The sequence below is a fragment of the Rissa tridactyla genome, chromosome 2 (assembly GCF_028500815.1).
Source record: "Rissa tridactyla isolate bRisTri1 chromosome 2, bRisTri1.patW.cur.20221130, whole genome shotgun sequence".
NCBI classification, from domain to species: Eukaryota; Metazoa; Chordata; class Aves; order Charadriiformes; family Laridae; genus Rissa; species Rissa tridactyla.
In genome coordinates, this window is record NC_071467.1 from 28375767 (window position 1) to 28447855 (window position 72089).

General features: G+C 38.7%; 2 protein-coding genes across 6 annotated transcripts; one reads left to right on the plus strand and one right to left on the minus strand.

Moving 5' to 3' along the window:
- Positions 1 to 4567: 4567 nt before the first annotated feature.
- On the plus strand, positions 4568 to 31673 carry NBN (nibrin). The gene is made up of 16 exons (XM_054192757.1): positions 4568 to 4804; positions 6721 to 6854; positions 7976 to 8121; positions 9235 to 9394; positions 9838 to 9941; positions 14489 to 14606; positions 14894 to 15084; positions 16167 to 16267; positions 18464 to 18605; positions 19066 to 19329; positions 19614 to 19917; positions 21997 to 22068; positions 23510 to 23665; positions 24678 to 24791; positions 25763 to 25812; positions 29087 to 31673. Exons 1-16 carry the CDS (start codon positions 4774 to 4776, stop codon positions 29115 to 29117), a joined length of 2118 nt encoding a protein of 705 aa, XP_054048732.1. The 5' UTR covers positions 4568 to 4773; the 3' UTR covers positions 29118 to 31673.
- Positions 31674 to 32762: 1089 nt separating this feature from the next.
- OSGIN2 (oxidative stress induced growth inhibitor family member 2) lies at positions 32763 to 54296 on the minus strand. Of its 5 annotated transcripts, none has more exons than XM_054192920.1 (8): positions 54122 to 54296; positions 50979 to 51133; positions 46048 to 46184; positions 43894 to 44085; positions 43188 to 43279; positions 40223 to 41238; positions 39291 to 39322; positions 32763 to 34393 (listed from the first exon to the last, which is right to left on the minus strand). In XM_054192920.1, exons 1-7 carry the CDS (start codon positions 54163 to 54165, stop codon positions 39300 to 39302), a joined length of 1659 nt encoding a protein of 552 aa, XP_054048895.1. In that variant the 5' UTR covers positions 54166 to 54296; the 3' UTR covers positions 32763 to 34393; positions 39291 to 39299. The 5 variants fall into 5 exon arrangements, with proteins under 5 accessions (XP_054048895.1, XP_054048896.1, XP_054048894.1 ...); XM_054192921.1 differs by having other exon boundaries at positions 39291 to 39327; XM_054192919.1 differs by having other exon boundaries at positions 32763 to 39322.
- Positions 54297 to 72089: the final 17793 nt, after the last annotated feature.

The window sequence follows — 72089 nt, forward strand, 5'->3', positions numbered from 1 at the left end:
TCATTAAAGCCATGTGTCAAATATCTGGAAGGTGTTAAAGAGTCACTGTAAGGTTTAGATAGTAATAGCTCATTCAAATCAGTTAATTCAAAATACACTGAGTCTTGAGAGAGATGTAATGACTGAACAACAAAAGTAAAGTTGGAGAAAGGAAGTATCTCTTGGTTATAGTTCAAGAGATGTTTTAAAATGAAAAAATACTACAGAATTTAGAAAGCTTCACTGGAACGAAGCTAACAAGTTAGAGGCAACAAACTACAAAAGCAAACCTTTTATGTGTTGTAAGATAGAAATGTGACAAACAGCTGCCTCTGAAAGAATCATTGTATTGTCATGAAAAAAGTGAACAAGAAGATAAGACCAAACTAAATTTCAGAAAATGTTTTTCAGCAGCTTTCACTGATGAGGTGGAATTCCTATACCAGACCTGTTATTTTTATGTATTACAAAGAAAATGGTCTCCAAGACTAGGAAGCAGACAAATTTAAAAAACTGCAATAACACTTTCATGTCTCATTATCTAAAAATATAATTGAAGGCAGACTGCCTGCATTTTACAAGGAAAATAAATTGGCCTAATGCTCCATTTTATAAAATCCTACTTCAGTTTGAGTGATGCTTATTTACAAGTTAGGAAGAGTTTAAGAGCAGAAGAGCAGCAAAGTGAAATACTAAAGCATCCAATCTCTGATTTAAAGTAAATCAGGAGGTTTACAGCGTAGAACGTACCTGTTTTTTAAAAAATCTTGTAGGGTGACATGAGAAATTATGACTGTAAATCTAGTATCTGTAGGGGAAAAAGTAATTAAAAACCATAACATCTAGAAAAGTATGATCTGAAAGAGTCTTAACTAGCACTAGCCTTCTGCGAAGATAATTATCTCTCAATAATCTCTTACAGAAATGTCTAAGAGGTAATGAATATATAAGAGCTGGCAGGCATAATTTAGACTTTCAGGGGTTTGGCCAAGTTGCAAACATGAGGCTCAGCAGAAACCCAAGTCCTCATTGTAAGCTTGCATGCCTGCACCGTTTCTGCCACTCAAAATGACAAAAGAAATGACACCTGACGATAAAGTTTAAAAATAGTCCAAGAGACTTTTGACACAAAAAGCTACTATGAAAGAAAAAAAAAATCCTAGGTCAGGGATAAAATATCAACATGGACATAACGCAGACCTATATTTTTGTTAAGGGCAAAAGTTTAATGATAGATCACCTCAATACTCTGTTTAGATACTGTTTTGCAGGGGTTAAGCCAACTGTGGTACTATTTCACCAGTTATATGCAAGTTAAGCCTGCAGTCCATATGAATATCTGAAATGCCTCTTTCTGCTCTGAGTCTCTGAGTTTCAGGCTCTGCTGAATCATTTCTTCATAAACTGAAAACAGAAACAAGTAGAAAACCAACAATTAGAGGACAGACAGTTAGGTCAATCACGATTAGAGAGACAGCAAAAACTCAAGAAGTGTAGAAGGTTAATGAATGGGAAAACACAGTACCATAAAATAAAATAAAATTGGATAAATGCAGGGAAATTGGAAGTATAAACATTAGAATGGGGTTTAGAGGATTCATACAGTTTCTTATGACGTTGATTTGTCATGTGAGGTTGTGATCACGAAAGTCAAGCCAATAGGATAAATAAGACACAGAATAATGACAGCAATAGAGAGAATATTTAAGTACAGTCATATAAAGCTGAGAAATAGTCTCATTTAGGATACGCTCTATATTTCTGGTCATCCTGGCTCAAAACTGACTGAAATTGCAAAGTTATGACGGACTAAAAAAGCAAGCAAAGAAGATGAAGAAAACTCACAAAAAAAGAGATTAAGGAGGCTAGGATCATTTATCTTAGGAGAAGCATAGGAGTGAAAATATAAAAAGGTATTTAAATGAACATTTAAGGACAAAGGATACTTAAATTCATAACACATGGAGATTAAACAGATTGTGATTCTACAGAAACAACATTTCTGACTGACAGCTCATATTTACATTTCTGTATGTTTTAAATTAATGTTTTCCTGTTAGAAAAATGTTGTCCTGGGTTCCCTCACTCCATTTCAACTCCATGTGTTTTCTGATGCTTAGACTTGTTAACTGTGGACATGCCTCCAAAAGCTTTCATTGTTTTGCAAAGATAAAGGGCAATTACCCATATTCATTACCTGAGAAGCAAGCTGATTGACCAGTAGGAAGAAATTTGCCCTCCAGCTGCTGGACGATATGATTATGGACATCAGGAATTTGAGACCCTGCACGCTGTGAGCAGCAGAGCACAAGAAGAAATGGGTATTTTGAGCCATACCTCCAATGTGTGTGACTGGAGTCATGCATGTACGGCTTCTCCATACCTGTCCTCTGCTGTTTCAGAAAATTCAGCATAGTAAGAGTAGCAAGTCTATGGTAACCTGCCAAATGGCCTTCAAACTCCCAGGCATTTTTTCTTTTACTTATAAAATCATAGAGTGGTTAAGGTTAGAAGGGACCTTAAAGATCAGCTAGTTCCAACCCCCCTGCCATGGGCAGGGACACCTCCCACTAGACCAGGCTGCTCAAAGCCCCAGCCAGCCTGGCCTTGAACACTTCCAGGGAAGGCTCATCTACTACCTCTCTGGGCAACCTGCTCCACTGCCTCACCACCCTCACAGTAAAGAATTTCTTCCTAATATCTAATCTAAATCTCTCCTTTTTTAGTTGAAAACCATTATCCCTTGTCCTATCACTACACTCCCTCATAAAGAGTCCCTCCCCATCTCTCCTGTAGGCCCCTTCAGGTACTGGAAGGGGCTATAAAGTCTCCCCAGAGCCTTCTGTTTTCCAGGCTGAACACCCCCGACTCGCTCAACTTGTCTTCATAGGAGGGGTGCTTATAATTCTATTAAGTGTATTCTTTTTATCCAAAAGTTGCTTTCAGTTAAGAGATGAACCTCTGTAGCATTTCCTGTTCATGCAACGCATTTTGTTAGGGACACTGGCGTGCTATGAAGGGCAGCACAGAGGGACACAGCTGGGGTGGGGGAGTCCCTCAGGCCTTAATGATACCGAGCTAAAAAGAACATATGGTTCCCTCCTTGCTGGAAGAACATAGCTAAGTTTGAAATGCTTTGTAAGCGGAGTGGTTAAACATCTGCTAGGTTTAGTTGGATAAAAGGAAGCCTTGACACATTGAGTACAGTAGATAGGGGAGAGATGCTAGAATAAGCTAGTTTTGTGAAAACAAGAGTTGCAAAACTAAGCCAAAACGTTACCAAAGACAGGCCTCTGCTTTGTTTCTAAAATAATTGTTTCTTACTAACTGTCTTATTGTGTGAGAAAATAGCTAATTACTGACCTTCTTACTGTGTAAAATAGTTAGTCACTGAGCTGATGTTACAGATAGTGATAATGAGGAGACAATCAGAAGTAGTTAATCACCAAGGATGGAATAACAAGAAGTAGTTAATCGCTTCTATGTTTTTCTATATATCAAGTATGTACTCCTATACCAATTAGGATAGAGTTATGGCTACCTCAAAGAACATCCTTATTACCTTCAAGAAGTTGGCAAACTTACAGCAAACTTTTACTGTCCTGAGATGACTCAATACCTTAAAAGGATAACGTGAGGAAAGGTCTCCTTACCCAAATGACCACTGAGACAGTCATGCTTGCACAGAAGCGTTTTGCTGATGCAGCAAAATTTGATATGCATGTGCAAAAAGACTATTTGGTCATCCTAATGAACATGTATGTAAGCCTAGGTGGAGTTATGTATTACGTAGGTGGAATAATGATAATATTTTGTGTATAAATAACGGGTGAGTATCCCCAGTAAGGTGTGCTAGATTTGTGGGTTTTCCCCCTAGCACCCGACGTCGAATAAAGCAATATGTCCTCTCTAAACTACTTTTAGTTTTCAGAGCTTTTATTGCAGGTAACAAAAAGAACTGAGTGAGTAGTCGCGAAGACCGAGTTCAATCAGCGGACATGGTGAGGAAGACTATCGACGACCACCAGAGGACCCTGGAAGACCACCAACGGACATAGATGAGTGTGCCTCAAGGACATTTATCTATATTAATACGTTCTAGGAGATAGTATGAATATGTTAATCACTTCTGGAAAATGTAATGAATATGAATACTCTGATCGCTTATAACCTTTGTAGTTGAGCGACACGGCGCGCACACTAGGTGGAGCGATGCCCTGTGCCGCAATAAAGGATGCCTGCTTTCTAAGGTTTTCAAACCAAGCCTTAGAGAGTTTTGTTTGCTGCTTTTACGCTGTCGTTACCGGCCCTGCCCCGCCTCACCCGAGCCCCTACCTGCGCCCTGCCCCTGGGCCCAGGAGCCGCGCCTCAGCTCGGCCTGGGGCTGCCAGTCCCGGACAAAGCCGTCCCCGGGGTACCAGCAGCTCCCGGGCGCTGAAGAGGCATACTGGGCCGTTGAAAGGGAGCGGGGCAGCCCCAACTGCGAACAGGTGAGAGGCCCAGGACCTCCCCGAGGCTGGGCGGGAGCGGGGGGCCGCCCCTCTCCTCCCCGCCGCGCATGCTCTGATACTCAGCCCCGGTAGCCGACGCTCTGCCTTCTTCCCTTCCCTTCCCCTCCCCTCCCCTTCCACCGCAGCTCCGGCCCGGGGCTCGCACAGACGTGGTAGTCCCGGTGGTGGTGGTAGCAGCGAGCGAGGGGGGTCCTCTTCCCTTCCCGGCCTCTCCCCGGTTTGCTGGGGGGCGCTGAGCGAAGCCCCCCCCTCACCCCCAAGGCGCCCCTCGCCGCGCTCCGGGATGTGGAAGCTGGTGTCCGCCGCAGGAAAAGGTGAGGGGGCACCGGACCCCGCCGCTCGGGCGGGCCTGGCCCGGGTACCGAGGGCCGCCGGCCCTTCGTTTCCCTGACCTGCGCCTGCGCCGAGCCCCGGGGCGGCGACCGGCGCCGGGCCTGGGGCTGCCACCCCGTGGCGGCCCCTGCGGTGGGGGAGGCGGGAACCGTCCGGGCCGGCCGGAGGCGGTATTTCGGCTGCGAGCGGGCTCGTCTGTCCGTGCTCCCCGGGCAAAGCTGCGATGGCCCCGTGCGGAGAGGGGTGAGGGAAGGCCTCGTCCGCGGCTAAGCCTCCGTTTTTCCCTTGAGCATTGCAGGCTACAGCTCATGTTAAATTTAGCGGGGCTTTACGAACCCATGTGGGATGTCTTCAAATGCTGCTGCAGCCAGTGGAGCAGGTCACAGTGCAGCTTTCAGACAGCCGAAGAGTTAGGCTCTGAGGCAGAACTCAGTCTCGGGAGTCTCTCCTTTCAGGACAGTTTTCTGTGTTGATGTTTCAAGGGCCCGGTGTTGAACTAAAGACATTATATTTGTTGGATGCAGAGATTTGAAACTAAACCACCACCGTACCTTTCTGCATCAGTTTCTTTATGCACAGGAGCTTTGATACATTGGTAACTTTGATAAGTGGTATCATGTAGTACGCAAATTTGTTCTTGGCTTAAATGTTTTCTGTATAATGAGCCTGCATCTACCCTTTTATTTCCGAATTCATTGGGAGCGGATTTTGGATGTTTGATGTAGTGGGACAGTACCTAATCCTATTGAAATGAACTGAGTTGTCTCCTACAGCCTGGAAAACTCTTGAGCAAGAGCTGAAACACAGGTGTTGTTATTGTATTCGGGATGATCATGTTTGTATTTGGAAAGTTATTTGCCTGGCGTTGATAACTAGAATTTAATCAGTAGTTATTAATGCATTTTCATCCAGAAACATTTCTGGTTCTGTTGACAAGTAGGTAACATGCATCTTTTTGTACGTAGTCAAGCCTTTCACTGAAAAGCCACCATGTGGTCTAGATGACACATACCAAGAATGAGCTAAAGCATAGGTCAGAGACTGAACAATGGCGGCTTTCCAGTATCTGAAGGGGGCCTACAAGAAAGCTGGAGAGGGACTTTTTACAAGGGCATGTAGTGATAGAACAAGGGGTAATGGCTTCAAACTGCAAGAGGGTAGGTTTAGATTAGATATCAGGAAGAAATTTTTTGCTGTGAGGATGGTGAGGCACTGGAACAGGTTGCCCAGAGAAGCTGTGGATGCCCCATCCCTGGAAGCGTTCAAGGCCAGGCTGGATGGGGCTTTGAGCAGCCTGGTCTAGTGGGAGGTGTCCCTGCCCATGGCAGAGGGGTGGAACTAGCTGAGGAACTAGTTTAAGGTCCCTTCCAACCCAAACCAGTCTATGATTCTATAGTTGATGTTGCAGGTCTTCTTACATTCATTAGGAGGACATTTTCCTCTGAACTGCTTAATAAGTTATGTAATTAAATTATGTTCCCTCAAAAAATTATGTACCCTTAAAAGTTGTGTTTTGGAAAAGCTATCTTACATCGTAATATCTTTTTTTTTTTTTTAATTCTATATGCAACATTTAATTTTCAAGAGGTAATGCAAGGGAAAAGTTAAGATGCAAACTATTAGTAAAAATATATTGTCCTTAAAAAAAAAAAAGTGTACGGTCACTTTTGTAACTGCTTTGTTTATCATAAAATGTGTCCTTTTATAATGGACAAAGCAAGGGAGAGGGGAAGAAAGAGATTTTTGTCTGTAAATGCATAATTGTCAGCATAATAAATAATGCATGACAAAGTCAAGTTTCAAATATACTACGAACTTCTGAATGTTTCTGAAGTGCTTTGGGTATTTTGGAGTTTTTTTGTAAACTGATATTTTTCTGTCTCTTGTTTATTTTCAGGAGAGCCATATTGGCTATTAAGTGGTACAGAATATGTTGTTGGACGTAAAAACTGTGCAATTTTAATTCAGGATGATCAGTCTATCAGTCGAAGTCATGCAGTTCTTAGAGTAAGTCGTCCTGAAACAACCCCGGTAAGTAGCCAGCGTTTTACTGCATTATCAGTATGCTATGTGGGTAATTCATTTTGCCATGACCATACATACTCTGATTTAACTCTCACTGGTGTTTTATGCTTGGAGTAGAACTGTTGATCATCTGCCTCTTCTTAATCTTGACTTCTCCTCCCCCCCCCCCCCCAGGGTTTCTTGTCTGTTGAGAAATTTAGTGGCATAATTCTACTGGTCCAAGCTCCCTTTTATCCCAGAGTGAAGATTCACTAGAATCTGTATTAAAATAATTATAGCAGGAAAATTATGCAATTAAATTTCATTACATAGACAAGTTTTAGGTCTTGGTTCTGGAAAGTGCTTCCGTTGTGTTACTGCAGGCTTAGTTCATGTTTCATTCCACATCATTAATTCCATATTTGCTTAGGGGACTGAAAATAAAAACGTCCCAAGGAGAATTAGCAAGCAGCAAATACTATCACTTATGTGTTGCAATGTTTAAGGACATTTTGAAGCCAGTCAGCAGGAATTTCATTTATGTAACTATATATAGAGTTTGAAATTAAATACGTAAAACTTATTTGTCCTTTTAATACTGCAAATAGTGTATAACTACGTGGCAAAATTTCATAAAAACAAGCTGACAGTTTTCTCGTTGGCTTGGAAATCATTTGCGAAATACGACAGTGTCTAACCTCTTCTCAAGATGTGCTGATGCCACCATGCCCTGCAGCTTGTGGAAGACTAGCAGTGCTCGTGGAAGGAAGTGAGGGAAGGTGACTTGGGCACCTATGCCAGGGCTGAATGGTAGGTAAAAGCATCATAATAAATCTTGGAGCCTTACTAAATCGCACTAACAGAGGCTTTGGACCAATGAATGATTGCCTTGCACAGCCTCCAAAAAGACTGTAAGAAGCACAGAAGTTCTGAAGCTAAAAATATGTATGTTTTCTCTCATTCCTTCACAGTGAAAATCAGAAGATAAATAATTAAACGTAGCCAGCCTCATTGTCCAAAGTCTTTATTTAGGATGGTATTTTGTGGGCTTTTTCTTATTTATCTACCATTTCTGTAACAGTAACCCGTTTCTGATAAAACTGTCTCATTCTGATAAACTGTAGTGACTTATTTATGCTTATTTTCAGAGCCAGTCTCTTTCAGTCCCTATATTAACAGTAACAGATACATCTAAGTATGGTACCTTTGTTAATGGATCAAAACTTGATGGTGCTTCAGTGTCTTTGCAGTCTGGTGACAGAATCAACTTTGGAGTCTTTGAGAGCAAGTTTAGGTAAGTGCTTTGATTATAAAATATCAAGTAGAAAATAGCACTTTTCAAAAAGAATATTTTAACACATCGTACAACTCAGCAAGCGATACGTCAAGGATGAATTTTTAGAAAGCAAAGGAGATGAGTAGTATTTTGCCAGTGTTCCACACCTGCTTCTACAATAGTTTTCCATTACATATATTCATAATATAATTTGACACTAAGAGAGTAAAATTGTGGGTAGTAAAGAATTGGCATTTTAGAAGATGTTACGTCATGTACAGTGAGCATTTTCAGGCTATCTTAGGCAAAGAATAAAATCCTAAAACATAAATGGTTCTAAAGAAGGGAGGAAAGTTTAGGGTAGGGAGAGAGCTTGTCTGAGCCCTTGATAGCTGTTGATAATGTAATGAGAGAAGAAATGACACAGCTGGAGGATGCTTTGTGGAGCACTAGCCATTGAATGCTTCTTGCTATGATGTACATCTGCATTCTCTTTAGTGAACCCAACTTATTAATTTTTCAAATTTAACGTGGTAGCCAGTGCTATCTGCTTGAATATATGAAGCACTCCTTGAAGTAAAGTGGCAGGTAAATACAACAAATTATATTAGATAGGACAAATTCTATTAAATTGACACTAAAGCAACTAGAAGTTGGCTTTGTTCCTTAAAACTTGGCTCAATTTTGTCACTGCTGCTGGTATTATTTGATAGAAAAAAATGGCGTTACTTGAACTTGCATTCTACAACACTTAACTTTTTTTAAATACTAATATGTTAATTTAGAAAACCATACTTTTGCCTTTGTAAGCACATACTCGAGTTCTTCTGATACTCCCTGACCTTGCAATGTTCTTGAAGCACTAATTCTATGTGATGTCTGTGAAACACCCAAAAGTCCTTAGAAATACTTCAGACATCAAGTTGAAGTGTTGTTAATTTTTCTGAATAAAAATCAGTATTTACTTTCTTCAGGAAATTTTAAAGCACGGTCTTTGCTTCAGGTAAGAGTATGGGTCTCCCGCCACCTTCCGATTTCCCTGAGACAAAACATGATAGTTAAGTCAGCTCTGTTTATCATAATGATTGTCTGAAATAACTAAAGCAATTCTCGTTTACTTGTTCTTTGCAGAGTAGAATACGAACCTTTGGTTGTCTGCTCCTCATGTTTAGATGTAGCTCAGAAAACTGCTTTAAATCAAGCCATCCAGCAGCTCGGAGGCCTTGTTGTGAATGAATGGACTAAAGAGTGTACTCATCTTGTGATGGTATCAGTAAAAGTTACTGTTAAGGTATGTTGAGGTTGGAATATTGGTGGCATTGCTTTGCAGTTTTCCCACAAATGAGAATTAAATTACACACCTGCTCAAGATTTTTCTCTACAAAGCTATGAAGTCAGCTCTCCTTTTCCAAGTTTAGAAAGAGGTGTATGTTGATGGGAGGTTGTAGGGAAAGCAAATGAAAAAAGTGAAATTTGAAGACTGTTACTGATTTATTTTTTTAATTTTTTTTCCCATCAGTTGCCTGGCACATTTTCGTAACTTTGATCAAGACAGCAATTAAAAGCTAGGCTGTTAGAAGCAAAACTATAGTTTTTCAGTAGCAAAATTCGGTATTGTTCTACTTGTTTGTGTGACGTTTTCCACATCTAAGATCTTAGAAATCTAATGTCAGTTGAACCATATTCTAGCTGAACTTTTTCCATGCAGTAAATACATATTTCCTGTCTTTTCAGACTATATGTGCTTTAATTTGTGGTCGACCAATTATAAAACCAGAGTTTTTTGTTGAATTACTCAAAGCTATTCAGTCCAGGCAACAGTTGCCAAATCATGAAAAGTAAGTATTGTGTTTTCAGTGTCACAGAATTAAATTTATGGTACTTAGGTTATCAAATAACTGCACATTTATCTGACCATATTTGACAGAATATGTGATTTACAGTATCTTTATTTGTGGAAGGATGCTTAATATGACATACACTTTAATATTCATGCAATTTTCTTGGGTCTTATCCCTAGAGTTATAAAATGAGCTCTTGGAGTTGACTACGTGCTTAGAGATGTTACTAGCTCTAAATATGACCTTGTTTTGTTGGTACGTTTAAAGCAACACTTAAACTCTTTTGGGAGATGATACATTAAAATAAAGAAAATTTTATTTTTATAAAAAAATTATATTAAGCTTACCTCATTATGTAGATATATTTTCCCAGTATGCAGTTAGTTACTGAGTTTAGTGTAAACTTTGGTGGAAACAGAATTAGCTTCACCATTGAATTCCCTGAAATAGTAGGAGTTTTTAATTAATCTGTTAAGAGATGAAGTGAGACTGATGTGCATTGGTCCTCACTACATGAGAATAAAATACTCATTGTTTTCATGTTTAAATTAACCTAAATAGGGAATTCTTGCTTTGGAACAAATAAGTACTGCAGAATAGTCCTTTCAGTTATTTTCTCTACGTAGAAAAGTGTAAAATGATCCATTACTGTATGTGAGAATTTCATCTGAGCCGATATTGCTACTATTTTTACCTTGAAAAGGAAGACAGTTGTGTTTTGTTTTGGTGGTGGGTTTTTGTTTTGGTTTGTTTTTTTTTTTTTGGTTTGAACATGTGACTTATGCAGGGAAATTTTCATTGTTTTTTAAAAGGTAAACTGCATGGGTACTCTTTTTTTAATTGCTTCTGTTCTTTGCATGCTTTGGAAGATACCCTGAAATGAAATATATCATGAATGGAAATTGTAAGAGTACTTGGCATTTGAAAAATAACATGTTGAACTTTTAATGTCACTTAACAGGGAGAAAAAGTTCATTCATTCAAGACATTACAGTTTTTTTGGATGTATTATTTTAACCAGGTGGATGCTGGACACCAGACATTTGAGTTAGGGGAAGAAGGTGGTGAAGAAGAGCAGAAGTCACTGTTGGTTTTACATATGTATGGATATATGCACATACATATGTCTTAGGACATAGCAATTTATTTTCCTTAGTGGGTCTGATGATAGCCATTGGTAGAACAGTTTGAAGAACGGGGCTGGGGGGGAAAGGGGCAGCTAAACAACCTCAGTGGTGCACACACAATGATGGAGGCAAAGCTGCTGAGGATTCACAATAAGCTGCATTTGCTACATGATAAAATACATCTTGTACAATGTGATAATACCTTATTAGAACAATACAGGTGCCAATCTGGAGCAATTGGTAGAAAACAGGCTTTAGTTTCTAGATGCTTTTTACATTTGCAGGGATTTATGTAATACATCAAATGAGTTATCTGTGAGTTTGGTTTAAAGCTCATTTGGTCTTCAATTTCGGAAGAAGGGGAATCTTCATGAATTGTAACTTTTCCTTCTGCTTGCACTTCTACATTGTTTTATAAGGATGTGAGAAAACTAAACAAACTTTTTTAGAGTCCTCTCTCAAATGTTGGACCTATGGTTTTCTGGCAGATTTTTATAATTTTTTTTTTAAGACAGGTAGTACAAGCCATCAAAAGCTAGCAGTTGATTGTGCAATCTGGAATTTACTTGGTCTGATGTTACCTAGCTGTAAGGCCACTGATATTATCTGTTACAGTGGCAAGCAAACAGTGGCTTGGGCTCTTGAAACCAGTGCGCGTGTTGTCCGTTCCTTTAATATAGAAGTGACAGTACAATTGAGCTGTGGTGCGCTCTCTAAAATAGAACAAGAGGGATATGTTTCCCGTTCTTAAATATTTTTGCTAACTATTAAGACCCTCAGAGGAATTGAGCTGATTAAATGTTAGTGACACTAGCAGAACATCCATTATGTAGCTTTCAAAGAGAGACCTCTCATCAAGCTAAGTGAGACAGATGGTATAATACGCAGGTTTATCTTTAAAATAATCACAGTATTTTAAATAGGTGATATTTTTAAGATGTAGCTTGTGGGGAAGATATTGAAAACTTACTTAGCAGCTTGTTTGCATTCAATTTCCAAAAATACTTTTAACTTTCATAGGGAATCTCTACATTGTGTATTGTAGCTAAAGCTGATACATCTACAAGACACTGAACAACTTGGGGCAATACTAGTTCGGATATGAAATAAGAAGGGTATATTGATGTAGTAATACAGGGTGACACTGTGAATTAAATCTTGATTACTACTGGAAATCTGATCCCCTCCAAAAAACTTAGGGAAATATAATCTTAAAGTTCAAAGAAATTAAATCTTCTTTTTGTGTATACTAAGACTTCACACTTGCTTCCTACTTGAGGGTTTTTATGGTGAAGTATAATACCCCAGTCCTCTGGTACTCTCTGTCAACCTATGGAAGGAAAAACAGTAACTGAGGATTTCACTAATGGCTGTGTAAGTGCAGCCCTGTATGAAATAACACGTTTTATTACAGCAGTCCAGTGTAAATAGTTCAGGGCTTTAAAAAAGGATGAAAGTAACAGAGCCTTTAACAGAAACTCATCAAGAATCAAAATCTACTTATTGAAAGATTCAAGACGGTAGAGGGACTTTTCTGGATAATGATGTTACTGTTCAAAGCTTATGGAGAGAGAGTACAAGGAGCACTTCAGAATCCTAACATGGAAAGAGACTGTGTTGCCTTTTGAGCTTAATCAGCAATGGATAAGAGTTTCAAAGGAAAATTAAAGGTTTCTTTGAGGAGAAGATGATCCATTGAAGTTCCCTGCTGAAATTAAAAAACAGAGGTTTGAAGTGTATTTATACAGAAACGATAGTCCAGTTCCAAAGTAATGGAGGCTGCTGTTTCCCCCTTTCTACTCATCCTTTGGTCTTTAAACATGGTTATATCCCCTGTATTTATCTTAGGTTAATAACTGACTCTACGGTACACAGTGTCAGAAGTCTTTTTGGACTGATAACTAAAATCTGAGTTTCCCTATTTCTTACAATTAGTAGACTTTATTTCAAGGCAACGATGTTTTTGTAAATAGACTTTGATATGTTTCAAAAACCTGTTCAATACTCATTTTTCGAAACCTGATGGTTTCAGGCTGTGTAATTTCCATTGTGTACGTAAAGCTTCAGGAATTGATTATGAAGAACACAAAGGAACAATGATAATTTAAAATTAACTGTAATTATATAGTACATTTTAGCCTATCATAATTGAATTACATATTTGGATGCAGTAGAAAATTTACATGCTTATTGTTGTGTTCAGATATAAGTATGTGAATATTCACAGTGTCTGAAGAATGTTTATGTTTACAGATGGTACGTTCTTCTCAGACACTTAAAATATTTCAGCACTTCATGGAGTATGTTTCTTGCTTAGAATCTGATCTGCATAAATCAGGAAAAAGAAATTAAAAACGTATCCATGTGTATGTATGCATACAATATATATGTAATTTATTGTGCTGTTAAACCATATTTTGGGAGTGTGTTTCAGCATCTTTTTTTTTTCCCTGCATAGCGGTATGAGAAGGATGTATAATCAGCAGTCAGAATAAAGAGAAGTAGTTCTATGATCAGCCAAAGTGCATATATAAACTGCTGTTTAGGTACAGACATAGTATAGTATGGTTAAAATTGACCTGTAGTTTCCCTTCTTTCTAGTATGTGCCTTCACCTTGCTCTGTCAGAACTGCTTTAGTAGTGAATGTGTGGCTCAAGAGATCTTGTAAATACTATCGTGAAATTACCAGTTAGTTGCGTATCTTAACTCTAGAGGCTTTTCATGATGTAGGCATGCCATATAGGCTCCATGGTAACTCTGGAACTGAGATCACAGGCCATGACAAAAATGCAAGCTTCAGGGTAGAATTTCATTTCTGCTTAATCTGTTCCCCAGCTGAACTCTCCTGGTCACTTTTCACACTGGACAAAACAGTTGAGAATCTGCAGGGTGAATCAGTTCAGTTCTCTATCCCACCTGCGAGAAAAGTGTACTTACTTTTTGTCGTATTACAAGGCTGTCATCTAGTCTGATGGTACGCAATTTCTTGATCCGATAGAGAAGGAGTGTCTGTCCCACTTGAAGGGTAGAGGAAGCAAGATGACTAATTTTGTGTGGAGTTTTACTATTAGCTGGAGTAAATGCAGAATGAGATTGCAGTCTTGTGTGTCGATATTGTTAGTGGAGAGTGCGGATACGTGTACAACAGATGCTTTAAAATAGTTGGGTTGAATACGTTCCTAGAAGTGTTGTCCTCTTAGTTACTGAGGTAGAAAGTCTTAGTCTTCGATTAGATGTTGAGAAATTAGAGGCTCTGTTTCTTCTTAACAGTTTCTGGAAAAAATATTTATGTAAATAGTTTTAACAGAGCAATGCAGTATTGTAACTTGAGAGCTTTACTCTAAAACAGAAAAGACTATGAGTCAGTACTGATAGGTAAATCTGAATTTCGTAACTTTAATTTTCATTTCTTGCAGCTTTTATCCTCCAGTTGATGAGCCTTCCATTGGTACTGAAAAACTGGACTTAACTGAGCGTCATGAAAGGAAAAAAATATTCTGTGGAAAAACTTTTGTATTTCTAACTGCCAAGCAGGTAATCAGATTTTACATTGCAAAAATGTTGCAGGGGTAGCTAAGCACAGATTCTGTGAATTCACATTCATTCTGGGTTCATCAGGAAAGAAGGATTTCTGTGTATTTATCTTCTTACCATACAATTGCCTAAACAAGATGAAATACAGGGGGAGAAATGGAACACATCACATCTGCGTTAGTGCATCAGTGATAAGCCTTATGCTGGTAGTTCATTATGTTGATACTCCTAAACTGACTGTATTTTAAGATTTGGGTTTGTTTTTTTTATTTGCATTCTCTTTTTAGCACAAGAAACTGGGTCCAGCAGTTATTCTTGGAGGAGGGGAAGCAAAGTTGATGACGGAAGGAAGAAAAGAAACATCTTTACTAATTTCTCCTGAAGTTTGTGTTGTTGATGTGGGGTTGACAAACTCCCAGATGTCAGGATCTGACCCCACGAGAAACTGGACTGATTCCATTCTGACTGTCTTACAAAGGTGCAGCATTATTCTCTTGTACTGTGGTAGGGTAATTTCAGAATTTTTGCAGAGATTGACGTCATGGTGTTTGCATACATATTTAAGCAGTAGCATGCTTATAAAGAGGACATCTTCTTCATTGCTTGAAGTATTTAGCATAGTAACTAAGATTTCTTGAAGAAGGAAAGGAAGGACTTGGCAGTTCTGTGAGGATTTGATGGGAGGGTTGTTGGGTTTTTTTCCCCTTTCTTGGAGGATCCAATTCTACAAAATTTCATTTGAAATTACAGATAGCCAGTGGTTTTTCTTCTAGTATTTAAAAGAAGTTAAAAATTAATATATTCTAAGAATGAAAAATAGATAATCTATGTTTTTTTTTCAATGAATATACATATTTATTTCATGGAAAACAGATGTGATGGCACCTTGAGGTCATGTGGTTTGTTGCTGTCTAATTATTTGCATATGGTGTTTCTGAAGAGCAGCTTCTGTTTAATGAAAATCATTTTTTGTTTTGGTGGTAGGTTTTGTTTGAGAGGGCAGACTGCATGTTTTATAGATATTAGGATTTTCATAAGGTCATTTTATTAAAACAATGAAAGAAAACAAAATCCCAGTCCTTAACCTAATACATAAACTTAGTTCCCCTGAGTTTTCCTGCTAAATAGAGGAAAGTGTACTCAAGCTCTACTCCTGGCTGTAGTACAGAAGAGGGGTGTGTGTGCCTAATTAATTTTAAGAAGCACTCAAATCTTTGAAGTCACTTTTTCATTGACACACACTTTTGAATCAGAGGTGGAGCACAGGTGGTTAAATGCCCAGAACTTGAGCAGGGAGAGATGCATTGTGCAGATTACTGGGACTAGACAGTGGCTACAGCAGCAGGAAATGTGGAAGTTCTTATGTATAGGACATGGGTATAATGATGGAGAATTATGCTGACACTGTATTGTGAAAAATTATAATGTAGACTGGTGTTTTTTGAAAGGAGGAATGGAACATTTTGTACTATTTGCCTGTTCATCTTGGAATCTGTATTGAGAAATGTTTTGGTTTTTTTTTTTTTTTTAATTTTTTTGTCTTTATTTCTATATTAACAGCAAGGATCTCAGGGCTATTCCCGAGGCAGAAATTGGATTGGCAGTTATCTTCATGTCTACGGAAAACTACTGCAACCCTCAAAAGCAGCCTCGTAACAAAGGTAATTAGAAGAAGGGTAGTAATAAGTCATCAGCAGTAAAGATAAAAAAAGCAGTATTTCTTTTTGTACATGGGCCTCAACTGTTAATGCTCAACTTCTTTTGTTCTGCAAGACCACTAAAACAGAATGACACTGTATGAAAAATGTATATTAGCCTGAAGAGGTAATTGGTTTTTAATGGTCTTGCAATAAAAATTGCATGACTCTTAGATGTAAATAAAAAATAGCTGATCTAAAATGAGCATAAAAAGCAGACACATAGTACATTGATCTTTAAAGGAAAGGTACTTTTAAACAATCTTCTGAAGTTCGCATTTTTAGTGGCCACTAAATTAATATATATGTGGTGTTTGAATTCCATGCTATTCTATCTTTTATGAAAAGGCTGGGGTAATAGGGAGGTAAAAGATGGATGTTAGAAATTGAGAAAATAAGAATAGAATTAATTTGTAAGGGCTTCCCCCCCCCCCCCCCCCCCCCCGCAAAAAGGAACTTGCTTTAGGAAAATTCAAGCACCCCTGACCCAGTTCAAAACCAAACATGATCTTGATGTAAGAAGTAAAAACAATGAGACATGATTGGCACATTTGCTAAAGTAATAGTTTGGGGGTGGACAGTCCAAGTCTTGTCTTGAAACTTAACTAGTAGTCGCTAATACAGTAATCTTTGAGATACAGAGGTTTTTTTGTCATGCCTCTTCCAAAATTGTTAGTCTATATATTCTTGCTATAAAATTGACGGTTATGTGTGTAATTTTAGGTTCTATTGCGTTCTACAAAGTGTTAGAGCAAATAGAAAATTCTTTAATTTTTAAAAAACGAAACAAAAACCCCATAAATTTGTCCTTATATATAGGAACATTAGTTATTCAAAAATATATTTTGAAGAGAGAAAGATACATGTGCCAGTACTGGCAGAGGTCTAAAAAATATTTTAGTTGACTGGTATACCTGTATGAATAACTTATATATGATCTGTTGTCTATCCGGTTAGTTTAGAAAACAATGCAAAATAATTTAATTCTCAGATTAAACTTAAAGATACTGACCCTGCAGACATCCGAATAAATCGGAAATGCTGATTCTTGTTTCCAGTCTGAATGATTAAATTGTTGAAAATTAAGTTGTCGGATTGAATTGTTTAAACAGACTGTATATTGGGTTTGTAAAGGTAGCCATGTTTACAGTTTATTTGCTAAAAGGGAACAAATGTTATTGTTTGGGAGTTAAAAAAACTTTCATGGACGTGTTGCAAATAAAAGGGATTGCAAACGAGATTTCCCCCTCTGATCTTGTCTGAGAACAGCGAATAGAAACATATATTAGATGTAGTTGCTCAAGGAGGAGACCTAATTGTGTCTATAGGTTATTCCTCAGTAGGTTACAGCGGTAGGAAAAATGAATGTATATATGTATAAAGAATGGGCGTTCTGAAAGGATAGTACTGTCATTGTAGTCTCAATCAGAATGAGATGCAGGAAGAATGTCAAGGGCTGAGAGATGAGTAGTAGTTAAAAATGTATCTAGAAGCACAGTGAGACATAAGTTAAAATAGTAACTGTTAGTATGACATAAGTATATGAAGACAAGGACAAGTAAAAGGGCAGACAATATAAAAGTTGTGTATGCTCTTCTTTCTGTTTTACAAAGAAATAATGCGAGTAAGTAAACAAAGCAGCAAACGAAGTAAGGGAATCCCCTGACTATGGGGATTATGAGAAATTGTCTGTAGAAGATATTCTAAGGCTTTTTAGTAGCAATTATTGGTTCTGTATTAGTAGAAATAATCCCAAATATAATAATCATGTTAGAGATCATCATAAAACAGTAAATGTAAGGAATTTTGTGCTCTGACAGTTTTGCATAAAATATATATTGCATGATTTATTAATTGCATTATGTCCCTATTAATACGTGATTTCCCATTATGCTTCATTTTTATTTAAGCAAAATTCCATGACTTAAGTCTGTGGAATAGTTAACTAAAACTGAATTCCAGAATATGGTCCTTTAGAACTGTTTCTTTAAGTTTCTTTTTTAATCAATAAATCTGCTTAATTTTTTTATTAAAGTTCCTTTAAGACCGTTTTACAAAAGCTTTACCTCATCAGTTAACGATAGTGATAGCAAATAGTGATGCGAAGAATCACAGGTTTGATATTAAACTTCTAATTCTTCTCTTGTGTTGATCTTGCAGCTGTAACTAAAAGCACTCCAGCATCAGGTGCTGCAGGGGGAGCCATTTCCCAGAGTTTGGCCGTGGATGAAACCATAATGGCAACTGCTGCGGATGACAGCACACTATATGTAGCTGATACAGAAATAGAAGAGCAGACATGGTAAAGTATTCATGGAAATAGTTTCTAAGCTAATACTTGCAAATAAAGCAATCTTTTGTGGCTTTATTTGTGGCTTTGTGACACAGGAACTGTGTCATTGCCGTGAACAAAGATATATAGTGTTAGAAAACACACTTACTAAATTGCTGTCACTTGTCCGCAGTGACATAATTTCTGCTTTTGAGTGGTAGATAACAAAACATCACATAGGACGACTTAATGACTCTTTCAGATAAAAGTGATTTGACTGTCTTAACTATTACAAATTTTCAAGCCATTTCACAATTATAAAAATACATTTATCATAGCAGATTTTACAGTTTGTTTTTAGCACACCTATATTGTTATAAGTACGTTGAAAGTACAGGTACAGCTTTTTTAAAAAAGTGGTATTCTACAGTGTATCTCTGTGGTAACTTCTTGTGCATTCACTTAATATTTTTTTTTCTGTCTAATGTAGTATGGAGATAGAGAATACTCCCCAGATGGAAGGACAAAGGAAAATGGCTGTTCAGGATAGAATTGCTGTTCAGAAAAACCCTACCACAAGCAGCAGTGTAAATGCGGGAACATCAGGATCTAGAGTGAACAGAACATCTGGGTTTAGTCAAAAAAGTCATCCTATCTCGCCATCTAAAATTTCAGAAGCTGGTAAACCTAGTGAGTGTGCTTCACGTCACCAGTCTAACTCAATTACAAATTACTTCCAGGTAGCTAGAAAAAGGTATGTTGAAATGTTCTTGACATTACTTCCCTTAATGTTATGTTGGTGCTGTTTCTGGAAAATAATTTTAACTCAAGGGACGTACATTTAATTCAAAACGTACTTAAAAAGGTAATTTTTAGATCAGCTTCCTAGAATGGCAAGCTTTTCCTCAAGGGTACTTACGTTCAAATTTCACAATGCAGTCACTAAAACCCCAGGAAGCTGTTATCTTGCGTATGCAGCTAGCTATGTTAAAAAATGCTTTTGTAATTTATTTCTTTTGTAATTGCTTTCTGTCTAAGGGAAAGAGCTGAAGAAGGAGAAGAAACATCTGTGTCCAAACTAGCAAAAGTGGAGGAAAGGTCGTCGCCTGTTTCCAAGTGCACTGAAAAGCATGCGCTGAAGAGAAAGGAGTTAGATGATTTATCTGAAGATACAGAGGCACTAGAAATTGTGTTTGGAAGCAGAGACCTAGACTGGGAAGATCAAATGGCAGATCATGACCAGGAAACTCAAGGAAACGCACGAAAAAAAAGATGTTTGGAAGCCAAAGAAAGCAGGATTCAAGAAGTAAATGTAAAGCAGAGAGAGGAGAATAAAATATTGGTAAGTTATAGTCTTCTCGTGTACGTAATCTTGAAATTTACAACTGTGTTGGAAGGATGCAGATAGCTCCTTTAAGGATGAGGCTGCCTGTATACAGAAAGTGGCTTTGTAAAGTTTGTTTGCTTAAACCTCTCAAATCACTCTGAACTAAAAATTGTAATGGTATATCTATTACATGTGAACATTGCAATGTTACCTATCTCAATGTTTTTTTGATTCTTCAGGAAATTATTTCTTTGTGAATTGAAAGCTAATTGTATTCTGAATGTTTTCCTCTGTCTGCTTGAAGTACTGTAGGTAGAACAGCAGAATATATCACTGGTCCGAGAAAAACTTCTCATGTTGCATGGTGTGTGAATTATAACATTGATATTTATACTTAAATAATAATTATATTATCTTTATGTAATGAATTTTCTGGAGAAATCTTTAGTTGACCTCTTCTGTTGAATGCCAAGAGTAGTGTCCAACATCGTTCAAGTCAGAATCTCTAGACGTTACATGAAAGATTATTAAAATTCCTGTATGAGGCAATTCAAATCACTGATGTCCTCATAGGGGAGGAAAGAAAACCCAAAACCAACAAAACCAAAAAAAAAAACCCAACAACAAGCAAACAAAAAGACAAAACCAAACCACTGCTCGTGGTCAGTTTTCTTGATTATTTCTGTGGTTTTGAGAATGATGCAATTTTCTAAGAGAAATGAAGAAAACAATGGATTTTGAGTTTACAGTAGCCACTCATTGAAAAAAAAAAAAAAAACAAAAAAAAAAAAAAAAACAAAAAAAAAACAAAAGCAGTTTTGCAGAGGAAAACAGTGTTGAGAGCTCTAGCAAAGTAGGCTCTTAACTATGCAGAGGGGAACAGGAGAGAGAAGGAACAGGTTTAATTTTTGTTTATTTAAAAAAATATATTTATATTAAAGCTTACTTTCCGGTCAATTCTTATACAGTGTTAAGTGCTGTAATAATGAAGTTTGAATGTGTGATTGAGTAACTGGAATTGGCAAGATACCTTGGATCAGATGAGACTTAGTAATTATCTGTGCATCCTTAGCTCAGACCAGCGTTAACACTCTTGTCTTGATATTTTGCTGGAGCTTGCTTCTGACAAAGCGTGAATTTTGAACTTCATTGTGATGCTATTTTTTTGTGTTATTAACAGGCAAATTAGCAAGTCTAATAATTGTAGAGCATCTTTATTTCTTGCTTTTTATACTGTCAGAGAGGAGGTACTTTCTGTCGGGTCTGACTAAAATGGCTGCTTGTAATAGTCTTTTGAATTTTGTTATGACCTGCAAAGTTTTTCTAGCCTAACTTCTTGTCAGGGTCATGAAGGAAAACACATTCGTATATATAATTAAACTATTATCAGATGCACACTTGAAGATTTTTGCTGACAAAAAGTCTTCTAATAGTTTAATAATGACCTATTTTATTCACGTAAATTATATTTTCAGTGGCATAGGAAGGAGATTTCATGTTAAAGCTTCACAGGCATATTTATGTTACCTATTTTCTTTAAGTGTAGATGCACCTTGTGTACCTGGCAAGACAGAGAATGTGAGCGGGTGACTCAAAATCTACAGGGTGTATAAAGCTGATCTAATTTTTTTCAAACACTGAAAATAATTTATGAAAAGCAAATCTGGTTTTAAACTATGAGAGGAAAGCAACCTGCAGAATACTTTCCTATCCTAGTAATGCACACATGTACATTTAACATATGAAGTTGAAAATGCTACTTTTTCTATTCAAGAGCTTTTACAGTATTTTCCAGAACCTGGCAGGACTTTGAAGATTGTACACATGGACAAATCCCCCTACTGGTGTAAGGCGGGGGGGGGAGTGAGAAAATAACAGTGATTTTTTTTTTTGTAATTGAAAAAAAACCCAACAATTATTACAGTGTACATGAGATCATAAAAATTTAAATGTACAGTGCAGTTTCTTCTCTGTCTAAATGTATATATTGATTTGAAAATGCTTATTCTCCTGTAAAGAACAGCAGTCAATTTTATGTAATTAAATCTGTATTTAATTTCAGTGTTACATTTTAAATAATTTTTCTTTGAATAGGAAGAAGAGGAACTCGGATCAGTTCTAGCTGCAGAAGTGAAAAGTGAGATCAAGCAGGAGTTGCCAGTCTTGGTAAGAAGTTTGAACAGCAAACTTTGAGAAGCATTAAGAAAACATGTCAAAATTTTGCTTTTAAGACCGTAGTATTTGGTTTCAGTGTAAAGGAGGTTCTGAAGATTGTACTCCTTAAAATAATCATTTGTAAACTTGAAGACTACAGTCCAGCTTATTAACTGTGAAAAGACAGAGCAAACTGTAGTTTTGTAATAGGCATTTGGATGGATACTTAAGATGACTGGAACTACAGCAACCTGATGTAACTGTAGTAACCCTTCAATGCAGTTAATACTTGCGCTGATGGTTTTGTTACTTTACTGCTTAAAGACCAGACAAGAACGTAATCCCTTCGTTTGCTCTAAGGAGATCACAAGTAGAATGGGAGAGAATGGACCATTGAGAAAACAGATGTAACATACACTGACTAAGAGTAAACAGAGTGCTGACTTTGTTATGGATGAGATGAAGGAAGGAGGGAGGGGAGAATTGCTGGGAATGGCAGTGAGGCAGAGGAAAAGGAGACTAGGCTGAATGAAATTGAAAGGGAAAGATTCTGTAGAGGTAAAGGATAGTGTAGCCAGACAACAATGGGCAGGATAAAACCTTTCCACAGACGTACAAGAAACAGTCTAAAAAGAGGGAATGCTGTGGGGATATACCAAAGTGCAGGGTCAGCTGAGATCACTGGACTTCTAATTTATACTTTGCTATAAAGCAGCTGTACTGCATCTGGGCTGAAGCTGTTCATGAATGTAGTTTAACGTTACTTGTGAACTTGTCCTGGACCCAGACTTCATTTTTTAATTCACATAGGTCTGTCCCCAAGCAGCAAAGTGTGCATACAATTTACGTGGCATATGAGCATTCTCATATACCAGAAAAAGTTGCTTCATTGATCAGATCCAGTTTACAGCCCTAAAGTTGGCCTAAATGGTAAATTTAGGCTAGAATTGAGCTGAAGACATACAACTTTGTCTTCCATGGAGTTAGCTGGAGTTTCCATTAGACTAAGCATACTTCATTAAATTAGTCCAGGTAAGAAGCAAGGTGGAGAGAGCAAAGAAGTAATTCTTATATATTAGCTAAACCTAAAAAAAAAAAAAAACCAAAAAAAAAAACTTACTTGAAGTTTTATCTTGAAGTAAAATCCTAGTGAAATGAGGTACACTGACTTCAGTATTATTACTGCAGTTCTTAATGATCCTGTCTTTTCAACAGATATAAATATGAAAGAAATGAATTTACTGAGCTCCCAGCTCTCTTGGTAGTATACGAGGAGGCTGAGAAGTACATCCATCTTCTTAGCTTCTAGCACTGCTGCTGCTTCCCCTTGTAACCCTAACTTTTGCCTCAGCTGTATTCATGATAGTTTCTTTCTCTAAAGTTTATACTGTTAGCTATGCTTTATGTCTGTTTATACGCTTGAAGTGCTCCTTCCTTTTTCTTCCCACATAAGAACCGCAATGAACTGCAAGATGACTCCAGCAATCTTCCTAGTAGACTTCTGTTGACTGAGTTTAGATCATTGGTTGTCAGCCATCCAGGACAGAACAGTCAGCTTGCTGGAAATACCAGCTATGGAGGAAAGAAAAATTTCAAGACCTTCAAAAAGGTTCGTGTGTATTTGAAATGGTCACAAGATGGCACTATTTAAAAATACTAAAAAGTATTGCCTTAAGATTGTAGAAACATGTCATGAAAGATTATTTTTTTAAGTTGATAGTAACTACAGAAAAACAATTTTAATACCATATTGTACTGTTAACCAATGTTTTTCCAATTGACTGAAGAAGTACCTGGCTGACAAAGGCTTACCTTGTGCTAGATTATTTAGATACTTGTACTCTCTATTCCAAGCTGTTATTTGGAGTAAGTGGTTAAGTGATGCCTACCATAATTTCTGGTTGTACCTCCAAAAGCTAGCGATTTGACTTCTCCAGAGACCTACTTATAAAGCATATGCTGATTCAGAATCTTGCATTTTATCTAATAAATCTTGGATTTCTAAGTAGAACTAAATCTGGTATTTCACAAAAGTAAGATCATTGCTTGCTTGGGTCCTGAAGATAATTTTAAGAAAATTCTTAGTGTTCTTCAGCTCATACTAAAAAAAAAAAAAAAAAAAAAAAAAAAAAAAAGGGTATAGGATTAACTAGAAATGCATTGATGCATTTCAGTAAAATATTAGGTAGAGAGTGTGAGTCATATAATGCAACTTCCAGCTTTCTGGGAGTATGCTCTCATTTTTAGATAACACTTTAAATTTCTGATAGTATTTTCTTTTCCACCATTTTGTAAAAGATACTTATGCATTCTGATGATAAAATCGATTCTATCAGTAAAAAACAGTTTACAATGTTTTCAAACTCTATTTACCGTACTATCAGATTTATTTAGCATGCATAACTTGTCAGCTTTTTTTGTTTGTTTGTTTCTTTAGGAAAAAGGAGTTAAGAGCTTTCTGTATGTGCTTTTTTCACTTCAGTGTCTTTTAAATATCATCTCTTACGAATGTTATTCAAAGGAAGACTGACTGACTTTCTTCTGTGATATGTGAATAGACTCTCATTTACTTGCGGTGTGCTTGCCTTGTATTGTAATCATAAGAATTTATTGTCTGGCAGGTAACTTATCCAGGGGCAGGACAACTTCCATACATTATTGGAGGATCAGATTTGATTGCTCACCATGCTAAAAAGAATTCAGAGCTAGAAGACTGGTTAAGGCAAGAAATGGAGGTAAGGAATTATTTCTTGAGGATGATCAAACAAACTTGATTTACGTAAGTGGTCATACCAACCTATGGTCATTACTGAAATACTTCAGAATTTTATTTTTGAAATAAAACCTCAGCCAATTAGCTGTCCACACATGCTCATAGGAGCACAGGCATCAGGAAAGTTACTGAAAGTCAGAGGTCAGTGGTAAGGCTTATCTTTTTGCTGATTATTTGAATTGATTTTACATGCAACATTCATATAATCAGAAATATTGATTTAAAGCAAAATTAATAACCTAAAAGAGAATTATTTTGCTAATTAAAAAAAAGATCAGCATTATGGAAACTTGAGACTTCTAAAAAAGTGACGGGTGAGCTAGGAAGAACTTCTATATGGTTAATTATGTTCAAATTGTTATACAGTACAGTTGATATTCTGCTCTTGAACAGAACAGAAAATTCCTGAGTAAAATTTTGTTGGAGTATACTGAAGAGATATAGTAAGAATAAATTTAATATTTTTTTCTATTGTAAAAATCTTCACCTTTGTATATACAAGTTGTAAAAAATATTCTGTTTTCTCACAGCAGTTCTCTAGCACTTTCATTTTCCTGTATACAGATCCCATTACAGCAACAGTTCTCAATTATCTCCCTTTTTTTGTAATCCCTTGGTATAGATAATGCTAATTAAAATTCCCTTTATGCACCAATAATCAGATAAAAATTTTCCTGTTTCTGTAATGATGCTAAAAAACCCCAAAAAACGTATTTCTGACCAAAACTAGTATCTTGCACAAACTTATCCATTCCATTAGTTGGTAGCAGTAGCCAAACTTGAGTAGTGAAATGTGTTATCTAATGTGAATATGCACTGAATGGAGTACTTACAGAAAACTTAATTCTTTAGGAAAAACTGTGTTCATGCAGGAATGTATTGTTTATTAGCTTCATCCTTAACATCAAATACTGAATGAACTTACTTTTTCAGGAACAGAACCGACATGCAAGAGAAGAATCACTTGCTGATGATCTCTTTAGGTAAGAGTTTTATGTTTGTACTTAGAAAATGTGTAGTTTTTGCATTGCATCTTTTTTTGGACTAATTCCAATTTTGTGAAAGACTACTTTGATTATTCTTGTCAAAATTCCATGTATTCCCATGTATGGAATATACCCAAAATGACTCAATAACTTCTCTTGTTTCTTTTATGCCTTAAACTTTTTCAGTTTCGTTCAGATTTGCTGCAATTTTTGAATTGGAACATTCTCATACAAAAAAATGTTGCTATTTCCTGGCTCATATGCACAAGCTTGGTTGTTCACAAAGGCTGGAAGAGATTCTGGGCTGAGGCTTCCCACAATTAGTGTTTGCTAGAGCCTAATGAATTGTTTTGATCTTACAATTAAGTCAGTCATCTGAATTGCAAAGAAAAAGGGATGGGGTCTGGCACTTTTTCATTGTGGCCATGGCATTTACCTGTCCCTGAGTGCTGAGTCATTTGAGGAAGCTAAATCATCAGAATACTTGTTCTGTGAAAAAGTGATTGGCAGGACTGCTTTCTGTTTTGTTTTTTTTTGATCTTTGAAGTAATGATTCCCAGAATTCAAAACAAAAATAACAGTTAAAAAAAAACCCACTAAGTAAATCCTTTAGTAAGGCCCCTCTGCGTTACTTATCTTTGAGGCTTAAGCTACTTGCAGACGCATTCACGATGAAGGAGCTCCTACTTTTTTTTTTCCGCTTGTTAGAAACTCCGTCAGTGCCTCACCATCTTTCCAGTTTTCAGACTGTGGAGAGGAGGTGTTTTTACACCAGTCATTCTCTGCTCTTGACAGTGTAGTAGAGTCCTTAATTCTGTCCCAATCGGTGCTTATGTCACAGGAGATTGAGAGATTTATTTGGTAGGTTCACCTTGGCTGTTTGCCATTGCTTTTTTTGCCATAATTATTACATTTGCCTCTAAAACAGTCTGTTTCATCAGTTTTCTTTCAGTGACCCTCACTTCAGTTGTCTACCGCTTTCCCTAATCTCTCTTTTGAAAGAGAGAATCATCCTGTTGATTTCCTGTCCAGTTACTTTAAACTTTAATCCTAATTTAATGATTTATAACCACTTTCTAATTTAAAAAAAGTTCTAAACCAAGCTTTCTACTTTATCCAGTTTTTACATCTGCAATGCAGCCTTTAAATATATGTCAGTTATGAAGACATCTATAAAAAACGGTGCAGCTTGATTGCTGTGCTGGAATCTTATTTGGTTAAAAATATCTTGATCAATTTTAGCCTTTCAGCAGCAGTGGAAAGTTAGATAATTTGCATGCATTCATGCTTAGAAAAGTCTTTACCTCAGTTTATTTAGGTTAGTTTTACTTACAGAAGTTTCAACAGTCAAAAATATTAAAACACACAATTTAATGTTTGGCAGTTTGTAACCTACTTCTAATTTTGTCCCTAATCCTGAGTAAAAGTACTTGGCTTAATGCTGATGTTAACAGCTGAGACTTCCCATGGAAATGGCATTTGATGATGCCTTTAGAGAGTCCTGCAGTATTATTCCAAGGTAAAGATAAGCTAGAAAGAAAAGCTGTGCCCTCAACTGCTGCTGAGTACGTACTGAGATAGAGGAGGAAGGGAAGGCATATCATACTCTCTGCCGAAACTGCAGATAAATGGGTTATATTCAGTAACGGCCCTTTGTATCCTTCGCTCCCTGTGCCCAGCAAGGTCTTTTGTTTCTTTGTGCATTCACTCACAGTAGTGGAATCTCTGTAGTTATTTTTCCATTTCAGGCCACAGGCACTGTTACAGTTTCCTTTCTCTGATAATGTTGTTTGATTTCTTTCTGTCTGGAAAACATCATCCAGGCTTCATTTAACATGGAAAATGGCTGGAGGTGAGGTGGGGGAGATTACATAAAAAACACGTTCATGGCTGTCACAGACAGGCTTGAAGCTCTTGGTGTCCTGATGGCAGGTTTCCATCATGTATCATCCCCTTCTACTACCTGCTTATCCTCCACCCTATCCTTTCCTCCCACTGCCTTCAGAATAGGATTTGGTGTCCAGGACATACTTAAATGTTAGAACTGATGTGTTTCAATGCTATAGCAGTAAATTCAAAGAAATGCTTTTAATATAAGGTCTCATTTTCTTTAGCAAAGATTTCATTGTTTTCTTAGTTTTTATGTGAAGAAACAAGCAACCACTGTTTGACTTCTCACCTGCCATCCATTTGGCTAAGACTAAAAGTTGTGCATTTAAATAGAAAAACGGGTATGGTGAAGAAGGATGTTCTTGTCCAAATCTCTATCAAAGAAAGATGATACTGCATATCGACCTGTGTGAGAGCCAGTCAGAAAATCTTAACTGCAGTAGCAGCTCGCTCTGTAATCAACAGTTAATAATGGAGCATTTCTTTCAAAGGGTACACATCTCATTTTTTACCAGGAGTCTGAGATGTATAGCAACAGCAGTGACTTCGAATACCTTTCTAGTTATGTGGTGATGTAATTTGGCTCACAAGTGGTCACATTTTCCTGACTAAGCAAAAAAAAAAAAAGTCTTGATGAATGAGAGCAGAATTAGTGGAAGTAAAACTGCCTGATCATTCAGTTGTGTCCGTAAGTTATTCATGCATGAAACACATCAGAATTTCAAAGAAGCGACACGGCATTTTTGGGAGATGAAGCACAAACGGAGAGAAGAAGGCCAAGTGGTAGCAGTGTTGAGCAAAGGCAATCTGTAAGCATATTGCAGTAAATCAAGTAACCATTTAGAGTATCCAGAAAGTAGATGTAAATTACTAAAAATCAATCAGAAGCTGTGTAAAGGGGGAGGTAAGGCAAGGAACTGCTTTATGGGGGAGTAGGAAGCAGCAGAAGGGTTTTGTCTGAATGAGCTGTGGCCAGATGTTGTACACTGCTGTGAATATACAGTACCTCTTTCCCCTCCTTCCCTTTTATTTGTTGGTTTTGTTTTTTTTTTTTTCTTTTTTCAGTAAGGAATTTAATTTTGGGACACTAAAGGCTTGGAGAAACTTGCTCATGTATCAGATTTAAAAATTTTTAAGTAGCTAGGAAGTCAGTGAAAATTTTAGTAAAGGTTATCCCTAGTTCATGCACAGGTTCCAGCGTACGTGTCTTTCAGGCAAATTGTAGCAAATCTAGTTAATTATAGAAGTGCAGTCAGGGAAAGGGCTGAACGCTGACCAGTCCCTTGTTATGAATATATAATAAAACTATTTACATCACATTGTTAACTTTGAATATCATTAAACTTTACTTATTTGTGACAAATCTTCTTTTTTGTTGCAGATATGATCCTAATGTGAAAAGGAGAAGATAAATTGTGACCTGAATTTACAGTTATTCTCTAGGAAAAATCTGCTTTCTGTTTCTTAGGTTTGCTGGTTACAGCGTGAAATCTATTATTGTAAGACTTGTTTTTAAGTCTTGCTTTTATTAAAGAAAAAGAAATGTTTCTTTCACTGCTTGGTAATTACAGATTGCGCTTTTTCAAGACCTTCACATTATTTGCTTTGTATTAATGCTCAGTAAAATACCATAGATACTTAGGAGATCCGTTTTAGGCTCTTTATTTCTAATGTTTGCTTGTCATTACTAGCTGGGGGGGGAGGAAGTTATCATCAGGCTTTTTTCTTTTCAGAAAGGCTCTGTTAATTAGATTTTTTTTTTTATATTGTCAATTTTGTCTTGAGGTGGAGGTTTTTGAAGACTTCATAAATAAGTTAGACAAAACTTCAAATTTGTATCTGAGTAAACAAGTATGCAATATTGATAAGGTCAGTCTTTTTCCTGTTTTTGAAGCTGGTGACATCAAATCATTTTTAGCCAGCCACTAATTTTGTGCGACAGCAGATTTGAAACAAATGTAAACTCAGTGATTTTTGTCCTATTATGTCTTCACGTCTTCAGTATTTGCTTGAACAGCCTACAGTTATACTAGAAACATTCTTATAAACTCTGTGAAAGATACCAAAAAACTTTGCAGCAGGAACAACCATTTTAATTTTAGTTTCTTGGGAAGGAAGAGAGACAAGTGCAGGTTCTTTCTCTGCGTATTTCTTTTCCTTTGCAAATAGAAGAGAACTGTGCACGGCTGTTTAAGAACAAAACACTTACACAGAAAGCCCAAAAACTGCATGATGAAAACCGTCAGATTATGAGAGTCTGTGTACTTTCCTGTAGTATTAATTGAGAAATAACCCTGTACATTCCTCAGAAGTGTAAATTCTGATATAATGTCGTCTTGTATTCTGTAATTGTTTTTATTTGTAATGAGACTCAACTTAGAGGGGGAGAAGGCTGAATTTGATAGCTTCTGGGAGTCAAGTGTGTATGTGTGGAAACCCACACCCCCAAAATAAGACTTAAAAAAAAAAAAAAAACAAAAAACCAAAAAACTTGGTTGGGGTGTGGGAGGAGTTTCCCTGGAAAATAAAAAAAGAAGAATGTGTGAATCCCCATGAAAATTATGTCCATTACACAGCTACAAAGATTCAGGCCAAGAGAAACCAATGAACTTTCCTCTGAAGGGGAGAAAAAGAAGTAAAGTATTGTTCTTCAGCACGTTTGCATGGATATTGTCTTGAGAATGGGGACTCTTTTGGGAAAGACTTAAATGCAGCTGATCCCTGATCATGATAGTCTTCTCTGTGGTTCATTACATAGAGCAACTACTATTGTTACCGTTACAGAAGATCTTGGAGCTGAAAAAAAGAGCTTTTGGAATTTGAGGGATTCCCATGAAAGTACAGTTTCTGCTCAGCTGTATGAAGCCATCAGGTACAGGTGAAGATGGACATTGCATCCTGTTTCAAGAGGCAGGATGGTAGGATCTCCATCATGTGAGGAAGTAATCTGGTTGATGTAATCGAATAGAAGTACTCATTAACAAAACTACTTCCTCTGGCAAGAGCTCAGAACATGCAACCAAGATAAGCTGTTTCAAGCCACTCTGTCGTGTATCAGATTTTGAAGAACAGCATCGTAAAATCTGTGTGTATCAAGATAGCAGATAATGCTGAATTCGGCATGGTTGCATGGTCTCAGAAAATAATTGTTCTTCAAAAACCAGTGTTTCCTCAGGTCAGTCTTTGCATCTTCTCGGTCGCTTGGTCAGGGATGCCCAGAGTGAAGCACAAAGTGGGAGACCAACACCTGCGAGTTCAGCAATAGCCGTGAGAGTGGGTTAGTACTGCAGCTTGCAAGTGGGCCCGTCAAGTCTTGTCCACCAAATACCTTTAAAAAGTCTGTTCATCAGGATTGAACTACTTGCTGAAGAAGATGTAGTGGCTGCTGTTCATTGCACCCTCAGGTGGGTTTTTTCTACTGTCACAAGGAGAATCTCCAGGTTTTCCTGTTGGGCACCCACTGATCCACTGGGGCAGCTCTTGTTGAGGGTGACTTTTTGGATTGCTATTACTAAATTCAAGCAAATAGCTTGGATTGCAGAATATCAGTGGACAAGATTGTGTTTACAGTTGTAAAAAAAACAGAACTTGCCATTTCACCTTAGACATTCTCAAAAGATACAACGTACAGGGGCTTTCTATGATGCCAAGTCCTTTGCTGCTCAGGCTGCACTCTGCTAGTGTTGCAACCCTGGTGGCACATCTGAGACCACTCATGTGACTTAAGGCTCTTCAAATCCACTTCCCCATGGGGTTGAATTTAGCAGCTTTGGTACTTTTTTTTTTTTTAGTTACTCAGTGTCCTAGGACTGATGGATTCACCCGCCATGTGACTGCGGGAGCACCCATAGACAAATGCTTGGAGATTTCTTTATAGGTCTTGTTTGAGACATCTCTGATTCAGCACTTGCAACATCATCAGCTTTCTCTGCAGTCTTTCACAGGCAGCTGTGTGCTCTCAAGAGGGGAGGGCATTGGGGAGGGAAAAAAAAAGTTAGGATCAGCACTTGGCTAAAGACGGACCCAGTGTATGTTCCTGTTTTGGGTCCAATTTGAGGCTCCCTGATAGGTGATAGTTTGGTTTCTAATTCATTTGCACCTGCCGTCTGGTTGATGAGAAGCCTGGAGATGATGAATTTGAGCCTTTTGCTGTTTCAACATGAAGTTTCATTTGCATTAAAAAAAGCATCTTAGATGCCTCTACCCCTTACCCATGGCTTGAATTGTAATTCCAAAGTCATGTAACAAACCCTACTCATAATAACTGAAGCTTTCCTTCCATTTTTATCATAATTTTGTCATGATTTTCAGCTCCAGACATTCGAGGAAACATGCTTGTTGGCTTCTGCTTTGGGCCTTCTGTTACTGAGGTAGATGATAAAGGATGTGATTACATGATTCAAGTCTTGGGAGCCTGAACGTCCAATAAATTACATCAGTATTTGCATTACCGCTGGAACTATTACATTAATGTGACCTGAGGTTTTCTTTATTTTATAAAACACTGTTGTGGGCTAACCCCAGTAGGCAGCTGCTCTCTTCCTGCCCCCAGGAGGATGAGGGAAGAGAATCAGAAGGGTAAAACTGGGAAAACTCAGTTGAGGTAAAGACAATTTTACAGGTAAAGGGAAAGCTGTGAGCACATGCAGAAGTTTAGCTGCATGCTCCATTTTCATTCGGTGGGGCTTGTGCCCTGTGGTTTCAACATTCAGTTCACTAGTTTTCTGAGAGAAAATGTGTGGTGTTGATTTTCTTTAGAAGGTTAAAAAAAGTTCAGTAACTCAGATGTGACATCTAAGGCTTCTCTCATCTGCCTCAAACCACAACCTGCAACCATCCCTGCCTTTTTAACAAAATGATGCTCTTCACTTAAAAAGTACATCTAAGCAGAAACTTATCTTCAGATCTTGCTTCTTGCATTTTCCTGTGTAACACAAAGCTTGTTTGAGGGTTTGTTGGGATTGCTTTTTCATAGCATCTATTATCTTTGTTCACACTGCTCACAGGAAGGAGATGCACACAACATGTAAACTAAATATACTTTTTATTAGCAAGGCTTTTAAGATACAGTCTTGCATCCAGCAGCTTGGCTGAACGCAGTTCAAAGCAGATTGAATTACTTTATGCACCGCTAAAACGGAGGATGGGTGCTGCGGGAACAACATGCTTCATTTTCAGTTTAGCTCGTACCAGTTTCACCTGACTTCCCCTCTTTCCTACATCAGCTGGGGAAGGCAGTGCCTTTTTCAGCAAGACTACTACACTGTTCTCACTGTTGCAGTTTGTTTTCTATTTCTGTTGGTTCATACCTGTGAGTCTGACCCATTTTTTCCCACCCTTACTCCCCATCTTCTCCCGGAATGGGGGGGCTGATGCAGTAGGGCTGGCCCCTCAGTGCCATCGCTGAGTGTCTGCAGTCAGCTTCAGTTTCCTCCATCCACCGACCTCCCCACCGACATCCTCCGGCCTGCTAAGCCCCCTTCATTACCTCCGTTCCTGATGTGTCTGAGAAGCTCTCTTCCACGTGTTGACCATCAAACATCGGTTCGTAACTAAGACAGTAGCTGAAGTCTCTGCTATGGACCTACCTCCAACCTCCCAGCTCTCCTTTTACCAGTCCATTTTGTACAGGTGATTTCTCAGTCCTTATTCTTACCCTGTTTTCCCACTCTTCCCGCCCCTATGAAACTACCGCTTCTCTTGCTCTGTTCCATTTCTTGAATCTGTCCTCACTCACATTTGGCCACATCTGGTGTCTGACTCTCAAATTCCATTTGTGTTCCGGTATCTCCTCAGAACTTAAGCCAAATGTGGCAAAACCTGACCTATCCTCCTTACCATTATTCCTCACTCTTCGTCTTACAATGTTTGGATAGCCACCATCACCACGTTTCAGTGAGCCAGTTATAAAAATGCTAGACGAAATCAGATCTCCCTAACTGGCAACTTTCCCCACCACTTGCTTTAGCGCTCTGCCTGTACCCGCTCTGCCCTGACTTTGACCATCAGAATCTCTCTCAAGCATCGTCTACAGCATCAGAGCCATGAAGAACACCTTTTCCCTTTTTCTGAACACTACAGCTCTCTGAATGCCTCTTCCTCCCCAGTTTGTAATTTTTTTCCTTTGACTTAAGAGTTCCCCACTTCTCCAAACCAAAAATAATGGGCTTCTAGGTGAAACTGGTTTAATATTAGTCCTTTAGTCTTCAGCCCGTCATCGGTTTTCACACATGAAGATAAAAGAAGCTTAGCATGCAAACTTCGGGTAGGTTTTATCATCTAATCAAAGCGGAGGTTTTGCTCACAAGTTGCTTGCAGCTCAGAAGGAGAATATATTTCAGCCGACAGCAAGATGTTCTGTACGCGTTTACATTGCTCGTTTAAAAAAAAAAAAGGGCATCACCCAAGCATGCTCCAGCAAAAGCAGAAAACCGAGGCACCACGCACAGAAATGACGTTTACATAGTATCCCCAAGTCCGGGTGTATCATGTGTGTGAACAAACACATAAGTAGAGGAATATAAGCCTTTATCTCATTTAGAACTGGAATTCCACACCTGGCATACCAGAGCTAACAGGGAAATGGGCAAGATCGGAGTATTGGCCTTCCAAGTTGTGCCAGATAGATGTAAGGTAGCAGGATCAGTTCCCAAACAGCAATAACTCACTGTCCACATAGAAGCTGGTCCTAGAATCCAAACGGATGAAAAATGAGGCATTACCCTCTCCTCAGAGTATCCCCTGGAACAGTATCAAATCTCTTTGATCACCTTGTCTCTAGCTTTGTATCTGCGGACACACATTTTTTCTCTATACATCTAGTTAAAAAAAAAAAAAAACAAAAAACAAAAAAAAACCCACCAAAAAACCACAACCAACCAACTACAAAGGTCAGGATTCCATAATATTTTGTGAATACATAACAAACCTAGTTGTTCATTTTCTTTCTGCTGGCATGTAAGTCTACAGAGGGCGTCCAGCATCACGAAGCTGAATTTCAGTTTACTGAGGCATCCACTGTAGGCAGCGTGGGCTGATACTTGCACACTGCCAGAGATCTCAGAGTAAAGAGATGGAGGAGGAAAGTGCAAATTAGATTACCTTAGCCTGCAGAATGAGTAGTTTCAAAAGGATATGAGAGAGAAGGATATGAAGTATATTTTTTTCCCCGATTTTGATGCCTACCGATGACCAGTAGGTTTTAAGAGTTGGCTTAGTGTGCCCTGTAAGTACAAAATTATTTCTGTTAGAAAATGAGCTCGCCTGCGGACCGGTGTCACAGGAACTCAAGTTCATGGTTTGCTTGAGCTGAAATGTTCTAGTGTTTGCAAGGACAAAACTGTCTTTGAAACAGTGCTTAGCTTCACTATAGTTACTAAATTATTCTATAAATGCTCCCCCCCCAAATCCTTGTTCCTTACACCAAATTCATCCTTGATCTCACAATTCCTTGTGTAATTCAAGCTTCAAAAGTTAACTAAACTGAAACACCTTAAGTGTACCGTATTCCTCAAAATACGGTCTTTTTCAGGAAAAGAGCTGTTTATAATTCAACACGGCCCCTTCAAATTTGTACCCTTAATGTCACCAAAGCCTTCCTTTCTCTGTAAAGGAATGCCTCAGTTTCCATTTTTTCTGCTAAATAGAATCAGGTATTATGATTATCTCAAACAAAGCATGACTTTTCTTTCAGGCTGGTCAAGGGGAAAAGGAGGAAGTAAATGTCCAAAAAGCTCTCACATCAGTTGAGGTAATGTGCTCCCATCTTGCTCTCACCTCAAAAAATGATTTAGAATGACGACAGAACACTGTTATTGTAAGGTTCTAAAATATTATCTTAAATTAATTATAAACCTTTTAACATTTTTTGTTCCATAACTTCCTCAAAATGAAATCATTACTGTGTGGACGATAATAAAATCGAATAGTCAGCTGCCTTTAAGGCATACATGTGCTACCTGTTGCTGTTTAGAAATGTTTGCAAGCTGGCACTCCTACAGCACAAATTCCGCTGGGACGTGAAAACACCTGCTTGTTTTCTCAGACGTAGAGAATATGGTACCAGAGCTACCAAGTCGCATCTCTTGGCACACCACCTTACTCATCCAGTCCTACAGCTTCTGGAGAAAATACAATTGCTTCTAGTTCATCCGTCTGTGTTGCACTTCAATGTAACTTCAGTTACTAGCCAATTAAAAAAAATACATGGCAACATGTTAGAGACCAACAGCTCCAGCACCGAGCTCTGAAGCTACCGTGTGCAGATCTAAGAACCATAGAATTGCCCAGGCTGGAAAGGACCTTTCAGACATCTAGTCCAATCATCAACCTAACTCTGACAAAAACCACCGCTAATCTAAACTATATCTCCAAGTTAAGTTTATATCTTGACCCAGGAGGATGGGAGGCCACCAGCCTGTCAACGCTACGTGGATTCACTTCAGCTCCTGTAGGTTTGCAGTTCGTATTGCTCAGGTTCTTTGCTGCTTTCCTCCCATCGTTCCTCACTGGTCATTACTTGTTATCAGGGAGGACTCGCAAGAAGTTTGCAGATTTTACGCTCTTTCTTTCTCTCTCAAGAGGAGTTGGCCTAAAAATGGCCTTCTCTTCATTTCAACTGGATATGCAGGTCAGGCCTGCCTCAAAGTTTGGGTCTTAATTTAATTTCTTCCAGCTTTGGATAAGTACTCTGGATTTCTGGCTCTAGCTTTCTTTTCACAGTTCTTGAGCTGCAAGACGAAGAGGCTACAGCCACCTCCTTCTACAAAATTTGTATTTTTCATTATGCAACCACCACTATGAAACTAATCATTAAAAAAACGGTGCCTACACTCAGCAGGCCAGAAGGAAAATACAGTATACCCCAACAATTCCCTACGTGCTGAGGACTAGGGACCTACAGCTGGGGGATGCACTTTGGTGTCCCTTACTCGATGTATAGGCGCTCCCAGAAGGGAGCTACGCTCTTGCCATGCACCCACCCGCAAGCCCAGGCTGCTGGCCCGAGGCAATGCATTTTCCTAAGAGAGAGAAGAACCCGATGTTCTTGTCACCGCTCTCTCTGGATTACTTGCAGAAAGGATTTCTGCATTTACTCAGCAGGGTGAAACTTAGCCCTAGTCTTTTGTATAAAATGTTTTAAGCAGAAGTCGAACCATCTACTGGAAACCAAAAGAAAGGCTGTGCTGTTTCCTACCGCCCTGTCAGCTGCCTTCATTAACGAACACCTGTTGTTAAATAATCACATACAAGGCAGATTGTTAGGGATATCTACTACGACAAATCTTAGTTGCAGTTCAACAGCTGGATACTACTTAAAAAAAAAATAAATACCCTAGCAATAATTTAGCTAGGAGACATATTTGTCATTAAGAACCAAATCCAAATGTAAGAGACATTTTCTCACTGGTCTATAAGAAAATACACATACCTTTACAAATTCCATAAATTCAAATTAAATTCCTTTAGCTAAAAAATTATATTCTTCCTGTTTGTATTTTAGTAATAAAGCTTAAGTAGTAAGCATCCTTTTTAAATACACGATGTTGAAAAGCTTATCTTTCTCACTGAAAGAAGAGCTCAAAGCAGCAGACAGTCTCCCTTCTGGGAACTATTATAACATACAGGAAATTCAAATTTTTTTTGTTGTTGTTGGTTTTTGTTTTTTTCAACATGAGAAATAAAGTATTTCCCCAAAAGACAACTATTCAGTGCCAACATCTGATCCACAATAAATGCATACGATATAACGCTTTAGGTAAAACTGTCCTAAGGCAAAGCTTGAGTTTTTTCATCTCTTACTATCTGAAAAATACCAAAGAGGAGAGAAATAGAAGTTTCCCTCAAGATCAGAAACCCAAAGGTGAGAAAGTCCAGCTACAACTTTAAACCTGGCAATTCCTTGAAGAAACAGAATAATTTTTTAGTAAAGCCTTGGTTGAAAAAAGTATTTTTATACTGGCTTAATAAACATGACCATTGAGAAATTTTCTCTGCCCAACTAAGAGGTCTCATGCAATTTCTTTTCATCTCAGAAATATTGGCAAGATTGATAAAAGGAAAAAAAAAGCCATTAAACCTCGAAGTACTGTAACAGTGCAGTGAAAGATACCTGTGCAATAACAGGACAAAAAAATCTCTGCTACAAATTTGTCACTACAACACACACAGCTTGTAAGTAGCTGCTGCAGCTCAGCAGCTGAGGCTCAAGATTTGGTTGTTTGAAACTTTTTTTCCCCTTTTTGCAAAATCACTGTTTAAGTAAATTGTTTCCTTTGTTTTGTTGGCATTTTAAATGTTTCACGTGACAAATGAAAAAGCAGGAACGTGCCATGACATGTTGTATTCGGACATCTATATTGACACAAAACTGAAGGAATTTCATCACAGCGCAGATGTATTCCCAATATATTAACTGCAATAAAGTTTTATAATCAAGTATTTAGCACTTATTACACTGATTCTCAGTCAAAATTATTAGGTATCACAGGTTTAGGACAGATTTACATATACACAGTTTCTGCCAAAGGCGGCAAATTATAGAATCTCAATTCAATTAGGAATAAGCCTAGAATTTCGCACAATTAAAACCAGCTCAAATAAGAGTATAAAAAAGTATCTTAACTAGTATTGACAATGCATGGTTAAATCCAACCATGTAGGCAATGCAGAAATTCATATAAACATCGCTTCATTTGTGTTTATGCTATTAAATTGGCTCTAAACTAACATTTATTATTAGTAGCATCCTTTCATAAATTACTTTGGACTTCCATTGAAAATACAGTCATTTTAATCCTTGCAGACTTTACCTTATCAACTTCTATGTCCAAAGCCTGAGTAACTTACTCAGATGCATAAAGGCCTGCAGCAGCCACAGAACCCCGTAACTCAGTAGGCACAGAAAACAGGCATTTATTGCATATAGGTATCTACAACTTCTCAAAGGTAGACAGCTGGGAAACCAGCAAGCACTAGCAGTTTGTCACAAAGTCTAAGCCTAATTTCCTTTTTTAAAATCTGTTCAAGTTCTAATATGGAAATTTTAATCATGCAGATACAATACCTTAAACTAACATGACTTTCTTCGACACAAAAAAGCCCCAAACAAAAAAAAATATAAATTAAATAACATCTATTCCATTGCATTGGACCTGAATTAAAATGTTTGGTAATAAATCAGTTAAAAAAAGCACTTTTGTCTATTTAGAGTTCTGGAAGATAAGTTGTCTAACTAGCTGTTTCTTACCTTATTATGAGGAATAACTCATGAGTGTGTTTAGGTAAATTACCTACTCTAAAACCCAGCAAATGGAATCTAGGTCTTCCATTATAGAGCAGAAAGGTGAAACTTCAATTCAGAGGTAGTACATGTTAAGTCTTTGTCTTTCATAACGAGTTTTAAGATTTACAGGAACTATGGCATGTTTGGTTTGTTTATTTTTTAGCTGGCTGTGAGATACAACCCTTTTTCAAGTTTCAAAAAACCCCAGGCTAAAATAGTTTTAGTGTTATGTGGCGCTCTAGAAAAAAAGACAAGGAACCAATACTTGGTCAAATGGGAGATGAGAATATCTATCACCCACCTTCATCAGTCAAGTGATCCCATTCAGTCTTCCTGAGCTAGGAAGCAAAAAAACCTTAAGTTTTCTCACATACTTAATTTTTCAGTAGTATACTAGATATTCACTATATTGACACTGTATAAGAGCACTTCCATCAGTATTTTATTGGTTATGTTAATGAGTATTCTCGGAAATGTACATAGCACTGTAGGGGAACATCTCGCGTTAGTCTTTCTGCACTCACCCAACTCTAGGTGTAGTGTGAAAAAATGTTAATGGATTGTGTTAAATCATGCGTTAAAGATTAAAGGGGAATGCTTATTCTTTTATTCCAATTATCAAAAAGGATAATTTTTAACTGCTGAGGAATACTTCTTGCTTACAGAAATCCTTCTTGTAGTAAAATTCATTTTACCAAGTGCTCATTCCAAGTATTACTGTATTACTATGGCAAATAAATAAAATCCTTGTTTCGAGCAGAAGGCTCCAAATTTGCTTTGGGACTAAGAATCACTTTGTAGTAAGCAAGCCTTCTGCTTTTAGGAGTTATTTTAATTTCACGGTAAGAATATTTTGTCACATTTGACACTAAGTGTAAAGCCACTCTGGTAGGCATTGCTTTTCCCAGAGGAAGTCTGCTCTTTCAGCTGAGCAAGAGATGACAGGCAGGTCAATATAAGTTAGTCTCATTTTCTGTTTATCTGGAAATAATTCCAGTTAAGTAGTCTCAGTTGTAATAGCAGGTCAATTTTTTGTATTTTGAAAAGGTGAAGTATTGTAGTATCAGCATCCTTTACCAAGCAATACAAGCGCAGGTTACTTGTATACAACAGAAATGTGACCGCTATCAACTTCGCTGCCAGTGAGTGTTCTGTTAGACTACGTCTGTAATTCTGTACGTGAAAGTCTGTAACGTCTCATTTATGGCACCCCATCACCTCCTCCATCCCCACCTTCAATCAATTCATGTTTCTTCTTTTGTCTTATTGACAAGCATCGTGCGATGCCCAATGCACCTCCTTTTAAAAACCGTACGAAGTTGTCTCCCACCAGAGGACCTAAAGCAAAGAGATTAGCTTCTTTAGTGCATTCGTAAGTGTATGGATCAATCTCTATAGGATTCCCCTTGCATGTGATGGGCTGATTAGAGTGATGACCTATGCTATGTCCTTGGTCCTTGAGAAAGAAAAGATTTGGGTGAGAACCTATCAGAACTAAGGCTACAGAAAACTTCAAAATTTTCTTCAGTCCGGAGGCACTCTGAAGAACACATTTCATTTCAGGCTTGAAGGAAAGTACATTGTGTTCAGGGAAACTAGTGTAAGCGGGGTGTAGATTAGAGTCCACAGTATGGGACTGAGTACACATCATATGATAGACCTTATGGTATTCAGGGTAAAGCTTTTTAGGTAACTGTTTGAAAATTAGACTTGTATCGGTAACTCTTCTACGAAACACATGGATTACTGGGATGTTGTTGTTGTAGGCACACAGTACTGCATCGGCTGCCGTAAGTCCCGCACCCACAATTAACACAGGGTCTGCCTTCCCACGTAACTTTCCTTTGCTGATAGCAGCTCCGAAGTCAGACATGGAATGAAGCACAAAAGGGAAGTCTTCTCCTTCAACTTGTAGTCGGCCAGGAGAATCAAAGCTTCCTGTGGCAAGAGCCACGTTCTCAGCAAAGAGGCAGAAGGGCACATGAGAACCATCTGTTGCTCGCCGATAACCTCTGACTTCCCAGTTTCTCTTAATCAGTGATTTCTGTTCCTCTTCCACTTCCAAATGCTGTGTTGAGATATTTTCATTTATTTGACTTCTATCTTCATCATCCTTTCCTCGGTAAAGCCTGGATACTGATGTTATATAAACGTTGTCTCTGAAATTCTTTTGGAGGCCCATGACTTTAACATAGTGTTTATAATAACGAGCTATTTCCTCTGGCATTACTCGATCACTCTTTATATTTCTGAAAGAAAATCGAATGGCTCTAGTTAATATTTAGACCTTACAGCAATTTGAGTATCATATATAACATATCACATGACAGTCAAATATAAGAGGACTGAATCTGCTCCATTTAACTGACGCTAAGTTCAATTATGCATTCAATTTGTTTTATCTGTTCTCTTGATTCCTGATACACAAAACAAGCTAACTTTTTTTTTAATAGTTGTAAATCTTTACAATGTAAAATGCTATGGTGATTAACAAATTAAGCATAAGAAAACTGTATGAAAGTGTTTTACAAAGCCAGTTTAGCATCACAACTGTCAGCAATACAATAATGGCTAAACTTGTACTCAGTGAAAATACACTTACTTAGGATATAAGTAATTAAATATCACAGTAATGATTAAGTGTTAATTTTGAAACTCTGGGTTCAATATATTACTTGAGTCAAGTATTCTTCTTTATACTTTACAGAACATCTCTCCCTCAGGTACAACTAAGTTCAGTAAGTATCAAATTAAGTAGTTCCGTATCACGGGAATGAACAATGCAACTATGTAAACAGGATTATGATGTCCAAGTGTTCAATAAAAAACATTTTTGCACTGCAATCCTGGTATTACATTTATGCTTTTCTCATGTTTATTGCATTCTCATTTTTAAAAAAGCTGAAAATGTAATTATTTTGAACAGGCGCATGAATTTTGCTGCTTCTTTAGAAGCAAGCTCTAGGAAGACGGCAAAAGAAACAGTAGTGAACATGAGGATTGCCACTGAATTATGCTTAAAAGCATTTTTACAAGAAATTGGACTACTCATTCTCATAGAGTAACAAGACAATAGCGTATGTACTTTGAGATGTTCAGGTTACTATGAAAAACCTGGTGAGATATTTATTGAAGAGGATAATGCGACAGTGTGATACCTGTTACAATGGAACTTAGGAAACTATTTTACACGACTAGAAGTTTTCAATATCATCAATACTTTTAGATATGTTTGTTTAATTGTAGTATCACAGGTCAGCACTTCTGGTTTTAGTATTGTTGAAAACTATACTATAAACAAATTAGCTTCAGATAATAAGCAGCTTATGGGATTTCAGTTAATAAGGAGGCAAGATTACTGTGGTTATCTAAGAATGCGATTAAAGAACAAAGGTACGGTTTCTTCACTATAAGTGTCCTGAAATGAGTAACAGTCTGCCCTTAAAGCCATAGGCCCAAGTAATTCTACTTCTTCTTTTGCCATACAAGGTACACAAACAACTTCCTTTAATTTTGCTAGAACAAAGTCGGGAAAATTAAAATTTTAGAAAAAGCTTATGTATAGTGTTCCTAGGTTCATCTGCTGACAGAGATCTTTATGAACTAATTGTATAACTGAAGTAAAACCAGTGAACATTTACAAAATGGTAATTTTTCTGCTCTAATTTTTTTAAAACTTACTACTAGAAAATAACATTAGGAAATAGTGAATTATGCTCTTAAAATTCATAGATAACAACATTTCAGATGCTGCAGCTTTGCCTGTAAAAGCAAATACTGAAATATACAGCTTCCTGGATTACAAGAAAGCTAGTGTGCACAGCAAGTTAAGCTGCATCCATGTTGAAAGAGGAACTTCAATACTTCCGTAGATTTTAAATTCCTCCCTCAATCTTCCCTCAACTAGAAACGAAACTGCTTACAGTAACAGTGCTTCTTTGTGAAATACTACTAAAACACACCACTGCTAGTATGTATGCTTTTGATGCACTCAATTACTCTGGCCGACCATTCTCCTTTTTTTTCCACCAGAGTACACACAGTAGAATAATTTCCAGTGCCATCAGGCAATTTAATAAACAAAACAAGAAGCCCTCCTGTGAACGATGAAGTCTGAATGTTTTCCAGTTCTTAAAATAATGTTATCTGGATTTTTAGAGCAACTAGGTCTCCCAAACACATTATGCAGTATCTTTACCTGCGTTTGCTAGCTGCCCACTCCTTAAATGTGAGGCCAGGCAATTCCATCCAGTCTCCGAAACTGATTGTTAGCATAGAGCCTTCCATGGACTATGGAGAAAAAAAAAAAACCAAGATGCATGACCAGATGCACTTCAAATGGATGTATTTATTTAAAACACAGTGAAGTTCTTCTCATACTCAGAGCAATAAAATACCAGAACATAACATAATACCAGGACATTACATGAAGTGTTGATGAACTATATTTGTGTTACAGTTAGATATTATTCTAATAGGCAACTACATGATCTAGTAAAGCAGAAGGTGAAAAGACAACACGTGAAAGGGAAAAAAAAAGCAAGTTATTTAAAAATACAAAACAAGAAGAAGAAAAAAGTGAAACCAACAGTATATGAACACATTAAGATTAAAGATTTTGTATAAAAGCACCTGGGAACAATGCAGACCAGAGAGAAAAGTAATAGAAAACACTCTTCATTACAATTCATTAAATTTACACTCATAAAAAAAACCACATAAGACAGCAGTCATGGTCACAAATCCCTAAACGAAAGACAACCGTTTCCTTCCTTTCTCATCCTCCCAACATATTTGGGCTTTGGTAATTGAGCAGTTGAAACAACAATTGCCATTACTATCTAAGACAGCCTTAGATAGTAAGGAAAAACCCAAAATCATCAAATTATGAAATTTTTACTCACATGCCAAGCCCCACCAGGTGGTCCTTTACCAAGCACTATATGGGGAATATAATGATGTTGTTCTAGCTTCCAGTGCAAAACCGGCGGGTAGTCATACCCAAAGTCAGCATCAGGATGAAGTAAGGTATCAAAAAGCACTGCAACTGGGTTTGAAGAGCGTCCTTCGAGGCCTTCAGACAGGTACTCCAGATCCTAAAGTATGAAAGAAAACTATATGTTCATGCAACTTTTACTGTTCATCATGCTATTCTGATGTACAGAAGTTCAATTTCAACAGAAAACACAATTAGTTCAAGTTGCATTTTAAGTGGAAGTAAGTAGAGATTCAACCAAAACACTTCTCAGAAATAACTGCCATGATTCAGTTCTTCTGTAACTCTGAATAATACATTTCACTCATTTAAAAATTGTATGTTAATAATACAGTAATACCAGGTCAGTATCCCAAATTAATTGTAGAAAAAGAAATGGAGGGACAAATAGTCAGAAATCAGAGCAACTTAGTAACATTTATATTTATAGATAGCAGACACTGCTTTTAACAAAGAATTGCTAGTATTTCTAGGATCCCTGTTTTCACAAAGCAAAATTGGAATCTAAAAACATTAAGTTTTAAAGTAGAAAAAAGCTTCTTTGACAGTTCTTAGGTAGTTCCAACACTAACTTCATTATATTTTGACATAATGGAGGTATTATAAGTATTATTTTTAAAAAATTGATTAAAACTAGGCTTATTTTACAAAGCAGCTCATGTTGAGAAAAATTTCTAGAACTTTGTAAAATGTTCACATTTCAGTATCTATTAACCAGCTGTGTTCTAAAAAATTCACGACGCAATGGCAAACGTGAAGAAAGAATAGAGATTTGAAGAAAGAATTGGCCATAAGGCCAATTTTTGCTCACAAAGACAGGACAGTTTAGCTTCCTAAATTGGGAAAATATCAGTGGGTCGAGGGAGGATGAAGTATATGAAACATCTGTAGCCAAAAGCTTAGGCAGCTTACTCTCCTGCCCAAAAACCTAAACCTTGAGACTTAAGGTCAACATTACATGCAAACACCAAGGCACTAAAACAAACAAAAAAAAAACCAAAACAAAACCCAAAGCCAAACAACCCCTACTTCCCCACTACAAACACACATGCATGTTTGTATTTCAAATAAATTAGTCACACAGGCAATCAGTTAGTGATAGCATTGTGAGTAATCCATCAGAAGTATAGTTAGGTGAGCAGAAAAAAAAAGATAAGATGGCAAACAAATGGACGAGTGGGGAAAAAATTACAGAGAAGATTTAACTAATCAATCAGAAAAATTGGATGTATGTGAGGATAACAAATACAGCACAAGAGCAACTGTGAGTGCAAGCAACGCTGAAGGATGCATACTGTTCAGAAAAGAAAAATGTTTATACAGTATATATATCTCTAATGTTAGTAAAAATTAAGTCTTAATGAGAGTTGTACTATTTAGGAAGATTTCAACTTGGAATATGTTAGCAGTATTTGTTCTTTGATGATAGTGCCCAAATATCCTAGGACACAAAAGCTGGAACTCTCACATCACTGACAAAGTGGTGCTTGAGACACTTTTGGCAAGTAGTAAAAACACGACAAAGGGCAGATTGTAAAACCAAAAAATAACAGAAACAAAAAGCCCTCAGGAACCACAAAAACACCACACGCCCCAGGATTGGATCTAATGGTCATGAGTTGGTTCTATTTAAATTAACAGAATAACAAAATAACTTATTAATGCATCAGAAATACAATTAAGTAGGCTGGTTTTTCACAATGCAATCATCTGCAGGATTTTTTTGGATAAGCAGTTCTTAAAACACATTGCTTTTCATCTGAAGTGCCCTACATGTAATTTGTTACAAGCCTCTGCAGAAGGTATATACCGCTCTTTGTTTTACAGGTAGGAAAAAGAGAGGCCGAGAGATAAAGCTAGTTGCTGGAGGCCACACAGTTACTGAGCTTTACTGTGATCTCTAATTCTTTGTGGGGTGAGAATATTAAGCCTTTCCTTGTCTATGCCACTACTTATGGAAGTTGCAACAGCATTTTAAACAGGATCATTAAAGAAAGCCCACTGTTTCATAATCCAGCTTGCAGTAGGAAAAGAGCTAGACAAGATGGCAACCAAAGCTTACTTGATCAACAATGGACAGGTGTCGAGCTTCTTCTAATTTTGTATGTAGAATGGGGTTTGGGTGTATAGCTTCAGGAGATAAATATGGCCTGTATCCAGACAGCAGGTAAGAAAGACAAATTCCTGAAGGTCCGTTTCCTATTAAAGAAAGAAGTTACTGCTTTAGTAAAAATGTCAATAATCTAAAGTTTGTAAGTCACTAAATAAGCAGCAATAAAATCATACTAAAGTAGTATAATGCAATACTGTCCCAATTCAAAGCACCTTATGAACTTCACAGTAAAAAAAAAGCCTACCGTAGGAACTTCCTCCAAAAAAAAGAGCAAAATCTTCTTCAGATAACAAGAAACATATGTATGACTGTTTACACCACAAACAAAATGCGTATCAAGGAGTTTCATAATTTAGTATCTCAAATTCACTACTCTTGTGTGAAAATGGTCCGATGGATAAGATCTGGTCTGCCTGTCAATCACAGTGATATCTGAATATTATTGCCATCTTTGTGTTCTCACTTACACTGGCTACTGTAAAACACAGAACAGAAAGACAATCTAGAGCATACGGTCTTCAGGTCTGCCCGTAAAATAAAAGGAAGGATAGGACAAGCAGGAAGCTGAAGACTGCAAATCAGGTGAGAAGTCACAGACACAACACAACAGCAATGTAAAAGCCGACTGAAGACAAATACAGCAGATTAAGTGGTAAAGTACAAGAAACTCATATAAGGCCACATTCACCGTTCAGCAATAGCATCAATTCAAGCACCTTTCTATATCCTTTTTGTAGCATTTTATAATTCACATATGTGCATTATTGCCATTTTAATAGACTAACTTATTTTCAAAATGTTATTAAAAGTGTGAAATGGATGGGACCAAAATGCTACCATAAGGCAATTATTTCTATTTGTTTGACTAGTATTAAATAAAGAAGGGGATCCTATTTATAACATGCAAAATACAGAAGTAACATTCACGTTGCAAAGTCAGATACTGAAAGCTAGGGAAAGCTCAGGTCAGAAAGTATGTGTTATGATACAGAATTTAAACATCTGACTATGTACTGTTATTTCTATAGCTCCTCTTCCTCATTAACTGAATGAAAAGCTCAGTGTTCTCCTAATGAGGCACTATTCAGTATTTTGTCTTTGTTTTCTATCTAGAATGGCACACATGGTATGTACCACACACTATTCAAATTCTGGGCTAAAGTTACTAATTTATTCATGTTTTCATACAGCACTTATTATTAGGATGTTAGCTCTTACTTCCTACCATTTCAATTCTTAATCTGAAGAGGTCACCCACGTTTCCTGTTCCCCATCACCTTTGCAAACACTATTTCCATCACCTGTTCACAATCCCACTTCTCTGATGCCTGTCTCTTCTCCCCTTTCTGGTTTCGCAGTACCTAAATCCCCCATCAGTTTGCTGAGACCCTGTTCATTCCCAGTCTCTTCATAGATCAGATCTCTTTTTCCTCCTCCACCAGGCTGCAGGTGATGAGCGCATTCGCTCCGGTCCCCCGTGGCGGTATATCCCTTACTTCATTACAATGCTGCATGCACAGACCAGTCACAGACACAGGCTACAAGAAAATCATGTAGGCTCACTACAGGGGAGTTCTTCAAAGGCTGAGACTGCTAAGTTACATGCAGTCTTCAATAACCATGTTTTCTCTGAAGGCCTAGAGCCTGAATAAATATATGAGACTGCACAATGGCTCCTACCAAACCATCTAATTTTTGCACCTGACTACAGAGGAAAAAATAAAGGCATTAGAGTACCTGGGTACTGTAAGGACCATAAAGCACTGGAAAAAGACTGCCTAGGAATGCCATGTGTTTCCATCATTGGGATCCCAAGACAGCTAATTCAAAAGTCTGCAATAACAGGTTTAAATATTGGTGATTCTGCCTATATTATTTCCCAAACCACTTCCGATTCCTATTTCGCCATTTACAAAAAAGACCATAAAGGATCTTTCAGTGAAAACGCTCTTCCTCACTCTCACAGCATTCTACTCTTCCAGAAACAGACCGGCACATTCTGTTGGTCTGTTTCTGGGAGAGTAGAACAGACCTGGGTACACTTCAGTCCAGGAATTCAAAGCTTAAAAGAGATGCAAGCACCTCCTGTCACCCCCTTGCCACATGAGATGGATGTGAGAGAGAACCTCAGCGATACATTGAAACCATCCATAACAAAATTATACGAAATTGTGACAACACTCTAATCATACCTATAGTTCACAAGCATTCCCATGACTGAGTAAATTTTTAACTATTTTTAGAATTGTATCTTGTGCACAGTCGAGAATTTTGTTTCTTTTTACAAGTGCATAGCTAGATTATTTTTTTTTCCTACTGGAGCGTAAAGGAAGCTAGTCCACAATGGAAAGAGAAAAATGTATGCCATACCCAAGGATGCCATGCTAAAGATTATTCCTACCGGATAAAACTAAAAAGAACCAAAAGAATAATAAAGTTGCCAAAATAAAGGCTGGCAAGGGCCAAGGACGGATTATGATAAAGTGAATTACTGAGCTCCCTAGCCACTCCCCTGGGACTATCCAGAGAACTTATCCAAAAACCCAGTTCTTATTCTTTGAGCAGACTGAGCCCAAGGGAAAGAAATTCCCTTGTGGACACGCTCTCAAGAACACAGAAGATGAAGGTTCATCTGCAAGGTCTGCAATTAGACTTGCTGTGAATTTCTCAGAAAATTTCGGGGGGGTGGGGGAGGGGGGAGGAAACAACAAACTTTCTGAAATGAGAAATTTATACCTGAGGATATTGCTCTTTGTTTACACACAATGCCTCCAATAACGGCTCTGATCAAAACTGAGATATTGCTATTATACAAACTTTAGATATACAACCAATATACCCCCCAAACCCCATGGCCCTCTTCATTTAAGGAACAGTTAGTATTTTGTTTGAACAGCAGTAGAAGCTTCTCCTCACCAACAGTACACTACAGTACAATCATCTTTACATTATGTATCTAAATTTAAAGCAAACAACCAACTTCAAACATCATAACAGTCTTGTTATTTGGATAAAAAATTAAAACATTGTGTTTGCACAGTAACTATCAAAACTAGTGCAGAAGATGAAAGTGTTTAGCACAGAACATCCTCTAGACTTAGAGGTCCAGCATGAAATTCTTCAATCCCAGCTCGTTCAAATGGAATGTATACATTTCTTCCCAATTTCTTCAAGACAGGTATAGCACAGAAGTTACTTAATATTACCACAGTAGCTGAGTACTCTATGCAGAACTGCAGTACAATATGCAGCACAAACTTGGAATCCAATCTTAAATTGGGCATCATACACTGAAAAAGGGGACAGTGAAGTTAACAAAGGGGAATATAAGTTACTGCTCCATCATTAAGTGAACTGCTTAGGCATGTGCCATCTTTTGCATTCTGATTAACAAATCAGTGCAAGAAAATGGCAGCACTAGGAAGCTAAAAGTACGTTTAACTCCAGCTATACAGGAATCGCACGGAAAAGATTAAACCTGTAGTGAGTATGTGTGTGTGTACATATTAGAGGGGGAGGTTACAACTGTTTTTGTATTCTCCTACAACATAATTAAATCATTTTAGATCCCTTTTAAGGCTCTTCAGACAGCCAATGAATTAGTGATGATAGGCTATCAATGGAGAAGATCAGCTTGTGAAGCATCTCAAATGTGCCTGCGAAAAAGCATTTGGGCAATATATTTGGTTTTTAAGGAGAAATAGTCAAGGCAGCTGTGTTTGGTGTCAGCACATAGAAAGGCGCTCTAGACAAAATAAGTATTGAGCACAGGTATTTGCATAATGTATATTTGCAAAACTAAACAGTGAAAACTGAGTCACTAACCATATGGCAAACCTGTACTAAGGCTGACAAAATGCCAAGAAACTGTTGCTCTTCAACTATGATGCAGAACTCAGCAAGTGATTCACGTCTGTCACATCCATGTAAGTCTCTTACACGAGCACTATTTTCAGCTATCATGAAGAAAGCTTTGAGAACAGGCACTATACAAACACCAGCCTTTCAAAGTTGTGGAGGTTTACTGTGAGCACATTATGTTGAAACATCACTCTTTGGAATCTCTGCTTGTTTGCAGGTACAGTTAGAGCTGTTGGTTTGCTGTAGTCCCAACAGCTTTGACTAGATTATTGAAAACCTCCTTTACTCCAGATCTTTTCTTTATCCCTTCATCAAGTCATGGCAGTAAGGAGCTGGTGACCAGCTGTTGCTGAGAAACCTTGCCCCAGTACAAATCATTCTGGCACTCTCAATTAAGCTGTGTACCTAAGGAGCCTGCTCCCTCTGCTATCCTGTCATTCAGCAAGGTTTTACAAGTACAAGCCTGTAATTATTTAAGACTATAATTTGTTGTTTTAAAATGGTTGAATTGACTTGGATTCATTTTGGAAAAGATGGGACAATATTCAGACATCAGCAATGGATGCAACAGAGAAAAAGGCAATTAATGAGAGAGGTTAGCACCCAACCTACAGGACACATTTTACATTATGCTTTTCACTGTCATATCTGACCCCACAAATTTCTACTGGTGCACCATCAACAGCCTCCATGCCACCTGAAGCAGACATATCACATTAATCCCACCTTATGTGATCAACGCTAGAATCAAAACAGTTCTGCTGTTAAGGCTCACATACCTGCTGCCAAATAACGTGTCTCATTTTGTCAAAGCAGAATTTGAATTCAAATATACTCCAATAGCAAGCCCCGTAACATAATTTTATGGTACTGTTGTTAATCACAACTGTATTACCCTAATAAACATGTTCACTTTAAGGATGCTAAGCATTAGTTACTTAATGATAAATGACTTCATGCAGCAGGTCTATAAAGGCAACGGCGGTGACAGAGAATATTAAAAAAGTGAAAAAACTCACCTATTATTACTACAGGCAGAGTAAGGAGGGAGTCCCCAGGCAGAACAGTTTCTTCTATTAAAGGCATTCTTTTAATCTTCCTCCCAAGGCTGTCACCAAAATACTGTACGAAGGAATTCAAAAGCTGTCCTTCAGTTTCAGGGCCGCTGTAACTTCTAATTAAGAAGGACAGATGGGAGAAAACTAAAATGAAACAGTTGAACAGTTGTCAGAACAGTCTCTTCAAAAATAAAGTTGCTTTTGATACTTTACTTTAAGAGCTATGGAATTGGCAAAACCAAGACTAAACCAGATATACTTCATCCAATCTATAAAATTTTACTCTTTGGCACAGCTTTTCTAACAGAAGATTTTTAAGAAGTCCACCATCTCCTAGGAAGTCTACAGAAGGAAAACAAAAAGGCACAGATGGCTCTGCAGAGATGCAGATTTCTAATTTCAGTTTATACAAAGCCAAAGTATAACCAACAAGCATTGTTTTGATCCCCCGCACGGCAGAACTCATTCCTCATTATCCTTATCAAAACAGGCGAGATACACACTGCCTAGCCAATTAACAACATTAAGGCCAGCCAAAGGCTGAAAGAGCAGTGAAGGTACAGCAGCAGCCATTCGCATCCCTTCCTACCTGCTGAGCACCGTGGACTTTGCCTCAACAAATGTCTTTTTTGGCAGAAGTAAGGCTGGTTAAAGCTGGCAGTGGCATGAAGGTGGAGAGAAGTGTAATCCCTGTATGCCCTAGACACATTTTACCAGTGTTAAAACTTTTCATAACAGGAATTGCCATGTGGTCAGGTCAGCTACTGTGCAGCAGACTGCTTTCACCCCTAGTCGTTTTCCTGGATTTCTCAGTTCTTTCTCTGTAACACCTACTTAGGTTCCTCTCATAACTCTTCACTGGCTAAATGTGCTTTTAAACTACAAAGACTTGGTTTATATTGTTTGCTGTTTAATTATTTAGGAGCCCTTTCTGAAGCCTTTCCAGGTCATTGAAGAAGCATGCACTATCAGTTTAGCTAGAAAGGCAGGGACAAATTAAAAATAGTCTGTTATTGGCAGTTATTTTATTAAGTCTTCAAAATAAAGACAAAACAACTTTTTAATTAAAAATACCCCAATCAACTGATCTAAACATTCTTCTCTTTACAAACGCAGTTTTAATTATAAACTTAATAAATAAAAGTACTCTTTATTTATTTCTCAAGATTCTGCATATCCTAAAGCTATTCTAATATTTCAGGAATTATTTTCTACACAGGACCAAATGCGTAACACACTGATCCAATTCCCATGGCCTTCAAGAAGCCATGTACACTACGCGCCACCTCAGCTCCCACAACACTGAAGGTTCTGCTACGTATTTCAAAAGCCTTTCCTCAACAGGCAAGCCTGAAATAGAGACAGAGCTCTACAGTAATAACAGCACTGGCACATACCGCAATACATCTCTCTGGTGGTTATTTCCGTGTTAAAAAGGAGAGTGGGGTGCTATTCTAAGGTTGTATTTGTTTCACAAAGCAAGTACTTGATATCTGTGTTCCCTGTACTACAACAAAAAAAAAGTTTGCAAATGTTGTGCTTACTGTTTGATTACAACTGCGCATTAGCTCTTCGTGATCTTGGAGACGCATCATATACAAACAGCATGAGTTAGACGAAGACGAGTAGAAAGCAGAGAGAGGATATCTAATTATCATACTGCTTTTTTCACCTCCGCTTTTAGATAGGCACAGGTAGACCATATTATTTTCCACCCGTTACTCAAAATTAACTAAGGCAATACAACCCTGTGTTTCGCAAAAGACAGGCTTAAAGGGAGCATGCATGTTTTAGCACTTGCTGTGCTAGATGTCAGATAGAAAACAAAAGAAACATTTCAAAACCTCTTTTATGGGATATATGCACAGCACTGTAGGCTACAAAAGAATCTTTAACAATAAAAATGTTGCTTCTGCGCAGCTTAGATAGCGTATCACAACCTACCCAAAAGGTTTAGCGCAGCAGCATCTGATTTTGCATAGAAACATCCGCATACAACACAGTTTCTCAGCTATTTTGCATTTGAAGCAGATGAAAGACCGTTGTCAGGAGCATGTTCTTCCTTTGCAAGAACATCATACCAGAACTCAGTAAGACCTTAAGTTAGGGGCCACCATCTTCCTAACCTCTGAGTGATACCGAAAGCCACCAAGTACCAGAAGTTTTTATCTTGGCAAAACCTCATGGCAGACAGCTTTGCAGGGGTGGGGATTTGGTAAAAAACATCTACGGCTCTAGTCCTGCAGAGATGCAAGCGGGCACCAAGATGAGTCAGGTCCAGAGCTGGTGCTTAGCTTACTTTACGCTGGTCATACCAAACAACCTTGAGAATTACATTCTGTCAAACATCTAGATTCTAAGCATGCTCGTTGTTTTTTGGCTGGGTTTTTTTGGTTTTGTTTTTCACTTAATTACTGTTATTCTTAATTATTTGAAAAATCCATCAAGAGAAGAAACACAGCATATGCATGAACGTTTTTCTCCCTTCGAAAAAAAAAAATTCTTCCATAATAACTGTCTTAATTTACCGCAAGTTATTAAAATAATAAGTGCCTTTTTCAGGTAGCAGTTTGGAAAGATCCTAGAATTCCCCACATACTTTTAGCAAAAAAAAAAAAAATAAAATAATGAAACGAACTGACTGGAGTGGGCGGTTAACAGAAAACTCGTTACATAAACGGAATTTAAATTCGGTTTCAAATCGACTCTCAAACGCAACACCGTCAGATTGCTGGGGTTATTTTTAAGGAGCGGCGGAGAGCGCTGCCCCTCAGGACCGGGATCGCCGCCGCAGCCAAACCGAGCATCAGCCGCTGCCGGTTCCCCCCGGCCCGGGGAGCGCCTCGGCGCTGCCCAAGGTCACAACGCGCCTTCCCGGGCCGCCTCCTCCATCCCCTCACCGCCGGCACCGCGGGAAGCGGGCCGGGGAGCGCCGCGGCCGCCCGCCAGCCCAGCAGCCCAGCCGAGGCCGCAGCAGCGGGGCGGCGGCCGCGCTCCCCGCCCGCCGATCTCCTCCGGCATCGCCATCTCCCCCCTCGGACCCACTCACCCCGCTCCCCCGCCGGCCTTCAGCCGCCACCGGCTGCTCTCCCCCACCGCCTCACCTGAAGTGGCCGGCCAAGGAGCAGCGGCAGCACCACACGGGCATGGGGGGCGCCGGCGGGGCCCAGCGATGAGGCTGCGGGGGGAACGCCGCGCCGCAGCTCCCGCTCCTCCTGTCGCCAACGCCGCCGCCGCCGCCGCCGCCACACTAGGCGTCCCTCCTCCCCGCTCACATGCGGCAGCGGGTCACACGCGGGAGGAGGAGCCGCCGCCACGGCACCGGGAAGGAGGGAGGGACGGGCGGGGTGAGGAGATGAAAGGAGGGGAAGGCGCCACTTCCTCCTCCCAGCCCCGCCGTGCGCCCAGGCCGGGGGAAGCGCCGCGCCCGCTCCCCTCAGGAGGACGCGGGATGCGCCGCCTCCCCCCCGGGGAAGGCGGGGAGAGGAGGGGAGCCCTGGCCTGGCAGCGGCGCGGGGGAAGGATGAGCGAGGAAGACGGAGCAGCGGACCCCGCGAGCCGGTGGCAGGAGGGGTCCCCCTGAGCCTCCTGCTGCCCCCTGGGCACAACGGCCCCAGAGAACGGCGAGGGCTGCTCGCCGCCCCGCTGAGGCGGGGCCTCCCCGCACAGGCCGCGCCGCCTGCCCGCCGCCAGCCCCGGCACACCTGCGGCCTCGCTCGGCCTGGCCCGGAGGCAGGACCTCTGGAGATCGTCTGGTCCAACCTCCCGCTCAAGCGGGGCCACCCTAGAGCTGGTTGCCCAGATCTCTGTCAGGTTGGGTTTTGACTGTCGCTAAGGTCAGAGACACCACAACCTCCCTGGGCAGCCTGCTCCGGTGTTTGACCACCCTCACAGTGAAAATGCGTTCCCTTATGTTCAAGTGGAATTTCCTCTATTTCAGTTTGTGCCCATTACCTCTCGTCCTGTCCCAGGGAATCACTGGGAAGAGCCTGGCTCTGTCTTCTTCGTTCCCTCCCATCAGGTATTTATGGATAATACACATGGGTGAGATCCCCCTGAGCCTTCTCTGCCACAGGCTGAACGGTCCCAGCTCTCTCGGCATCTGCTTCTAAGAAAGGCAGGTATTGTTTTTGCAGAGGAGAAAAGCCGTTTCCATCAGAGGTGACATGATAAGGGAATGACTAAGACAAAGAGGCTTCAGCAAAGGCTTGTAGAACATCTCTTATCACACAGACAAAAGGACAAACTGCTTCATACTGGATTAGTGTCTAGAAGGGTAGTCAAACATTTAACCAGGGCTAATGACATTGAGCAATTTTTTACCAAAAAAAAAGGAAACAAAAAAACTAGTCAGATAATCCCTTTAGGTGTAGCATAAAGAGAAGTAAACAGAGGCAAGACATCTGGGAAGAATTTTAGGCACCTCAGAGAGACTGTGAACCCTGGAGTACCTAACCAATGGGAAACAGGGGAGGGAAAAATTCGGCCGGGATTAGGAAATAAAAAGGTGTGTTTCAAGAACTGAAAGTGTGCGTACTTCTTAGGTCACCCATTCTTGCAAGAGTGTTCAAATAAAATGTGCTTCATATCGTTCACTGCCTGAGCCGTTGTTACTGGATAAGGAGCGTTTCTCACATGCTCGTGGTAGTCAGTCTGGTATCCAGGACACCCATGTCTTGCACTGGTTTTTCTCTCTCCCAAGTCTACTAAGCAATTAGGGAGAATGCTAATAAAATTTATGACTGCTTATTTATTAAACAATTAAAGCCTTTCACACAGAGTTAAACTTTACAATTCAAAATGGCTTCTCTGTGAATCTGTTCCACAAATCCCCAGTACCAAGATCTTACAAGGCTGTAGAGTTGCTGCGTCTGAGGTGTCTGTTGGTAGCTGACAGGCCAGTTCACCTCTAGGTTGTTGTTGGTTCAACGGACTGTCATGACTGTATTCAGCAAATAATTACTGTTTAATAGCACCATTCTGGTTCCCACTAAAAAGGATGGCCTTATATTTGTTAGATACATGCGCTATAAAAACCTAAGGCAAAAGAACACAGGAGATAAGTTGTACCACTGAGGAAATACAGAATATTGATAAAAAATCTCTATTTAGAAAGGATGAAACACAAGTTAAACACATTGTTCTTCAGATATACCCAGCACTGGGTGAAATACGTCTTTAGACCAGAATCAACAAACTGAAACTGTTTTTAGTTTGCTCTTTTATTGCCTCAAAATATTTTGAGTGGAGACTATCCCAAAAAACATTGCCTTTGGTTCAGGAAAGCCCATGTTTGTTGACCATATGTGTGTACCATCCTACTTGGATATTCATACCATTTAATCAAAATTTCTTCTCCTTCAAAACGAGTTACAGAAAACTGAAGGGCAATGTCATTTTTTTTCACAGAATATTTCTCTCCTAGTCAGGGCTCAGCCTTTTCCCAGATACAAAATGGCGGGACCTCATGCCTCAGGGAAACTAGCTACGGCCAAGCCAAAGTTTTCCAGGTTTCACTAGCTATTTGATGGCAGAGTTAGGTAACAATGACTTCAAAATCAACACGTTAAGGGCATTCAGCTTTATGTACGGTGCAGCCTTTGGTCACAGCCACCTCTATTTCGCCCATCAGCAAATTTGTTTGCCTAGAATATAACACAGAACCTCAGCTGTACTGGTACTATTATTAGTTTGTGCCCTTATCTTTGTGGATATAACCTTGAGTAGAAGAGAAAACCAATCACATCTATGATCAGGACACATCTTTCCCCAGCACACTTTTACATTTAAAACTGAAGAAGTTATACTGGACCTTGAGTTTGCGATACAAAGTAGGTAGTTCTAGAGGTGGTATTTTATAAACATAACAAACACTTATAGGCTTCTCTCGAAATAGTATTCTGTGTAGATGGCCTAAGTTATAATTAATTATATGCTTCTCCCAGAAATAAAATGTTATGTTCTCCTGAAATTCTACATGTTAGTCTGAGTTTTTCAAATGTCTTAGTTTTGTTGTTGAGGATTTATTTCAGGTCCATGTGTCAGGATAAAACGTATTGTCTTCATATGTACCTTTGCCATATTGAAAAGGTATTTAACACTAAGGAAGCAACGAGAGAGGGGAATAAAACACACCAAGCCGTAGCAAATGTTTCCTCCCATATGCAAACACTAATCACATTTTAAAGGGATTTATACTTCCTGTTCTGTTCATTTCTGTTAACAGATTTGGGCAGTTATTGGCTGCTAGGTATATACCAAATCTTTACATTTTAAATCATGCCAAGCGATCAGCCAGTTTAAATTTCCTTTATTTCACTAACATCCATTATACTATTTTAGGTAATAAAATTGTGCATTTGTTCAAGAAATAATTTTTTAAAACCCAATTGATGTTTAAAACTTTTTCTTCCCCAAATATTCAGTAAATCATTATCACATAGTTTTTGTGAATCACAAAGGTCTTTTTGACAACATTTGTAGCATAATCTTTCTCCTGATCAACTGACTGATAACTAAATATTTTTAGCACCAGCTTGACACTGCAGAATTCCTAAAAATCCTGTGGACACACATAAGGTGGGAGCATCAGAGCAGGCGATTTTTGTCTCATGCCATGATTCACAGCATGGAAAAAAGGGCTTCATCCTCTCCCGTAGAAGCAGCATAGTCAGTGAGGAACTAAGAATGACGACAACTGCGTGCTGAATACAACCTGCATGTTGTTAATACAGCATGGGAAGCAAGGAAAATGACTGCAACATTTTGGTAAGATGCCCGTGCCTCCACCCACTGCAAGATGAGATTAAAGTAGAAAATAAGTAGGAAACAGACCTGCAAGGCTTCAAATGTCGCTACAGGGCTATGATCAACTCTGTCTGGAGAAATAATGCAATATCTCAGTATTGGAGCTTATCCAGGACAGATGTCTCATCAAGAACAAACTTGTTCCCTGTAACATTAAATGGCTCTGAAAGATGAATGAACTGCAAAGCCCAGTAAGTGACAGTGTAGTGAAAGTTTTCCTCAGATGAGCAAAGTTTGCCACAAGCCTGTGGCACTCGGCCTGAAGTATGAGGTGCTGAAGAAAGGCCAGGGGAGATTAGGAAGGTTATTTACTCTCAGTACTGTTAAGCAAGATGGCTTAAGGAAATCTAGCTGCAAAACAACTCTCTCCCTGGCCAAGGGAAAAAAAAATTATAAAGATGGGGGAATCTCAGTCGAGAAGTTCTGTTGCAGATATAACAAATACTGCCAAAAAGGCACGATACTTGCCAAGAGGGACAAAGACAAGATGCTTATGGAACAAGCATAAAGGAGCAGGTCTGTCAGGTTCCTGGGATCTTTTCATCTCATGTTGAATAAAAGCCTTTTAAATGGTTCTCTTCAGACATTTCAAAGCGCTAATGAAATAATACTTGTTTGGAGAATAAAGAAGCAGCAATTGCAGTGTCAAAGAACTATCTTAATGGTATAGAAGGATTGACAGGAGGGTCTGTAATGGCTTTTTGCGCTTCAGAGAGAGCCTTGCCTGAATATCTCAAAAGGGGTCTATGTGGTATTCTGTGATGATAGGAGACGAGAAGAATTCTGCCAATGCAAGGTCAAAACTCCCAGCCAGTGGTAAACTGCATGGCTGTGGTAACATCATTAGCACATGGAAGGAACCGGTGTTTCTTAACACTGTGCTGGGCTGCGTCGACAGATGGATGAAGTAGAGGCATAAGTGATCTCTGGAAAACTGTGCATGTGGAAGGGACTAACCCCCTGGAGTCTGCCGATGGTGCCAGTCTTCTGGACATAGGGTAGAAGTTTATAGATCCAACCAGCCCTCCATGGGAGCAGTTAATGTGTTCTTCTGTGTGTTAGTGGAAACAAGTCAATCATGATTGTCTTTTGCAAGGTAGAAGAAGAGACTTCTAAATAGGCGCTAGATGGTGGCAAGGTAATTGGGGGTTTGTGCTACCTGACTTTAGAAGGAATAGAAGGAGTGATGCCAAACCTTCTTGGAGTTGCTTAACTGTTAGGACATCAGTTTCATGAGGCATTTAAAGGTATGAATACTGGCATACCTGCTAGTATGGACACTTGTAAAAATCTGTTAAATTATAAAAAACATTCCAATTACAAATACCTAGAGAGAAGGATGAACAAAAATGCAGAGAGCGCACTTCATTGTGAAGATAACTCCAGATTTTCCAATTACAAATGGTACAACTTTCTCAGTCTCCTTTTGCGTTTAACCCAATGTCAGGTATTGCTGCCTTCGCATGGCCACTGCTGAAATGCACGGGGGGAGCTGGCTGCGGTTGTACCGAGTGGGGTGGGGAGGAGTGGGACCACTGCAGCCTGCCAAATCACCCACAACCAGACTCTGCGCTAATTATCACGGAAAGCTGGGTATTCTGTCTCATCTTTGAGCATTCAAAGGTTTTTGTCGTTCTGACATAATGAGAAGTATGCCTCAAGTGTGTTTGAAAGATGATATTGCTGGGAGAATAGCTAACCAGGATCTAGTTATCATTAAGTGATACTGGGAAGGGGCCAGTTGACCGAAAAGAGGATGTAAAGGAGCAAGCAGCCCCCAGTGCTTAAGACTCGTGAGAAGTGGTAGGGCCAGAAGTTACAGACTCTGGGAAGTGGAGAATTTGGCAGTTCCAACAAACGTGTGGATGTCAGCATGTTGCAAGCCATGAAGCAAACTTTATGACATATTCCTGAGTAAGGCAAAAGGCGTATGTTCAAAATTGATGTAGATTTGTTTGCAAGAGTAAGTAGGTGTGTAGGAAGATCTGGGTGAGGACATGTCCTATGGCATGTATTAGACCTGTTCTGTAAACGTAATGGAATTGATCCCTGAGGCAACTGTTTCGTCAGTAGAACAAGTGAATCTTTTGTACAGTTTGTATTTAACTTTGGATTTGTGAACTGCTGTGGTGTTGGTGTACACAATTATCCATGTAACCCAAAGTAATACAAGTAAGAGCAAATGTCCAGGGAAGTAAAGACTGTGTTCTGCTGTGTCTTTAGTGGTGCGTACATTTAACTAGCTACAGCCTTCAATGAATACGAGGTTTTATTTGGAGAATTTTCCCATTCTGAGAAAAATTTTTACCCCCTCTCTAATTATAATAATAAACACACTGCAAATAAAATATGCAAATGGTATTTTTTGAAATATAATTAGTCTGGAAGTTCTGTTTCCTTTTGCAGTTCTACAGTTCTCTAGTGTGACCTTTGAAGGAGCCGTTAGCGCTATCTGCCTGTATAAAAACAACAAGCATTTGTGAAAAACACACTTGGAAGATATATGAAAAATATTTTAAATTGCTCTATGAAAATACACTTTGTTGCATAACGTTGCAGCTCTATTTTATTTATTTGCCCAAGACTGACTGCATGTTTGAAATCTAAAAAATATTAAATTATCAGTTCACAAAAATCTACCTTTGTTCTTATAAATATCACCTTTGTTTGAAGAGAATTCATGGAAATTATTCACTGTACGGATTATTCTATTCAAGCATACTGTTGCTGGTAGGCAGTCAGACAGCTCTGAATCTTTCCTAAATGTAGCTGCAACTTTAGTTGCTGTTGGTAAATAAGCAAAAGATACTTAACCATTTGCAAGAAAAAAAATCAGCGGCATGCTGCTGCTTACATACACAGATGAACATCTGCCCTTCTAATTCTAGCCCATCTAAGCTTACTGATAACGTTAACAATTAATGCTACTTTATATCATATATAACTATCCAGATGCACATTCATTTTGGGGGAGGCAATTCAGCAATTTTTAATTAGGAAAAGCTTCCTATTACCTCAGAGTTTTTCCTATATAAATACTTTAGGACATGCATTTTTATTTATAAGTCAGTATTTTTTAAAAGTGTAGAACTTCCCCCTCCTCAGTACTGCCACATCTTTGTGTTCATTATTTAACCAAAGTCCAGCTCCTGGAGACAAATTATTGTATAGGCTGCCTCTAATCCTCTTTCCCCAAACATCTGGAAGATGTGCCTCAATCGTACTTCTGGTTGCGCAAAAACTTTTTCAAAAGCAACTCTTTAATTATAAATTCATTTCAGCTCTGTATATTTTGTAGGTCTGGTTCATAATTTCTTAAATACTTGGGGCTAACTCTATTGTGTTGCTTTAATTTCTTTTTTTCAAATAACGCCAAACAGCATTTTGATATAAATGTAAGCTTGTACAGCTTGCTCCTGACAGTAGCCAGCACACGCTTCACGCTGCCTTCTGGGAGTCAGCAGTGCACAGCGGGCAGGGGACTGCGGCTTCTCGTAGGAGATGTTGGAAAAAGAGTAACATAATTCTAAAGAGGTCAAAATTGCAATTGAATTCACCGTGAATTTCATGTTTCTCAGTTCTTCTGTTACGAAACACAGATTGTTCCCAGTCACTCCAAAACCTGCCCATTCTGAAAGTCAGGTTGCACCTCGTAGGGACAGCGACAAATCCACGGGGAAGCTTTGCATGCTCGCATCGATGTTTGACAAGGGCGAGGAGAGGATTGTGTGCCAAGCAAACCAGTCAAGGCTGACATATATGAAGGCCACAAGAGGTTTAATGAATCATATAAAGAACGATAACAACAGTTTTCAAAACAAGGACAAACCCCAGGAGCTGAAACAGCTGAAATTCTTCAGTTACAATAGGTATTGTACTCCAACCTACTTTTTTTTTGCTGTGGCTTTTGCATTCCTCCCTCCTTTAATCTATTCAAAATCCAGCTGTCACAAGCATCCTATTGCGTTTGCTGCTTCACGCACTTCTTTTTGACTGACACTTTTGTTGTGTTGCCCAAGTGGGAAGTGAAGGAGAGAGTGGGAGAGAAACATCAAAACAAGTGGTGGAAGACGGAGCATTCAGGAATAGCTCTTAAAGGTATTTAATTAAAAAGGAAAATAAAAGCTTTCAGTCGTTGAACTGGGCAACGTAATTACTTGTACGGTCTTAGAATCCCAGCTGGTTTTTCTTTCTTGTTTTTTCTATTATCTGGCACAGCTATTTGTAGCATTTTGTTTCTGATTACATTCTTAGGGGAGCGATGCGTGCTTGTGTGTTTGGGTGGGCACTGCTGCCCTGGAGCCTTGTTTCTGATTAGGCCTTTCAGCTTGTGCTGCAGCCCAAATTCAGTAAGTGAGAATGAAAAAAAAAAGAAGACCAGATGATCAAAATGTTTTGGTGAAAAGCACAGTTACTGCTGACTTGGCATTTCACTAATCCTTGTAACCACTTCTGTAGCAGTCAATCTCACTTTTAATGTAGTTGAGACCATCAGTGCTTTTTTGAGTCTGTTGCAAGATGATCAAAATGTGAGTCTCTATTCTTATTCTGACACTCTCCATTCCTAAAGTGGAACGATAATAATTAAAAGTGACAATTTTTTTGATCTATTGCCAGTGACTTGTAGCTTTGTCACGGAACAGGAGACGCAATTGCTGAAAATTGGGGGAAGTCACTTTTCACAGAACCCAACACCCACCATATACTTATTTTATATATGTGTATATATATACACCTTCTGCCGTTCCTTCTGTTAGGTACCAAAGGAATCCAAAAGAAGAGCCATGCAAGAGGTTTTATCCCTTTAAATGTTAGTTTTCTAAATTTTAAGAGCACAGTACCCACTGACAGTTTGGTTATAGCTGCACCTCCGAAGCAACAACACTTCGAGCACACTTTGCAGTTGTATACGAATGTGCCATATTAATGTAACTCATGTTATTTTATTTGCCACATCTGTAAACTACTTCATGTCTGTAAAGGCTTAAGACTGCAAGGATCTTGGAATTTAAGCAGTGAAATAAGAGGTGTGACCAGTCCATAATGGGGTAAGGGGGTGGAAAGGAGAGGCTGCAGGTTACAGGAGAGGGAACCAAAAGGGAGTTCACATCGTCTATGTGCAGGTGTGTGTGCTTTAACTATGCATAGGTGTCCTAAAAAAATGACAAAATTCAGTCCAAAAAGCAAACCAGCCAATTAACAAGTATTGCACAAAGCTTTAGAAACAACAACAGGATTTTCTGTTATGTACCGACTATATTATCGAGCGTCTCGGAAGCCTGCCTAATCGTAACTTTCCTCACTCTTTTGTAACTCAGTCTTTTGTTTTGTGTCCTGTTGTTTTTCAGATCACAGGAATAGTCTGCAGCTTGCACTTGGTTTTACATGCGTTTGAGGATAGAATGGGATTTGACTCGGCTGGTGACTTGGCAAAATTTTTGGAAGCATTTGCCAGTAATAACTGTACTCAGAGCTTGTTTGTTTTTCTAAAGAAAGTATGTAGTGCACTAGATGGGCATTTTTTAAGGACCAATTTCAGAAAGCATGTAGCTAAAAGCACATAAATAAATAAGTACTAACTATGTTTTCCTATCTGAGAATAAATGGATTATTCCACAATCCACTGAGGTACAGTTTATCTTTTTTTTCTTTTTTTAAAGTCTCTCTCTCTCTTTTTGATTTCCTTGTCCATGGGCTAAAGGATTAGTTCTCTGAATGTGCGTTGATTCCTCTCTCATTGCTGTAAATACAATAGCAGCTTGCATAAGATGCGCTGCACTCAGTGGAATCCAATGCAGTTGTTCCTCTTTACCTCCGGTTACAGAAAATGCAGAACGTGTTACAACTTCAAGGACACATTTAGAGAGTAAATGCAGCCCTCTCGGTGTGAAATGCTAAGGGCCACAATTTCTTTCATGCAGTTTTGCTCCTTAGGAGCTATAATTTAAAGCAAAAATTTGGATCCAAGTATTGTCAGGTTCCCTTCATTAGATTTATTTAGTACAATTTCCCATCACAATTTCTAAAAAAGGAGTCCTGCACATTTTTTTGAGTCATGAGTACATCTGATGTGTTTTGGTATAGATATCTTTTTGCCTTGTTTTTTTTTTTTTTTTTTTAAATTTGCATTAAAGCCCTCACATTTCAAAGCAGCGCTATATAACCTGTTAAAACCAAGCAAATTACCTGACCCAATAGTGTTATCGTATGTTCTTTTAAGAAATATCAAAGGCGAGGAGTGGCAAATGCAGCTAAACTAGAGAATCCATAAGACAAAGGAAAAATAGAACAGTAGGAAATACTTGCTAAGCTCACATGTTTTTGAAAAAGAAGACTGACCATGACACAGACCACTTGCAATAGCTGTGATAAATTCCCAAAAGAAAGCCTGGAAAAAGCTGCTCATTAGAAACTTTAAGGTCACTATTATATAAGGACATTCTTTCCTTGAAGAGCATTTCAGTCTGTCAAAATTAGCAGTTTCACCACTGAAAATCTTTATTTTTTTCAGCAGGCTGTACAGCGAAATGAAACATTTGGCCACCTCCTACTCATGTTTTGGGACTGAAACCTGTCATTTCAATGGTGTAGTTTTTGTGGCTTTAGGGAGTCTTCAACTGTGGAAATGCAAACAACTTTGGAAGACGTGCAAGCGAGATGAGAAACCCCACCCCAAACGGAAGATCTGATTTTTGCGTCAAATCTGCATGAGTAACACAGTGATGGTGAAATTAGATAAGAAAATCAAAATCATCAAAATGAACCATGAAGCATTACCTGCGCCCAGCAGTAAGACTTGCTTCACCTTAGCAGCTGTGTCTGAAGGAAACCAATAGCAATTAGTTTGATGGAAAAAGTGGGGAAATAAAATCTAATGGATATTTAATAATAATGCTTTAAAAAATGTCTATGACAAATGTTACCTATTTTTCTGGTGCTTGTAGGGTGAACTTCATCACTCTGTCCTTCTTCATTTTGTCACTCGAGTAGTGAATTCTACAGACTTTGAGGGAGAAGTCATGTTTTCTTCTATGTTTCTACAGCATCCAGTTATACCATCTCCAGCACCATTATACCTTAGTCTGGATTGTAATCATGGGGAATGCTACAATACAAAGACATATTCATAATTATATTTTATATGAATAAGCAACATTCAGTACCAGATAAAAGCAGATGCTGTTATATCCTCCAGACTGTATTTATCTCAGTAATCAAATATAGTTTGCTGGTGACCAGATGTACTGATTTGCATCTTCAAAGAATATTTTTGGATGAACGCATGGTGGAAACAAAGACATGTAGCTCCTCAGTGGGATTGCACGAAAGTATGTTGGGACAAGTTACTGAGAGCAATTGGCACAGAAGCAGACAAGGCTCTTAATTTTGCATGTTCTTAAGTGGCTTAGCGTTTCCTGGTACAACTTTGTTTTGGGCTCAGCCTCGGTAATACGCATAGGTCTCTGCATTTGCTTAAAAAGCCCCATGCTATACCACTGAAACAACAGATGAAAGTCCCACTGGTAATAGCTTTATTCAACCTTGCTGAAAATGTTAAGTCTAGTAACAATAAAGGCTTAACTGTTCTACGAGCTGGCCAACTGCCTTTGCATATTACGGAATCACGGAATCTTCAGAGTTGGAAGGGACCTCTAGAGATCATCTAGTCCAACTCCCCTGCTAGAGCAGGGTTGCCTAAAGCACATCCCTCAGGGCTGCATCCAGGCGGGTCTTGAAAATCTCCAGAGAAGGGGACTCCACAACCTGCCTGGGCAGCCTGTTCCAGTGCTCTGTCACCCTCACTGTAAAGAAGTTTTTCCGTGTATTTGAACGGAACTTCCTATGTTCTAGCTTGTGCCCATTGCCCCTTGTCCTGTCGCTGGGAACCATTGAAAAGAGCCTGGCTCTGTCCTCCTTAAACCCACCCTTTAGGTACTTGTAAACATTAATCAGGTCCCCCCTCAACCTTCTCTTCTCCAGGCTAAAGAGTCCCAGCTCTCTCAGCCTTTCCTCAAAAGGGAGGTGCTCCAGTCCCACAATCATCTTGGTTGCCCTTCGCTGGACTCGCTCCAGTAGTTCCCTGTCCCTCTTGAACTGGGGAGCCCAGAACTGGACACAGTACTCCAGTTGTGGCCTCACCAGTGCAGAGTAGAGGGGGAGAATGACCTCCCTCGACCTACTGGCCACAGTCTTCCCTATGCAGCCCAGGATGCCATTGGCCTTCTTGGCGACAAGGGCACACTGCTGGCTCATGGATAATTTGCTGTCTACCAGGACCCCCAGGTCCTTCTCCTCAGAGCTGCTTCCCAGCATGTCCGCCCCTAACCTATACTGGTGTTTGGCAAACAATTGCAAGCATTTATCATTTCAGTACACGGAAAACACAACTACTTGGAAATGCCGGATCTCAGCACGTATCCCTGATGAACCCACACTGCAGAATGGCAGAAACACACGTTGTAATTGATATTGGTAACCTCGTCTTTGGAAAACTACCTGTTGTATACAATTCAGTTTTGCTTTCACATATTCAGATGAAACTGAAGAGATTGTTTAAAATTTTCTGAAACTCCAGAGACTCTTAGACAAAATTTGAGCTCGCTCGTTTTGCACTGACCTGGCAGAGTAAGGAAGGTACAAGACTCCCTGCAGCTCCCATAGCCCACCTGGGTCTGGAATCAGGAATGATTTCCAGCTGCTGCCTGCAGAGCCCAGCCAGGTGCAGGCTGCATCAATGGAGCTGGAGCCCGCCAGGTTTACTTGCCACAGCCGAATCAGCTGGTTTAATGAAAAGCATCATCTCTGCTCTCGGGTGTTCCCTTATACAGCTCTTCTAGGGAGCAAAGGCATTGGTAAATGAGCAAAGGATTTTTAGCAAATTGTGATGTGACTAGTGTAGAGTCTGTTTATTTGCACTTGTAGTAATTTTGGGTCTCTGGCCTGCTCATGCTTGTAAAGTCTACATTTAAAAGCTGGTGTAAAATAAAACAGAGACAGGAGAAGAGCAATGCTTTATCTGTTTTGAATTTTGTCTTTGTGATTTTTTTTTTCTGAGTTTGAATCACTAGTTACAATTAAAATTATTAATCTTTATAATTCTTAGTATGAAAAGCAGATATTTTGGTTGCGTTTAGTTGCTTGATTGTATGGTTATTATATGATTATCTGGTACTTGTATTTTTATTTTACAAAAGTTGCTTTATCTGATATGGACTAATTTATTTTTACGCTTAAGCTATGTTCTTTATAAAAAAAATAGTTTCCGTTCAGCCTCAGCTGTTTCCGACTTTGGTTTGAATACTTGAAGATACTTGTGACACTGTTTTAATTTTAGATGTCAGCCATACCCTCTTCCTCCTCTCTGCTTTTATTTCTCCAATCCCTTTCTCCCACCCTTCTTCCCCCAGACCACCAGCATATGAACATCTGTGTTTAGGTCACTTCTATTAAACTCTTACTTTTTCTATAGGACTTCTTCCCTCTTGTTTGTGCTAATACCTTTCCTTTATTTGTTTTTGTTCATCGTGATTTATCTAGCGTGCAGTTTAGAAATACTTCAACTGAGAACAACAAAACTTTATCACATTAGGAAATTCTCTCTTTGTCTTAGCAGAATACAGCTGTGCACATCATTTCAACTACAATCAAAACCTACAGGGCTCTTTTCATTTGTGCTTAGGCTCTTCCTGGGAAGTTTAAAATCAGTCCTTGGGGATCCACCAGTCAAAATTTTGCCTTTTCTACTCTAGCGTTACTGCTGGCAGCAATGGGTGTTTGCTTTCAGTATAAAACACTGGCAGAAAGGCCTCATCACAGGCACTGGCAGATAATGACAGAGATTTTTGAATGAAAGATCACCATAGCTTTTAATACAGGAAAAGCAACGTATTTCCATAATCTTCCTCTCGGAAATTGCTGAGCTATCGTCTGTGTATCTTGTTGTGGCACTCACTTACAAAATCTACTGACTTCATAATATCTTGGCATCATTTACAGACTAAGGCCCTGTGGCTTTGGCCGTTTATTATTTCCACAGTGCCTGATACCAGCCCTCTGGAAGTCAGAGCACTGTGCTCATAGTACTCCTGATATTTTCAGAGTAGCAATTCTGAAGTTATTTTAACAAGCTTTCAGTTGTGATAGGAGGATAACGTTATGCCAGCAAGTAGCTTGCATGGTTGCCTTTAGAATAATTTTTGAGCATGCGGTAACAATCTCTTTTTGGAACATTTGGCTCTTTTTTCTCCGAGTTATACGAATTCTCAGCTGCATACTTAAGGAACTTTGGAGTTTTAGGGTCTTTGGAGTTTTTTATTTGGTTTGATTTATTTTTTTTTTTTTTTGCTTTGAGAAACCCAAGAGGGCTCCTGTTACTAGCTTGTCTTGCGTTTTTGATTAAAAGCTTTCCATTATGTGAGAGAAAAAAGTATTGCAGATGCCCAGGCTAGATACATCTAATCCCCTAGCAAAAATCACTCTATAGCTGTATCCCGAAGAGAAAGAATGCTTTGCTGAGGCTGGGATCACATGCTGTGTACTGCCAGCGTCCTAATCCAAGGCAAACTGAAATGTTTCATAGCCTCCATGAAAGACATCACAGTGCTTGGGGCAATGGGGCATCCAGCCAATACCTCTAGAATCACTTTTTCTGCAGCAATCTCTTTTTGTGTTAGAATAACAGCACTTCCACTTTTAGAGCAATATGGCAATGTTTTCGGAGATGTCCTTCTTGGTCACTTTATTTTTGAAAAATGAGCTGCAGACAAACAGTAAGTCCACCAACAGTATTCCCTTAAACGCCACCTATTCGTAGTGTTTGGGACACATCCCGAACAGCTCAGCTGCCTTGTCACATCAAATGATTGGAAAGCGTTTTGACATTATTTAGCCTCTGACCTTAAATGTCACTCTCAATAAGCAGAAACCAAAACATACCCCACAGAACACTGAGAAAATAGGAACTGCGACTGTGTCATTCCAAAATGAATCCCTATCGCTGCGGATGAGACATTTCCCCGCTTTCACACAATAGATGCTTTTATTTATTACTCTCAAGGCTGGAGCCAAACCGAACAATCTCTCTTTGTATACAGATACTTCTTTTAATTTGTTAGTGGGTTGGTCCCTTTGAAATTGCTAATTAGCTGAGCTGTTATTAATGTGACTCAAATAACTGGAAAATCTCATAGTCTTATGATTGCAGGGCTTTTCAACTGGCTGGTCTACAAGTACCACTCATTCACCTTGTAAGTAAAGAGGTGTTTAGCCCGGAAAGAAAAAAAGGAAAGTAACACATACTGTTCAAATTGATAATAAAAGGAGTGTTCTCAATATTGGATTTTAACACTTCCCATTCTTGCTGATTAAAGGCTCCATTAGTTTCTTTAGTAAAACCCCCACATTAATTGCAAAATTAATCGATAATTTTTAACTGGAAGAGACTTTTTTTTTTTCATTTCCAATGTTTCTCAGGACATACTGAAGCATCTTGCTTGCAATGGAGGTCGTACTACATCCTTGTCTGTGTTTTGTGTATTCTAATACACAAGTAAGTCCTTCAGTTCCCTGGTGCCCATTTCACCTTTGTTATTTGAGTCACATTAATAACAGCTCAGCTAATTAGCAATTTCAAAAGGACCAACGCATTACACCTTTGTTTTCAGTGTGTGGCCATTGTTATTAAACCTAGGTTCATGTTTTTATTGTCTGTAGTAATTTACAAATAAATAGGAGCACACTTTGCTCCAGTTACTAGTCCTCTGTATGTTAAATCTCTTTTCTTTTGGGGGGTTTATGCTAAGAATACTACTATCTATCTTTCTGCTTTTCCTTTCCTCTGCCTCCTCTGAAGAAACAAACCAAACCATTGACCCTGCTTCAGTTGGTAACTGGCCAGCTGGGGAGCGGGCAGTTGTGAGAAGTCTTTCTTGCCTGTAAGTCAATTTGTTGTTTCATACAAGTCAGCTGAGTTCGGCTTAAATTACCAAATCTGCCGTTGGTAGTAACTGGTGTTTAGCAAACACTTTTTTTTTCTTGAATCCAGACGTTCCTTTGGTAGAAGCAGTTGGAATCTGGCTGTTTTCTAGACACGCCATCTGCTGAGAAGAGCTATCAAATTGGAGCAGTGGGCAATGGGAAAAATATATCATGCAAGCGCAGCATAGTGGTAAATTATAGCTTCATAACAAGGCTAACTACCACTGGGATATAACTTAATCTGTTTAATTCAATCAGATGAGAAGTGTACATGATACAAAGTATGTGCTTAAGGTGATAAAAGTCACTGTGGCTAGACAGATCAAGTAACAGTATTGCCAAAACTTCATTTATTTGTGTAAAACTGAGGGATGTTATAAAAATTGTCTCCCTATCAGATTTGCTGGTCTAAGCAACTGCATTTTTGTAGGGATTCTCAGTCTTATCAGCCTTATCGGCCTCTGAGTCTTATTTTTTCATATGCTTGGAAAAGATGTCCGTATTGAAGTTACTCCAATATTACTTTACTGAATCTCGGTTTTAATGCTTTAGCAAATACCTGGAAAAAAACCCCCATGCATGTGACACAAGACATCTCCTGTCACTGTAAAAAAATAAAATGGTATATCCAGGTAGGCAGGTGGAAACCGGTGTGTGTTTGCTCTGCTCATAGTCCATGGTGGCCAGGTTTTAATTCTGCTCTGGTCTGAAAGCAGGACAGCTGTATAAATGAAATGCTATGTCTAAGCACGGCTCTCCAGAAAACATTATTAGCAGAAACACAACACTCCTTTAATGAAAAAGTTACGCACAGCCAGGTAGGAAGAAGATAACGGTGAACTGTCTGTACCCACCAATGGAGCGTAATCGTGTTGTATTTTAAATAAGGAATATAATTTAATTAGTGGATGCAGCGTTGCACTAACTGCTTGTGGTCAGAAACAGGAATGAGATGGCAACCGTGCAAATGTCAATACCTAAATCTGCTGTTGGTACAAATGGTTTCAGATTTTAGTCCACAAGTCTTATTTTTGTAAGACTCCTGTTCATACCAACAGGTTTGTCAAAATGAAGGCAGCAAAGGTGTAACCTAGAAGCCTGTTCTGCAAGTATTACTAATAATTAATTTTAGAACAGAAAATGATGAATTTTGAGATTGGCGCCATATTCCACTGCAGGCTGCTTTTTTATTGTTTTTGCAGTTTTTCCACTGCAAATCTCAGAACTGGTTTAATGTTCCTTTCGTCAGGTGCCATGTTATGACATGGCCATTTCAACAGACCCTACCAGCAAAAAAGCAAAAGCCTTCATCCGCTTTGTGGTAAAAGCCAGGGGGAATTCATTGTTGTGGCTCAGTTACCTAAGAGAGAGCAGCTCGGTTGTCTTATTACAGACACACATTTCAATGAGCAAGGAGAATTTCTCTTGTACATTAAGTCCTTTAATGTGTGTCAATCAAGAAAGAGCTCGTATATAAACATATTTTAGCTAATAAAGAAGAGCTAAATTTTGTCATGTTTTGTCTCACCTGAACCAATTATATTTTATGTCACAGTTTAAGGATATAAATTATCATAAAAATAAATGTTACACAGTAAAAATTTTATTATATTGTCAGAACTATTAAGATTATAATTTTTATTTCCATAAATATTAAATTACAAGACTGTTCAGCTTATGGATGTTCAGCATTAAGAAGATAACTTTGAAATACTAAAAAGTGAAAACATTGATATTTTGTTTGCTGCTTTTTTCTTTTTCGAGAGCCCCTATAGTGAAATCTTTGTTAAAAATTGTCTGAATTTGAATACCAAATTTACCAAAATAGTTTTGTTTTAAATTGACATCATACATTTACAATCAGAATTTCCATTGCTGTAATAAACTGATACAATTCCTGAATTCCAGAAGTTATTTTGAATACAAGATTTTGGAATTTTAATACAGCATTTTTTAAGCTTGGTTGCTAAGTGGACATATTTTCAGTTTACAAATGAACTCAGTTGACACTTCATTCTTGAGAAGGAAAGCTGTTACCCAAGTAATTCATTAATATGATTACATGAACAGAGAATGAAAAACATAAGTAGAAAATCCAGCAGGAATTCTTATGAAAAAAGACTCTTTTGAGTTTTCCAGAGGCCGTATCTGCTCCCCACAGACTCACTAATGAATTGGCTAAACAGAATTTTTTTTTTTTTCAAAAACCTCCAGAAAATGACTCCGACTGTTCTGTGTTTTTAAAGGTGGTGCAATAAAATCATGACTTCTACCTGTCTGATTTGATGC

Excerpts from the sequence above, each read along its gene's own strand:
- OSGIN2 (XM_054192918.1), bottom strand. The coding sequence starts at position 54,165 with ATGCCCGTGTGGTGCTGCCGCTGCTCCTTGGCCGGCCACTTCAG. Across the intron at positions 46,185-50,978 it reads TCTGCCTGTAGTAATAATAG|GAAACGGACCTTCAGGAATT; the intron begins GTGAGTTTTTTC and ends TTTCTTTAATAG. Across the intron at positions 41,239-43,187 it reads TGGGCAGCTAGCAAACGCAG|AAATATAAAGAGTGATCGAG; the intron begins GTAAAGATACTG and ends ATTTTCTTTCAG.
- NBN (XM_054192757.1), top strand. The coding sequence starts at position 4,774 with ATGTGGAAGCTGGTGTCCGCCGCAGGAAAAG. Across the intron at positions 23,666-24,677 it reads ATTTCAAGACCTTCAAAAAG|GTAACTTATCCAGGGGCAGG; the intron begins GTTCGTGTGTAT and ends ATTGTCTGGCAG. Across the intron at positions 24,792-25,762 it reads GGTTAAGGCAAGAAATGGAG|GAACAGAACCGACATGCAAG; the intron begins GTAAGGAATTAT and ends TTACTTTTTCAG.